This window comes from Hyla sarda, unplaced genomic scaffold (genome assembly GCF_029499605.1).
Source record: "Hyla sarda isolate aHylSar1 unplaced genomic scaffold, aHylSar1.hap1 scaffold_888, whole genome shotgun sequence".
Taxonomy (NCBI): Eukaryota; Metazoa; Chordata; class Amphibia; order Anura; family Hylidae; genus Hyla; species Hyla sarda.
The window spans coordinates 588-70,521 of NW_026610917.1; the positions used below are offsets into that span (position 1 = coordinate 588).

At 45.6% G+C, this 69,934-nt stretch overlaps 28 non-coding genes and 1 pseudogene across 28 annotated transcripts; all 29 read right to left on the minus strand.

Moving 5' to 3' along the window:
* Nucleotides 1-1,085: 1,085 nt before the first annotated feature.
* On the minus strand, nt 1,086-1,276 carry LOC130348828 (U2 spliceosomal RNA). Its single transcript, XR_008886308.1, has one exon. It is a non-coding gene; the product is annotated as a U2 spliceosomal RNA (small nuclear RNA).
* A 2,086-nt stretch (nt 1,277-3,362) lies between these two features.
* LOC130348852 (U2 spliceosomal RNA) lies at nt 3,363-3,553 on the minus strand. Its single transcript, XR_008886329.1, has one exon. It is a non-coding gene; the product is annotated as a U2 spliceosomal RNA (small nuclear RNA).
* Nucleotides 3,554-5,639: 2,086 nt separating this feature from the next.
* Nucleotides 5,640-5,830, minus strand: LOC130348864 (U2 spliceosomal RNA). The gene has a single exon (XR_008886340.1). It is a non-coding gene; the product is annotated as a U2 spliceosomal RNA (small nuclear RNA).
* A 2,081-nt stretch (nt 5,831-7,911) lies between these two features.
* On the minus strand, nt 7,912-8,102 carry LOC130348876 (U2 spliceosomal RNA). The gene has a single exon (XR_008886351.1). It is a non-coding gene; the product is annotated as a U2 spliceosomal RNA (small nuclear RNA).
* Nucleotides 8,103-10,184: 2,082 nt separating this feature from the next.
* Nucleotides 10,185-10,375, minus strand: LOC130348888 (U2 spliceosomal RNA). Its single transcript, XR_008886362.1, has one exon. It is a non-coding gene; the product is annotated as a U2 spliceosomal RNA (small nuclear RNA).
* A 2,081-nt stretch (nt 10,376-12,456) lies between these two features.
* On the minus strand, nt 12,457-12,647 carry LOC130348834 (U2 spliceosomal RNA). The gene has a single exon (XR_008886314.1). It is a non-coding gene; the product is annotated as a U2 spliceosomal RNA (small nuclear RNA).
* Nucleotides 12,648-14,729: 2,082 nt separating this feature from the next.
* Nucleotides 14,730-14,920, minus strand: LOC130348842 (U2 spliceosomal RNA). The gene has a single exon (XR_008886320.1). It is a non-coding gene; the product is annotated as a U2 spliceosomal RNA (small nuclear RNA).
* A 2,085-nt stretch (nt 14,921-17,005) lies between these two features.
* Nucleotides 17,006-17,190, minus strand: LOC130348837 (U2 spliceosomal RNA). Its single transcript, XR_008886316.1, has one exon. It is a non-coding gene; the product is annotated as a U2 spliceosomal RNA (small nuclear RNA).
* Nucleotides 17,191-17,877: 687 nt separating this feature from the next.
* LOC130348840 (U2 spliceosomal RNA) lies at nt 17,878-18,037 on the minus strand (annotated as a pseudogene).
* A 2,090-nt stretch (nt 18,038-20,127) lies between these two features.
* Nucleotides 20,128-20,326, minus strand: LOC130348838 (U2 spliceosomal RNA). Its single transcript, XR_008886317.1, has one exon. It is a non-coding gene; the product is annotated as a U2 spliceosomal RNA (small nuclear RNA).
* A 7,182-nt stretch (nt 20,327-27,508) lies between these two features.
* On the minus strand, nt 27,509-27,699 carry LOC130348843 (U2 spliceosomal RNA). The gene has a single exon (XR_008886321.1). It is a non-coding gene; the product is annotated as a U2 spliceosomal RNA (small nuclear RNA).
* A 2,087-nt stretch (nt 27,700-29,786) lies between these two features.
* On the minus strand, nt 29,787-29,977 carry LOC130348844 (U2 spliceosomal RNA). The gene has a single exon (XR_008886322.1). It is a non-coding gene; the product is annotated as a U2 spliceosomal RNA (small nuclear RNA).
* Nucleotides 29,978-32,052: 2,075 nt separating this feature from the next.
* Nucleotides 32,053-32,243, minus strand: LOC130348845 (U2 spliceosomal RNA). The gene has a single exon (XR_008886323.1). It is a non-coding gene; the product is annotated as a U2 spliceosomal RNA (small nuclear RNA).
* A 2,075-nt stretch (nt 32,244-34,318) lies between these two features.
* On the minus strand, nt 34,319-34,509 carry LOC130348847 (U2 spliceosomal RNA). Its single transcript, XR_008886324.1, has one exon. It is a non-coding gene; the product is annotated as a U2 spliceosomal RNA (small nuclear RNA).
* Nucleotides 34,510-36,592: 2,083 nt separating this feature from the next.
* LOC130348848 (U2 spliceosomal RNA) lies at nt 36,593-36,783 on the minus strand. The gene has a single exon (XR_008886325.1). It is a non-coding gene; the product is annotated as a U2 spliceosomal RNA (small nuclear RNA).
* Nucleotides 36,784-38,871: 2,088 nt separating this feature from the next.
* Nucleotides 38,872-39,062, minus strand: LOC130348849 (U2 spliceosomal RNA). The gene has a single exon (XR_008886326.1). It is a non-coding gene; the product is annotated as a U2 spliceosomal RNA (small nuclear RNA).
* Nucleotides 39,063-41,146: 2,084 nt separating this feature from the next.
* On the minus strand, nt 41,147-41,337 carry LOC130348850 (U2 spliceosomal RNA). Its single transcript, XR_008886327.1, has one exon. It is a non-coding gene; the product is annotated as a U2 spliceosomal RNA (small nuclear RNA).
* Nucleotides 41,338-43,430: 2,093 nt separating this feature from the next.
* LOC130348851 (U2 spliceosomal RNA) lies at nt 43,431-43,621 on the minus strand. Its single transcript, XR_008886328.1, has one exon. It is a non-coding gene; the product is annotated as a U2 spliceosomal RNA (small nuclear RNA).
* A 2,085-nt stretch (nt 43,622-45,706) lies between these two features.
* Nucleotides 45,707-45,897, minus strand: LOC130348853 (U2 spliceosomal RNA). Its single transcript, XR_008886330.1, has one exon. It is a non-coding gene; the product is annotated as a U2 spliceosomal RNA (small nuclear RNA).
* Nucleotides 45,898-47,988: 2,091 nt separating this feature from the next.
* On the minus strand, nt 47,989-48,179 carry LOC130348854 (U2 spliceosomal RNA). Its single transcript, XR_008886331.1, has one exon. It is a non-coding gene; the product is annotated as a U2 spliceosomal RNA (small nuclear RNA).
* A 2,080-nt stretch (nt 48,180-50,259) lies between these two features.
* On the minus strand, nt 50,260-50,450 carry LOC130348855 (U2 spliceosomal RNA). Its single transcript, XR_008886332.1, has one exon. It is a non-coding gene; the product is annotated as a U2 spliceosomal RNA (small nuclear RNA).
* Nucleotides 50,451-52,534: 2,084 nt separating this feature from the next.
* Nucleotides 52,535-52,725, minus strand: LOC130348856 (U2 spliceosomal RNA). Its single transcript, XR_008886333.1, has one exon. It is a non-coding gene; the product is annotated as a U2 spliceosomal RNA (small nuclear RNA).
* A 2,078-nt stretch (nt 52,726-54,803) lies between these two features.
* Nucleotides 54,804-54,994, minus strand: LOC130348833 (U2 spliceosomal RNA). The gene has a single exon (XR_008886313.1). It is a non-coding gene; the product is annotated as a U2 spliceosomal RNA (small nuclear RNA).
* A 2,087-nt stretch (nt 54,995-57,081) lies between these two features.
* LOC130348858 (U2 spliceosomal RNA) lies at nt 57,082-57,272 on the minus strand. Its single transcript, XR_008886334.1, has one exon. It is a non-coding gene; the product is annotated as a U2 spliceosomal RNA (small nuclear RNA).
* Nucleotides 57,273-59,357: 2,085 nt separating this feature from the next.
* LOC130348859 (U2 spliceosomal RNA) lies at nt 59,358-59,548 on the minus strand. Its single transcript, XR_008886335.1, has one exon. It is a non-coding gene; the product is annotated as a U2 spliceosomal RNA (small nuclear RNA).
* Nucleotides 59,549-61,631: 2,083 nt separating this feature from the next.
* Nucleotides 61,632-61,822, minus strand: LOC130348860 (U2 spliceosomal RNA). The gene has a single exon (XR_008886336.1). It is a non-coding gene; the product is annotated as a U2 spliceosomal RNA (small nuclear RNA).
* A 2,088-nt stretch (nt 61,823-63,910) lies between these two features.
* LOC130348861 (U2 spliceosomal RNA) lies at nt 63,911-64,101 on the minus strand. Its single transcript, XR_008886337.1, has one exon. It is a non-coding gene; the product is annotated as a U2 spliceosomal RNA (small nuclear RNA).
* Nucleotides 64,102-66,189: 2,088 nt separating this feature from the next.
* Nucleotides 66,190-66,380, minus strand: LOC130348862 (U2 spliceosomal RNA). The gene has a single exon (XR_008886338.1). It is a non-coding gene; the product is annotated as a U2 spliceosomal RNA (small nuclear RNA).
* Nucleotides 66,381-68,467: 2,087 nt separating this feature from the next.
* Nucleotides 68,468-68,658, minus strand: LOC130348863 (U2 spliceosomal RNA). The gene has a single exon (XR_008886339.1). It is a non-coding gene; the product is annotated as a U2 spliceosomal RNA (small nuclear RNA).
* Nucleotides 68,659-69,934: the final 1,276 nt, after the last annotated feature.

Genomic DNA, 69,934 nt, shown 5'->3' on the forward strand with positions numbered 1-69,934 from the left:
TTTTTCTCCTTTTCGCCTCTTTTCTGGGCGTATTATTCTTCTTTTTCTTCTTTTTTTTCGTCTAATGCATACCCCATCAGTGCAGCAATGCTTATTCAATACCGCCAGCAGATGGAGACACTGGGGGATAATTTTCTAAGGATTTATACTGATTTTTCCTGTCTGAATTTGTCGCACAGAAAGTTGCAGGCCAAATATGTGTGACATTTCTGCGACTTTAGCTTCTAGAGCATTTTTACAACATTATACATAGGTGCTGAATACATAAAAAGCGACTGTTCAGCGACAGACAAGTCGCATCGGCTGAAAGTAGGCCAGAATGTCAGTCCATGTTGGAGCAGGTTTAGATACAGTCTAAAGCATAGATCTCAAAGTCTGTGCACAGAATTTAGCAAGGGCCTCGCACCTTCTGATGCATCAGGTAGGTGCACAATAGCATAGCCTAACCCTCTGTACTTTGGTCTATATTGATGCGGGACATAGACAGCCAGCTGATGACCAATCCATTAGTGCAATGGATGGCTGGAAGCATTTGTCTTTGCCTTTGCAATACCACAGAAGCAATGCATGGTCAATGTACAGCAATGACACACCTGTGTGAACAGCCAGGAGACCCCCCCCCCCCATGTTATGTTACATAGTTACATAGTTAGTACGGTCGAAAAAAGACATATGTCCATCAAGTTCAACCAGGGAATTAAGGGGTAGGGGTGTGGCGCGATATTGGGGAAGGGATGAGATTTTATATTTCTTCATAAGCATTAATCTTATTTTGTCAATTAGGAACATTCAGCACCCACCCGCTATCAAGGCAGCTGCCTATCATGTCATGCCCTACCTGCACAGGTGTGCTGGCTACTCAAATGATCCAATTAAGGAGGCCATTTAGTCAGCAGCAGCAGAAGTCCTGTGCCTGGACGCTCCAACAGCGGCCAGACACAAGCAGAAGCAGAAGCAGCAGCAGCACCACCTTTTGTTTTTTGGCTGCAGCAGCAGCAGCAGCAAGGCCCACAGGGCTGGCTAGCTGGCTAGCCAGCAAGCAGGTAGCAATGAAAGTAGGAATCTTTCTTTTTAACCCTGTAAGGGGGTGGTGCACTGTACCCGAAGATACTGCCATATCGGGTCAATGCATAGGGCGACGGAAGCAAGCTTCGAAATCGGCCCCCGTTCTCAAAAATCCATTTAATATATGGTCCCCAGATAGGGGACGTATCAGATATTAAACTGATAAGAACAGATACTACACTTGATCTTAGCCAAAAGGCCGAGAAGCGATAACCGTGAAAGGGGCGGGCCCAACAAGGTCCCCTTCATGGGCACTATCACTGCTTGCTGTCAGGGAGGCTGCCAGACAATTTTCCATGCACACTCTGGGCTGGGGGGCAGTCAACCACCAGTACACACAGCAGAACCTAAACCCATACCATTATTGCTAAGCAGCAAGACAGGGGCCCATTGCACTCCCACGGGGCCTTTTTAAATGCAATCCATAACCCGGATTTGCCAGGAACCCTTCTTACTCCTCCTACTTGCATGTGACACTGGGCTTAGGATCTGCATAGGAAACACACACACAAGCACACACCTACCTTTGTTGCCTGCAGATGCCTCCTTGGCTGTCCCCAAACGGTATCAAACCAACACCCACGGGAAGCTGTAAGCATAGAGGACATGCCTGCACCCCATTGGACTTACCTGTGTGGGTTAAACCCGGGTTATTTGACAACCTATGGCGGTGATGGTTCTGCTCAGGCAGAGCAGTGCTGATGCTCCTCATAAAGCTGTCGCTGCTGTGAAGGTTCTAGGTGACATCACAAATCCCTATGGTTACATACACAACAAAGCTGGGTTGTTGTTGTTTACACTCTGCAAGGCCTGTGGAAGTGAGTGACATCATAGCACTGTAGTTCTGAGGGTTCTAGATGGATGCAACAATCTCCTGTTGCTTCTATGAAGGCCATAATAGACGACATCACCAAACAGCTCCATAGTCACATACACAGCAAAGGAGAGATGTTGTTTACACCTAGTGATGTCAGTGGTATTGAGTGACATCACAGCACAGTGCTAAGGCTCCTGGGCCTGGACACAGCAGCGGCTGCAATATCTCAACGGAGAATACGTTTATATATATGTGTGTGTGTGCGCGTATATATATATATATATATATATATATATATATATATATATATATTTCTCCGCCGAAATCACTTTTAAACCCATTTCCACCTTTTTTTCCCTTCTCTTCCTCTTACTTTTTTTTCACGTTTTTTTACGTTTTTCTCCTTTTCGCCTCTTTTCTGGGCGTATTATTCTTCTTTTTCTTCTTTTTTTTCGTCTAATGCATACCCCATCAGTGCAGCAATGCTTATTCAATACCGCCAGCAGATGGAGACACTGGGGGATAATTTTCTAAGGATTTATACTGATTTTTCCTGTCTGAATTTGTCGCACAGAAAGTTGCAGGCCAAATATGTGTGACATTTCTGCGACTTTAGCTTCTAGAGCATTTTTACAACATTATACATAGGTGCTGAATACATAAAAAGCGACTGTTCAGCGACAGACAAGTCGCATCGGCTGAAAGTAGGCCAGAATGTCAGTCCATGTTGGAGCAGGTTTAGATACAGTCTAAAGCATAGATCTCAAAGTCTGTGCACAGAATTTAGCAAGGGCCTCGCACCTTCTGATGCATCAGGTAGGTGCACAATAGCATAGCCTAACCCTCTGTACTTTGGTCTATATTGATGCGGGACATAGACAGCCAGCTGATGACCAATCCATTAGTGCAATGGATGGCTGGAAGCATTTGTCTTTGCCTTTGCAATACCACAGAAGCAATGCATGGTCAATGTACAGCAATGACACACCTGTGTGAACAGCCAGGAGACCCCCCCCCCCCATGTTATGTTACATAGTTACATAGTTAGTACGGTCGAAAAAAGACATATGTCCATCAAGTTCAACCAGGGAATTAAGGGGTAGGGGTGTGGCGCGATATTGGGGAAGGGATGAGATTTTATATTTCTTCATAAGCATTAATCTTATTTTGTCAATTAGGAACATTCAGCACCCACCCGCTATCAAGGCAGCTGCCTATCATGTCATGCCCTACCTGCACAGGTGTGCTGGCTACTCAAATGATCCAATTAAGGAGGCCATTTAGTCAGCAGCAGCAGAAGTCCTGTGCCTGGACGCTCCAACAGCGGCCAGACACAAGCAGAAGCAGAAGCAGCAGCAGCACCACCTTTTGTTTTTTGGCTGCAGCAGCAGCAGCAGCAAGGCCCACAGGGCTGGCTAGCTGGCTAGCCAGCAAGCAGGTAGCAATGAAAGTAGGAATCTTTCTTTTTAACCCTGTAAGGGGGTGGTGCACTGTACCCGAAGATACTGCCATATCGGGTCAATGCATAGGGCGACGGAAGCAAGCTTCGAAATCGGCCCCCGTTCTCAAAAATCCATTTAATATATGGTCCCCAGATAGGGGACGTATCAGATATTAAACTGATAAGAACAGATACTACACTTGATCTTAGCCAAAAGGCCGAGAAGCGATAACCGTGAAAGGGGCGGGCCCAACAAGGTCCCCTTCATGGGCACTATCACTGCTTGCTGTCAGGGAGGCTGCCAGACAATTTTCCATGCACACTCTGGGCTGGGGGGCAGTCAACCACCAGTACACACAGCAGAACCTAAACCCATACCATTATTGCTAAGCAGCAAGACAGGGGCCCATTGCACTCCCACGGGGCCTTTTTAAATGCAATCCATAACCCGGATTTGCCAGGAACCCTTCTTACTCCTCCTACTTGCATGTGACACTGGGCTTAGGATCTGCATAGGAAACACACACACAAGCACACACCTACCTTTGTTGCCTGCAGATGCCTCCTTGGCTGTCCCCAAACGGTATCAAACCAACACCCACGGGAAGCTGTAAGCATAGAGGACATGCCTGCACCCCATTGGACTTACCTGTGTGGGTTAAACCCGGGTTATTTGACAACCTATGGCGGTGATGGTTCTGCTCAGGCAGAGCAGTGCTGATGCTCCTCATAAAGCTGTCGCTGCTGTGAAGGTTCTAGGTGACATCACAAATCCCTATGGTTACATACACAACAAAGCTGGGTTGTTGTTGTTTACACTCTGCAAGGCCTGTGGAAGTGAGTGACATCATAGCACTGTAGTTCTGAGGGTTCTAGATGGATGCAACAATCTCCTGTTGCTTCTATGAAGGCCATAATAGACGACATCACCAAACAGCTCCATAGTCACATACACAGCAAAGGAGAGATGTTGTTTACACCTAGTGATGTCAGTGGTATTGAGTGACATCACAGCACAGTGCTAAGGCTCCTGGGCCTGGACACAGCAGCGGCTGCAATATCTCAACGGAGAATACGTTTATATATATGTGTGTGTGTGCGCGTATATATATATATATATATATATATATATATATATATATATATATTTCTCCGCCGAAATCACTTTTAAACCCATTTCCACCTTTTTTTCCCTTCTCTTCCTCTTACTTTTTTTTCACGTTTTTTTACGTTTTTCTCCTTTTCGCCTCTTTTCTGGGCGTATTATTCTTCTTTTTCTTCTTTTTTTTCGTCTAATGCATACCCCATCAGTGCAGCAATGCTTATTCAATACCGCCAGCAGATGGAGACACTGGGGGATAATTTTCTAAGGATTTATACTGATTTTTCCTGTCTGAATTTGTCGCACAGAAAGTTGCAGGCCAAATATGTGTGACATTTCTGCGACTTTAGCTTCTAGAGCATTTTTACAACATTATACATAGGTGCTGAATACATAAAAAGCGACTGTTCAGCGACAGACAAGTCGCATCGGCTGAAAGTAGGCCAGAATGTCAGTCCATGTTGGAGCAGGTTTAGATACAGTCTAAAGCATAGATCTCAAAGTCTGTGCACAGAATTTAGCAAGGGCCTCGCACCTTCTGATGCATCAGGTAGGTGCACAATAGCATAGCCTAACCCTCTGTACTTTGGTCTATATTGATGCGGGACATAGACAGCCAGCTGATGACCAATCCATTAGTGCAATGGATGGCTGGAAGCATTTGTCTTTGCCTTTGCAATACCACAGAAGCAATGCATGGTCAATGTACAGCAATGACACACCTGTGTGAACAGCCAGGAGACCCCCCCCCCCCATGTTATGTTACATAGTTACATAGTTAGTACGGTCGAAAAAAGACATATGTCCATCAAGTTCAACCAGGGAATTAAGGGGTAGGGGTGTGGCGCGATATTGGGGAAGGGATGAGATTTTATATTTCTTCATAAGCATTAATCTTATTTTGTCAATTAGGAACATTCAGCACCCACCCGCTATCAAGGCAGCTGCCTATCATGTCATGCCCTACCTGCACAGGTGTGCTGGCTACTCAAATGATCCAATTAAGGAGGCCATTTAGTCAGCAGCAGCAGAAGTCCTGTGCCTGGACGCTCCAACAGCGGCCAGACACAAGCAGAAGCAGAAGCAGCAGCAGCACCACCTTTTGTTTTTTGGCTGCAGCAGCAGCAGCAGCAAGGCCCACAGGGCTGGCTAGCTGGCTAGCCAGCAAGCAGGTAGCAATGAAAGTAGGAATCTTTCTTTTTAACCCTGTAAGGGGGTGGTGCACTGTACCCGAAGATACTGCCATATCGGGTCAATGCATAGGGCGACGGAAGCAAGCTTCGAAATCGGCCCCCGTTCTCAAAAATCCATTTAATATATGGTCCCCAGATAGGGGACGTATCAGATATTAAACTGATAAGAACAGATACTACACTTGATCTTAGCCAAAAGGCCGAGAAGCGATAACCGTGAAAGGGGCGGGCCCAACAAGGTCCCCTTCATGGGCACTATCACTGCTTGCTGTCAGGGAGGCTGCCAGACAATTTTCCATGCACACTCTGGGCTGGGGGGCAGTCAACCACCAGTACACACAGCAGAACCTAAACCCATACCATTATTGCTAAGCAGCAAGACAGGGGCCCATTGCACTCCCACGGGGCCTTTTTAAATGCAATCCATAACCCGGATTTGCCAGGAACCCTTCTTACTCCTCCTACTTGCATGTGACACTGGGCTTAGGATCTGCATAGGAAACACACACACAAGCACACACCTACCTTTGTTGCCTGCAGATGCCTCCTTGGCTGTCCCCAAACGGTATCAAACCAACACCCACGGGAAGCTGTAAGCATAGAGGACATGCCTGCACCCCATTGGACTTACCTGTGTGGGTTAAACCCGGGTTATTTGACAACCTATGGCGGTGATGGTTCTGCTCAGGCAGAGCAGTGCTGATGCTCCTCATAAAGCTGTCGCTGCTGTGAAGGTTCTAGGTGACATCACAAATCCCTATGGTTACATACACAACAAAGCTGGGTTGTTGTTGTTTACACTCTGCAAGGCCTGTGGAAGTGAGTGACATCATAGCACTGTAGTTCTGAGGGTTCTAGATGGATGCAACAATCTCCTGTTGCTTCTATGAAGGCCATAATAGACGACATCACCAGACAGCTCCATAGTCACATACACAGCAAAGGAGAGATGTTGTTTACACCTAGTGATGTCAGTGGTATTGAGTGACATCACAGCACAGTGCTAAGGCTCCTGGGCCTGGACACAGCAGCGGCTGCAATATCTCAACGGAGAATACGTTTATATATATGTGTGTGTGTGCGCGTATATATATATATATATATATATATATATATATATATATATTTCTCCGCCGAAATCACTTTTAAACCCATTTCCACCTTTTTTTCCCTTCTCTTCCTCTTACTTTTTTTTCACGTTTTTTTACGTTTTTCTCCTTTTCGCCTCTTTTCTGGGCGTATTATTCATCTTTTTCTTCTTTTTTTTCGTCTAATGCATACCCCATCAGTGCAGCAATGCTTATTCAATACCGCCAGCAGATGGAGACACTGGGGGATAATTTTCTAAGGATTTATACTGATTTTTCCTGTCTGAATTTGTCGCACAGAAAGTTGCAGGCCAAATATGTGCGACATTTCTGCGACTTTAGCTTCTAGAGCATTTTTACAACATTATACATAGGTGCTGAATACATAAAAAGCGACTGTTCAGCGACAGACAAGTCGCATCGGCTGAAAGTAGGCCAGAATGTCAGTCCATGTTGGAGCAGGTTTAGATACAGTCTAAAGCATAGATCTCAAAGTCTGTGCACAGAATTTAGCAAGGGCCTCGCACCTTCTGATGCATCAGGTAGGTGCACAATAGCATAGCCTAACCCTCTGTACTTTGGTCTATATTGATGCGGGACATAGACAGCCAGCTGATGACCAATCCATTAGTGCAATGGATGGCTGGAAGCATTTGTCTTTGCCTTTGCAATACCACAGAAGCAATGCATGGTCAATGTACAGCAATGACACACCTGTGTGAACAGCCAGGAGACCCCCCCCCCCATGTTATGTTACATAGTTACATAGTTAGTACGGTCGAAAAAAGACATATGTCCATCAAGTTCAACCAGGGAATTAAGGGGTAGGGGTGTGGCGCGATATTGGGGAAGGGATGAGATTTTATATTTCTTCATAAGCATTAATCTTATTTTGTCAATTAGGAACATTCAGCACCCACCCGCTATCAAGGCAGCTGCCTATCATGTCATGCCCTACCTGCACAGGTGTGCTGGCTACTCAAATGATCCAATTAAGGAGGCCATTTAGTCAGCAGCAGCAGAAGTCCTGTGCCTGGACGCTCCAACAGCGGCCAGACACAAGCAGAAGCAGAAGCAGCAGCAGCACCACCTTTTGTTTTTTGGCTGCAGCAGCAGCAGCAGCAAGGCCCACAGGGCTGGCTAGCTGGCTAGCCAGCAAGCAGGTAGCAATGAAAGTAGGAATCTTTCTTTTTAACCCTGTAAGGGGGTGGTGCACTGTACCCGAAGATACTGCCATATCGGGTCAATGCATAGGGCGACGGAAGCAAGCTTCGAAATCGGCCCCCGTTCTCAAAAATCCATTTAATATATGGTCCCCAGATAGGGGACGTATCAGATATTAAACTGATAAGAACAGATACTACACTTGATCTTAGCCAAAAGGCCGAGAAGCGATAACCGTGAAAGGGGCGGGCCCAACAAGGTCCCCTTCATGGGCACTATCACTGCTTGCTGTCAGGGAGGCTGCCAGACAATTTTCCATGCACACTCTGGGCTGGGGGGCAGTCAACCACCAGTACACACAGCAGAACCTAAACCCATACCATTATTGCTAAGCAGCAAGACAGGGGCCCATTGCACTCCCACGGGGCCTTTTTAAATGCAATCCATAACCCGGATTTGCCAGGAACCCTTCTTACTCCTCCTACTTGCATGTGACACTGGGCTTAGGATCTGCATAGGAAACACACACACAAGCACACACCTACCTTTGTTGCCTGCAGATGCCTCCTTGGCTGTCCCCAAACGGTATCAAACCAACACCCACGGGAAGCTGTAAGCATAGAGGACATGCCTGCACCCCATTGGACTTACCTGTGTGGGTTAAACCCGGGTTATTTGACAACCTATGGCGGTGATGGTTCTGCTCAGGCAGAGCAGTGCTGATGCTCCTCATAAAGCTGTCGCTGCTGTGAAGGTTCTAGGTGACATCACAAATCCCTATGGTTACATACACAACAAAGCTGGGTTGTTGTTGTTTACACTCTGCAAGGCCTGTGGAAGTGAGTGACATCATAGCACTGTAGTTCTGAGGGTTCTAGATGGATGCAACAATCTCCTGTTGCTTCTATGAAGGCCATAATAGACGACATCACCAAACAGCTCCATAGTCACATACACAGCAAAGGAGAGATGTTGTTTACACCTAGTGATGTCAGTGGTATTGAGTGACATCACAGCACAGTGCTAAGGCTCCTGGGCCTGGACACAGCAGCGGCTGCAATATCTCAACGGAGAATACGTTTATATATATGTGTGTGTGTGCGCGTATATATATATATATATATATATATATATATATATATATATTTCTCCGCCGAAATCACTTTTAAACCCATTTCCACCTTTTTTTCCCTTCTCTTCCTCTTACTTTTTTTTCACGTTTTTTTACGTTTTTCTCCTTTTCGCCTCTTTTCTGGGCGTATTATTCTTCTTTTTCTTCTTTTTTTTCGTCTAATGCATACCCCATCAGTGCAGCAATGCTTATTCAATACCGCCAGCAGATGGAGACACTGGGGGATAATTTTCTAAGGATTTATACTGATTTTTCCTGTCTGAATTTGTCGCACAGAAAGTTGCAGGCCAAATATGTGTGACATTTCTGCGACTTTAGCTTCTAGAGCATTTTTACAACATTATACATAGGTGCTGAATACATAAAAAGCGACTGTTCAGCGACAGACAAGTCGCATCGGCTGAAAGTAGGCCAGAATGTCAGTCCATGTTGGAGCAGGTTTAGATACAGTCTAAAGCATAGATCTCAAAGTCTGTGCACAGAATTTAGCAAGGGCCTCGCACCTTCTGATGCATCAGGTAGGTGCACAATAGCATAGCCTAACCCTCTGTACTTTGGTCTATATTGATGCGGGACATAGACAGCCAGCTGATGACCAATCCATTAGTGCAATGGATGGCTGGAAGCATTTGTCTTTGCCTTTGCAATACCACAGAAGCAATGCATGGTCAATGTACAGCAATGACACACCTGTGTGAACAGCCAGGAGACCCCCCCCCCCCATGTTATGTTACATAGTTACATAGTTAGTACGGTCGAAAAAAGACATATGTCCATCAAGTTCAACCAGGGAATTAAGGGGTAGGGGTGTGGCGCGATATTGGGGAAGGGATGAGATTTTATATTTCTTCATAAGCATTAATCTTATTTTGTCAATTAGGAACATTCAGCACCCACCCGCTATCAAGGCAGCTGCCTATCATGTCATGCCCTACCTGCACAGGTGTGCTGGCTACTCAAATGATCCAATTAAGGAGGCCATTTAGTCAGCAGCAGCAGAAGTCCTGTGCCTGGACGCTCCAACAGCGGCCAGACACAAGCAGAAGCAGAAGCAGCAGCAGCACCACCTTTTGTTTTTTGGCAGCAGCAGCAGCAGCAGCAAGGCCCACAGGGCTGGCTAGCTGGCTAGCCAGCAAGCAGGTAGCAATGAAAGTAGGAATCTTTCTTTTTAACCCTGTAAGGGGGTGGTGCACTGTACCCGAAGATACTGCCATATCGGGTCAATGCATAGGGCGACGGAAGCAAGCTTCGAAATCGGCCCCCGTTCTCAAAAATCCATTTAATATATGGTCCCCAGATAGGGGACGTATCAGATATTAAACTGATAAGAACAGATACTACACTTGATCTTAGCCAAAAGGCCGAGAAGCGATAACCGTGAAAGGGGCGGGCCCAACAAGGTCCCCTTCATGGGCACTATCACTGCTTGCTGTCAGGGAGGCTGCCAGACAATTTTCCATGCACACTCTGGGCTGGGGGGCAGTCAACCACCAGTACACACAGCAGAACCTAAACCCATACCATTATTGCTAAGCAGCAAGACAGGGGCCCATTGCACTCCCACGGGGCCTTTTTAAATGCAATCCATAACCCGGATTTGCCAGGAACCCTTCTTACTCCTCCTACTTGCATGTGACACTGGGCTTAGGATCTGCATAGGAAACACACACACAAGCACACACCTACCTTTGTTGCCTGCAGATGCCTCCTTGGCTGTCCCCAAACGGTATCAAACCAACACCCACGGGAAGCTGTAAGCATAGAGGACATGCCTGCACCCCATTGGACTTACCTGTGTGGGTTAAACCCGGGTTATTTGACAACCTATGGCGGTGATGGTTCTGCTCAGGCAGAGCAGTGCTGATGCTCCTCATAAAGCTGTCGCTGCTGTGAAGGTTCTAGGTGACATCACAAATCCCTATGGTTACATACACAACAAAGCTGGGTTGTTGTTGTTTACACTCTGCAAGGCCTGTGGAAGTGAGTGACATCATAGCACTGTAGTTCTGAGGGTTCTAGATGGATGCAACAATCTCCTGTTGCTTCTATGAAGGCCATAATAGACGACATCACCAAACAGCTCCATAGTCACATACACAGCAAAGGAGAGATGTTGTTTACACCTAGTGATGTCAGTGGTATTGAGTGACATCACAGCACAGTGCTAAGGCTCCTGGGCCTGGACACAGCAGCGGCTGCAATATCTCAACGGAGAATACGTTTATATATATATGTGTGTGTGTGCGCGTATATATATATATATATATATATATATATATATATATATTTCTCCGCCGAAATCACTTTTAAACCCATTTCCACCTTTTTTTCCCTTCTCTTCCTCTTACTTTTTTTTCACGTTTTTTTACGTTTTTCTCCTTTTCGCCTCTTTTCTGGGCGTATTATTCTTCTTTTTCTTCTTTTTTTTCGTCTAATGCATACCCCATCAGTGCAGCAATGCTTATTCAATACCGCCAGCAGATGGAGACACTGGGGGATAATTTTCTAAGGATTTATACTGATTTTTCCTGTCTGAATTTGTCGCACAGAAAGTTGCAGGCCAAATATGTGTGACATTTCTGCGACTTTAGCTTCTAGAGCATTTTTACAACATTATACATAGGTGCTGAATACATAAAAAGCGACTGTTCAGCGACAGACAAGTCGCATCGGCTGAAAGTAGGCCAGAATGTCAGTCCATGTTGGAGCAGGTTTAGATACAGTCTAAAGCATAGATCTCAAAGTCTGTGCACAGAATTTAGCAAGGGCCTCGCACCTTCTGATGCATCAGGTAGGTGCACAATAGCATAGCCTAACCCTCTGTACTTTGGTCTATATTGATGCGGGACATAGACAGCCAGCTGATGACCAATCCATTAGTGCAATGGATGGCTGGAAGCATTTGTCTTTGCCTTTGCAATACCACAGAAGCAATGCATGGTCAATGTACAGCAATGACACACCTGTGTGAACAGCCAGGAGACCCCCCCCCCCATGTTATGTTACATAGTTACATAGTTAGTACGGTCGAAAAAAGACATATGTCCATCAAGTTCAACCAGGGAATTAAGGGGTAGGGGTGTGGCGCGATATTGGGGAAGGGATGAGATTTTATATTTCTTCATAAGCATTAATCTTATTTTGTCAATTAGGAACATTCAGCACCCACCCGCTATCAAGGCAGCTGCCTATCATGTCATGCCCTACCTGCACAGGTGTGCTGGCTACTCAAATGATCCAATTAAGGAGGCCATTTAGTCAGCAGCAGCAGAAGTCCTGTGCCTGGACGCTCCAACAGCGGCCAGACACAAGCAGAAGCAGAAGCAGCAGCAGCACCACCTTTTGTTTTTTGGCTGCAGCAGCAGCAGCAGCAAGGCCCACAGGGCTGGCTAGCTGGCTAGCCAGCAAGCAGGTAGCAATGAAAGTAGGAATCTTTCTTTTTAACCCTGTAAGGGGGTGGTGCACTGTACCCGAAGATACTGCCATATCGGGTCAATGCATAGGGCGACGGAAGCAAGCTTCGAAATCGGCCCCCGTTCTCAAAAATCCATTTAATATATGGTCCCCAGATAGGGGACGTATCAGATATTAAACTGATAAGAACAGATACTACACTTGATCTTAGCCAAAAGGCCGAGAAGCGATAACCGTGAAAGGGGCGGGCCCAACAAGGTCCCCTTCATGGGCACTATCACTGCTTGCTGTCAGGGAGGCTGCCAGACAATTTTCCATGCACACTCTGGGCTGGGGGGCAGTCAACCACCAGTACACACAGCAGAACCTAAACCCATACCATTATTGCTAAGCAGCAAGACAGGGGCCCATTGCACTCCCACGGGGCCTTTTTAAATGCAATCCATAACCCGGATTTGCCAGGAACCCTTCTTACTCCTCCTACTTGCATGTGACACTGGGCTTAGGATCTGCATAGGAAACACACACACAAGCACACACCTACCTTTGTTGCCTGCAGATGCCTCCTTGGCTGTCCCCAAACGGTATCAAACCAACACCCACGGGAAGCTGTAAGCATAGAGGACATGCCTGCACCCCATTGGACTTACCTGTGTGGGTTAAACCCGGGTTATTTGACAACCTATGGCGGTGATGGTTCTGCTCAGGCAGAGCAGTGCTGATGCTCCTCATAAAGCTGTCGCTGCTGTGAAGGTTCTAGGTGACATCACAAATCCCTATGGTTACATACACAACAAAGCTGGGTTGTTGTTGTTTACACTCTGCAAGGCCTGTGGAAGTGAGTGACATCATAGCACTGTAGTTCTGAGGGTTCTAGATGGATGCAACAATCTCCTGTTGCTTCTATGAAGGCCATAATAGACGACATCACCAAACAGCTCCATAGTCACATACACAGCAAAGGAGAGATGTTGTTTACACCTAGTGATGTCAGTGGTATTGAGTGACATCACAGCACAGTGCTAAGGCTCCTGGGCCTGGACACAGCAGCGGCTGCAATATCTCAACGGAGAATACGTTTATATATATGTGTGTGTGTGCGCGTATATATATATATATATATATATATATATATATATATATATTTCTCCGCCGAAATCACTTTTAAACCCATTTCCACCTTTTTTTCCCTTCTCTTCCTCTTACTTTTTTTTCACGTTTTTTTACGTTTTTCTCCTTTTCGCCTCTTTTCTGGGCGTATTATTCTTCTTTTTCTTCTTTTTTTTCGTCTAATGCATACCCCATCAGTGCAGCAATGCTTATTCAATACCGCCAGCAGATGGAGACACTGGGGGATAATTTTCTAAGGATTTATACTGATTTTTCCTGTCTGAATTTGTCGCACAGAAAGTTGCAGGCCAAATATGTGTGACATTTCTGCGACTTTAGCTTCTAGAGCATTTTTACAACATTATACATAGGTGCTGAATACATAAAAAGCGACTGTTCAGCGACAGACAAGTCGCATCGGCTGAAAGTAGGCCAGAATGTCAGTCCATGTTGGAGCAGGTTTAGATACAGTCTAAAGCATAGATCTCAAAGTCTGTGCACAGAATTTAGCAAGGGCCTCGCACCTTCTGATGCATCAGGTAGGTGCACAATAGCATAGCCTAACCCTCTGTACTTTGGTCTATATTGATGCGGGACATAGACAGCCAGCTGATGACCAATCCATTAGTGCAATGGATGGCTGGAAGCATTTGTCTTTGCCTTTGCAATACCACAGAAGCAATGCATGGTCAATGTACAGCAATGACACACCTGTGTGAACAGCCAGGAGACCCCCCCCCCCCATGTTATGTTACATAGTTACATAGTTAGTACGGTCGAAAAAAGACATATGTCCATCAAGTTCAACCAGGGAATTAAGGGGTAGGGGTGTGGCGCGATATTGGGGAAGGGATGAGATTTTATATTTCTTCATAAGCATTAATCTTATTTTGTCAATTAGGAACATTCAGCACCCACCCGCTATCAAGGCAGCTGCCTATCATGTCATGCCCTACCTGCACAGGTGTGCTGGCTACTCAAATGATCCAATTAAGGAGGCCATTTAGTCAGCAGCAGCAGAAGTCCTGTGCCTGGACGCTCCAACAGCGTCCAGACACAAGCAGAAGCAGAAGCAGCAGCAGCACCACCTTTTGTTTTTTGGCTGCAGCAGCAGCAGCAGCAAGGCCCACAGGGCTGGCTAGCTGGCTAGCCAGCAAGCAGGTAGCAATGAAAGTAGGAATCTTTCTTTTTAACCCTGTAAGGGGGTGGTGCACTGTACCCGAAGATACTGCCATATCGGGTCAATGCATAGGGCGACGGAAGCAAGCTTCGAAATCGGCCCCCGTTCTCAAAAATCCATTTAATATATGGTCCCCAGATAGGGGACGTATCAGATATTAAACTGATAAGAACAGATACTACACTTGATCTTAGCCAAAAGGCCGAGAAGCGATAACCGTGAAAGGGGCGGGCCCAACAAGGTCCCCTTCATGGGCACTATCACTGCTTGCTGTCAGGGAGGCTGCCAGACAATTTTCCATGCACACTCTGGGCTGGGGGGCAGTCAACCACCAGTACACACAGCAGAACCTAAACCCATACCATTATTGCTAAGCAGCAAGACAGGGGCCCATTGCACTCCCACGGGGCCTTTTTAAATGCAATCCATAACCCGGATTTGCCAGGAACCCTTCTTACTCCTCCTACTTGCATGTGACACTGGGCTTAGGATCTGCATAGGAAACACACACACAAGCACACACCTACCTTTGTTGCCTGCAGATGCCTCCTTGGCTGTCCCCAAACGGTATCAAACCAACACCCACGGAAAGCTGTAAGCATAGAGGACATGCCTGCACCCCATTGGACTTACCTGTGTGGGTTAAACCCGGGTTATTTGACAACCTATGGCGGTGATGGTTCTGCTCAGGCAGAGCAGTGCTGATGCTCCTCATAAAGCTGTCGCTGCTGTGAAGGTTCTAGGTGACATCACAAATCCCTATGGTTACATACACAACAAAGCTGGGTTGTTGTTGTTTACACTCTGCAAGGCCTGTGGAAGTGAGTGACATCATAGCACTGTAGTTCTGAGGGTTCTAGATGGATGCAACAATCTCCTGTTGCTTCTATGAAGGCCATAATAGACGACATCACCAAACAGCTCCATAGTCACATACACAGCAAAGGAGAGATGTTGTTTACACCTAGTGATGTCAGTGGTATTGAGTGACATCACAGCACAGTGCTAAGGCTCCTGGGCCTGGACACAGCAGCGGCTGCAATATCTCAACGGAGAATACGTTTATATATATGTGTGTGTGTGCGCGTATATATATATATATATATATATATATATATATATATATATATATTTCTCCGCCGAAATCACTTTTAAACCCATTTCCACCTTTTTTTCCCTTCTCTTCCTCTTACTTTTTTTTCACGTTTTTTTACGTTTTTCTCCTTTTCGCCTCTTTTCTGGGCGTATTATTCTTCTTTTTCTTCTTTTTTTTCGTCTAATGCATACCCCATCAGTGCAGCAATGCTTATTCAATACCGCCAGCAGATGGAGACACTGGGGGATAATTTTCTAAGGATTTATACTGATTTTTCCTGTCTGAATTTGTCGCACAGAAAGTTGCAGGCCAAATATGTGTGACATTTCTGCGACTTTAGCTTCTAGAGCATTTTTACAACATTATACATAGGTGCTGAATACATAAAAAGCGACTGTTCAGCGACAGACAAGTCGCATCGGCTGAAAGTAGGCCAGAATGTCAGTCCATGTTGGAGCAGGTTTAGATACAGTCTAAAGCATAGATCTCAAAGTCTGTGCACAGAATTTAGCAAGGGCCTCGCACCTTCTGATGCATCAGGTAGGTGCACAATAGCATAGCCTAACCCTCTGTACTTTGGTCTATATTGATGCGGGACATAGACAGCCAGCTGATGACCAATCCATTAGTGCAATGGATGGCTGGAAGCATTTGTCTTTGCCTTTGCAATACCACAGAAGCAATGCATGGTCAATGTACAGCAATGACACACCTGTGTGAACAGCCAGGAGACCCCCCCCCCCATGTTATGTTACATAGTTACATAGTTAGTACGGTCGAAAAAAGACATATGTCCATCAAGTTCAACCAGGGAATTAAGGGGTAGGGGTGTGGCGCGATATTGGGGAAGGGATGAGATTTTATATTTCTTCATAAGCATTAATCTTATTTTGTCAATTAGGAACATTCAGCACCCACCCGCTATCAAGGCAGCTGCCTATCATGTCATGCCCTACCTGCACAGGTGTGCTGGCTACTCAAATGATCCAATTAAGGAGGCCATTTAGTCAGCAGCAGCAGAAGTCCTGTGCCTGGACGCTCCAACAGCGGCCAGACACAAGCAGAAGCAGAAGCAGCAGCAGCACCACCTTTTGTTTTTTGGCTGCAGCAGCAGCAGCAGCAAGGCCCACAGGGCTGGCTAGCTGGCTAGCCAGCAAGCAGGTAGCAATGAAAGTAGGAATCTTTCTTTTTAACCCTGTAAGGGGGTGGTGCACTGTACCCGAAGATACTGCCATATCGGGTCAATGCATAGGGCGACGGAAGCAAGCTTCGAAATCGGCCCCCGTTCTCAAAAATCCATTTAATATATGGTCCCCAGATAGGGGACGTATCAGATATTAAACTGATAAGAACAGATTTTTTTTTTTAATCTAAAGCCGAGGAACGTGCTTTCGATTCACCCAAAGTGCAAGAAAAAGTGCAAACGTGTTACACAAAAAAAAACGTGCACAAAGGATGCGGTCTATCGCAAGCCCTTCTCCGATAGGAGAGAGGCCCCCCAACAAACCTTACCCTTCGCCTCCGGACCAAAAGGTACCTGCGAGGTTCCAGGTTCGATGTCCCTTTTCGCCGAAGCTACTAGGGGACCACAAATGCTCCCGGCATCCCCCTTGGCGTTAGCCAAGGTATCTGCCCGCAGAGCCGATTACGGTAGGTACCCTGCCAAAGCAGGAGTACCCGGGGTGTTTGCAGGGAGGTGCGGAACCTAATGGCCACACACACCTCCCCTAGACCGCCAGGAGGGACACCCAGAAGGGCTACCGCATCCTGACAAATCCTGTGAACACACAACACGCAAAAAGTGACACAGTGAAACAAAAAAGAAATAAATAAGTGAATGTGTGCAGATATACTGCCCGGACATTCGGCCGGATCTATAAAAATTTCTCTGATCCTAGCCAGAAGGCCGGGAATCAAGAGGTGAGTGCCACAAGGTGAAGAGATTATGGTGCCCGTGCGTCAACTCAGTGAGTCTATTCTCCCAGTGAGTTTCGGCACCTCGGGGTCACCACTCCCCGAGGCACAAAAGTACCTCGGCTCTAGACCCTCTCAGCCTCATGGCGAGACCCGGAGGGAACAGGTCACATCGGGGCAGCCGTCGAGCTGATTCCTCAGAACCAGCCCCGGAAAGCCCTGGTACACCTGCATCCTCCATGCAGCACCCATCCCCACCAGCATGAAAACTGATAAGAACAGATACTACACTTGATCTTAGCCAAAAGGCCGAGAAGCGATAACCGTGAAAGGGGCGGGCCCAACAAGGTCCCCTTCATGGGCACTATCACTGCTTGCTGTCAGGGAGGCTGCCAGACAATTTTCCATGCACACTCTGGGCTGGGGGGCAGTCAACCACCAGTACACACAGCAGAACCTAAACCCATACCATTATTGCTAAGCAGCAAGACAGGGGCCCATTGCACTCCCACGGGGCCTTTTTAAATGCAATCCATAACCCGGATTTGCCAGGAACCCTTCTTACTCCTCCTACTTGCATGTGACACTGGGCTTAGGATCTGCATAGGAAACACACACACAAGCACACACCTACCTTTGTTGCCTGCAGATGCCTCCTTGGCTGTCCCCAAACGGTATCAAACCAACACCCACGGGAAGCTGTAAGCATAGAGGACATGCCTGCACCCCATTGGACTTACCTGTGTGGGTTAAACCCGGGTTATTTGACAACCTATGGCGGTGATGGTTCTGCTCAGGCAGAGCAGTGCTGATGCTCCTCATAAAGCTGTCGCTGCTGTGAAGGTTCTAGGTGACATCACAAATCCCTATGGTTACATACACAACAAAGCTGGGTTGTTGTTGTTTACACTCTGCAAGGCCTGTGGAAGTGAGTGACATCATAGCACTGTAGTTCTGAGGGTTCTAGATGGATGCAACAATCTCCTGTTGCTTCTATGAAGGCCATAATAGACGACATCACCAAACAGCTCCATAGTCACATACACAGCAAAGGAGAGATGTTGTTTACACCTAGTGATGTCAGTGGTATTGAGTGACATCACAGCACAGTGCTAAGGCTCCTGGGCCTGGACACAGCAGCGGCTGCAATATCTCAACGGAGAATACGTTTATATATATGTGTGTGTGTGCGCGTATATATATATATATATATATATATATATATATATATATATATATATATTTCTCCGCCGAAATCACTTTTAAACCCATTTCCACCTTTTTTTCCCTTCTCTTCCTCTTACTTTTTTTTCACGTTTTTTTACGTTTTTCTCCTTTTCGCCTCTTTTCTGGGCGTATTATTCTTCTTTTTCTTCTTTTTTTTCGTCTAATGCATACCCCATCAGTGCAGCAATGCTTATTCAATACCGCCAGCAGATGGAGACACTGGGGGATAATTTTCTAAGGATTTATACTGATTTTTCCTGTCTGAATTTGTCGCACAGAAAGTTGCAGGCCAAATATGTGTGACATTTCTGCGACTTTAGCTTCTAGAGCATTTTTACAACATTATACATAGGTGCTGAATACATAAAAAGCGACTGTTCAGCGACAGACAAGTCGCATCGGCTGAAAGTAGGCCAGAATGTCAGTCCATGTTGGAGCAGGTTTAGATACAGTCTAAAGCATAGATCTCAAAGTCTGTGCACAGAATTTAGCAAGGGCCTCGCACCTTCTGATGCATCAGGTAGGTGCACAATAGCATAGCCTAACCCTCTGTACTTTGGTCTATATTGATGCGGGACATAGACAGCCAGCTGATGACCAATCCATTAGTGCAATGGATGGCTGGAAGCATTTGTCTTTGCCTTTGCAATACCACAGAAGCAATGCATGGTCAATGTACAGCAATGACACACCTGTGTGAACAGCCAGGAGACCCCCCCCCCCCATGTTATGTTACATAGTTACATAGTTAGTACGGTCGAAAAAAGACATATGTCCATCAAGTTCAACCAGGGAATTAAGGGGTAGGGGTGTGGCGCGATATTGGGGAAGGGATGAGATTTTATATTTCTTCATAAGCATTAATCTTATTTTGTCAATTAGGAACATTCAGCACCCACCCGCTATCAAGGCAGCTGCCTATCATGTCATGCCCTACCTGCACAGGTGTGCTGGCTACTCAAATGATCCAATTAAGGAGGCCATTTAGTCAGCAGCAGCAGAAGTCCTGTGCCTGGACGCTCCAACAGCGGCCAGACACAAGCAGAAGCAGAAGCAGCAGCAGCACCACCTTTTGTTTTTTGGCTGCAGCAGCAGCAGCAGCAAGGCCCACAGGGCTGGCTAGCTGGCTAGCCAGCAAGCAGGTAGCAATGAAAGTAGGAATCTTTCTTTTTAACCCTGTAAGGGGGTGGTGCACTGTACCCGAAGATACTGCCATATCGGGTCAATGCATAGGGCGACGGAAGCAAGCTTCGAAATCGGCCCCCGTTCTCAAAAATCCATTTAATATATGGTCCCCAGATAGGGGACGTATCAGATATTAAACTGATAAGAACAGATTTTTTTTTTTTTTTTTTTTTTTTTTTTTCCTCAGTTACAGACTATTGTTTGAACGATCATCAGGTCTCCTACCAGGACTCGTCACTTAAAACAATGTCTGAAAAAACATCATGCGGAAAGACAAAAAAAAAGGGAACCGAGGGTCAAGAACTTAAAACCAAAAGGTGAAAGCTGAAGGAAAACAAAAACATTTAAAAAACAAAACATAAACTGGTCAGACTTACAGTTTCCACCATTGGGTATATTTCCAGATCTTTTCAGCATTGTCTTCTCCCATTCTCTTCTTATCTAATAAATATGCAATAAAAAGTCTTCCGAGCAACAACCTCCTACATTCACTTGGAGAAATGGAAACATTTTTAAAAACAAGCAAATTCCTGGAGTCCCATAAAACTTCTTTAAAAACAGAAAAAATTATCCAAGTAACACGTGCATCATTCTTCATGTTAAAGTCCTGACCGATAAAAATTTTCTCAAAAGTAAAATCATTAAAACCCATAAGTGCAATAAAAAATCTTGTTAAAAGCCTAAAAACTTCCTTGGCATAAAAACAGTCCCACCACAAATGTACAATATCTTCTTTACCTCCACAACCCTCTCTTGGACACTGTTCACTCACTCTTATTCCTCTTCCTCTTAAAAACACTCGAGTTGGGAGGCAACCATGGTAAGACATCCATACCACATCTTTTTGTCTATTTGATAAACCAAAGGAATTAAAAAGGCTCCAAATCTTAACTGACTGTGCAATATTACAGAATGGTACTTCATTAAATTTTTCACTCTTTCTCAACTCATATTCTATTTTCTTCTTTTCAGGTTTCCCCAAGGAGCTCAAATTAAACTGATCATTGAAAGACCGAAGAACCACATAAAAGGTAGGTATAATCAGCGCCATTGGTTTCCTCAGATCCCTCTCACACCAGCCCCACTTAGAAAACAACCATCCTGCTAAATATTTACACATATCAGCTGTTTTACTATTGCACTGGATCGTCTTGAAAATTAAAAGAAAATAGTGTAACTTTAAAAACAAATCAATATTTGGAAAGTCATATCCACCATTCTTTACAGTACTCATTACCTTCTCTCTTTTCATTTTTTCCATTTTGGATCCCCAAAAGAAAACAAAAAGTCTTCTTGTTGTCTTCCTCATCCAAAGCTTACCAGGTGGAAAAACCATCGCAGTATATAAAAGTAAAGGTAAAATCACAGTCTTAATAACAAGTACTTTCCCTTTAAGGGATAAACTCCTCAATTTCCAAAAATTCAATTTCTTTTCAATTTTACTGTCCAGCTTGTTGTAAGTCTCTGTCCCTTTAAGATTCTTTTCAAAAATGACCCCTAAAACTTCCACATTCTCCTTTATCTCTACTCCATCCACCAACACATCTTCGCATTTCCCAAAATTCACCAAATGACATTTGCCCCAGTTTACACACATTCCGGCCACACAGCAAAAAATTTGAATATGCAAATTCACTCTATTCAAATCTGCTTTTGAAGTACATGTAAACACAACATCATCCATGTAGCTTAAAACCTTAAGATCACTCCCACCACTGCCAGGTATAAAAACTCCTTTAACACATTTGTCTTTCTGAACATTCTTTAACAAGGCCTCTATTACACAGATGAAAAGGATTGGGGAGAGTGGGCAACCCTGCCGAACCCCTGATAAAATCTTAAAAGCAGGACCAACATGGCCATTCATTAAAACTTGTCCAGTAACACCATTATATAACCCTTTAATAACATGTAATAACTTCATTGGGATCCCCATATGTTTTAGGGCCATAAACATAAATTTGTGTGCGACTTTATCATAGGCCTTCTCGAAATCCACTGACTCGACAAAAAGAGGCACCTTATTAAAATTACAATAATAAATAACATCCCTTAAAATCAATAAATTATCAGTAATTCTTCTCCCGGGTACAGCACATACTTGGTAATTATCTACCATATGGCCAATAATATTCCTAAGCCTGTTTGCAACAATTTTAGCAATAATTTTATAGTCACTGTTTAACAATGAAATTGGTCTCCAATTTTTTATATCACGTTCGTCACCTTTCTTATGTATTAGTGTGATAATTCCCTTCTTCATTGAATCAGCTAAAATCCCAAACTTAAAAACATATTGCACAACCCGAGTAAAAACATCTTTTAAAAGAGGCCAAAATACAACATAAAACTCAGCTGGAAGGCCGTCACTACCAGGGGTTTTACCTTTTGCCATTCCATTCAGCGCCATTCTAATTTCATTTTCACTAACATCTTCCACCAAAAAAACTTTCTCCTCATCTGGAATTTGATCCTCTAAAATGTTACAGTAGTCTTCCATTTCATTAATAGCAGCTTTACTTTCATTACTAAAAAGTGTTTCATAAAATTTACAAACCTCCTCCTCCATCTCCCTACCAACCACCTCACCACTTGAGGTTAAAACCGACTTAAAGACCCCCTTTGGCTTAAAACACTTTTTAAAAAAATATCGACTACATTGTTCATTCTCCTCCAAATGTTGCACCTTAGCCCTGTAAACAATATTCCTTCCTCTTTCCTTCAACCTTGTCTTCATCTCTTCCTTAATTTCACAAATTTCAGCATCCACCTCTAGACCAGCGTTCTTAAACTTAAAGAGAGTCTCCAACTGTGAAACTAAAGTCTCATCTCTCCGCCTCTTCTCCTGTGCTCTCTTAATGCAAACAGACTTAAAATAACCAGCAAAGTTCACTTTAGCCCAATCCCACCAGTCTAAAATATTTTTAAAACAGTCTTGTTTAGCAGCACAGGATAAAAATATATTTTTAAAACCTGCCATTACCTCCTCTTCTTCAAGTAAACTCACATTCAACTTCCAGAGTCCCCTACCAAAGGCAATGGACTCTGAGATGCTTATTTCAGCAGATAAAATTTTATGATCTGAGAAAATCGACATCATCTGATTACACCGGGCCACCTTCATCCCTTCAGACACAAAAATATAATCTATTCGGGATTTACAGTGACCACTATCCGATACATATGTATATCTATCATCAGTGTCAATCATCAGTCCAGCATCTATATAGTGTAAGTCTTGTACTAATTGATTTAAAGCATTAGAGGTAATGTCAGTTCGGACTTCAGCAGCACTCTCACGGTCATTAACAGTACGGATACAGTTAAAATCACCAGCCACTATAGTACTTTCCCGACCAGGGATAAAAAACTTCAAAGACTCTAAAAAAACCAACCGCTCTTTCTTCTCTGCTGGGGCATATACGTTAAAAACTCTAATCCTCTGGTCTAAAAACTCAAAGTTTAAAACCATGCAACGGCCTGGTATTAAAATCTGGCAATTTAAAACTTTGATATTGTTATTTTTGATTAAAAAACCAACTCCTTCATTCTTGTTATCCGTACTAGTTGACCAAAAAGATTGTCCCATCCTCCACTCATCAGCATAAGGTGCAGATTTAATTGCACACTCCTGTAAACATATTATATCAGCTCTCACATTCTCCAACACCTCAAAAATAGCAGCTCTTCTTACTTCTGATCCAATACTCCTGACATTAAGGGTTGTTAAGATAAGAGTCATAATAACTAAAATGAATAAAATCAAAACTTTAATATCCATCATAGTTAAAAATTACTGCTCTGACTCTCAACTTTCCTTAAAACATTTTCATAACAATCAGGCGACCCTGGATCAGAGTCCCTGTCCATTTCAACTCCTCTTCCAACCACTGGGTCCTCTTGATCCCCAGTCCAACTTCCTTTTTTACTTCTTTTACTTTCCACCCCCACCTCATCCTCCTCATCACTGCTGACAAATCTCTGAGCAGGTGTAAGGGACTTCTCAGGTGACTGCACATTTTCTTGGAATTCCATTCCCTCCTCCTCCCCCACAACAGGGTCTGGACATTCCACATCACCACTCATGCTTCCACAAGGAAACACATCTCCATACACAGTTTCAATCTTCTTGACCTCCACCCCCTTTGCACATGTTACTTCACTTGTGGAGACCACTTTCTTATACTCCTGTTCAACCACCACACTTGTCTCCACAAAAGCCTCTTTAATCACATCCACCTGAGCAACAACATTTTTAACAATCGTACCACCTGCGCTCCTCCCGACTTCACATTCCCCCTCCACATTAGATTTTTCACCTCCATCCACACCTCCATCCACACCTGTGGCTTCTGAAAAAGACCTCCTTCCCATTCCCTGTTCATTGCTCTGTCCACCTTTACTTCCAGCCGCATCAGCATAACTCCTTCTCTTGTACCATAAGTGACATCCTCTTGCCAAATGGGAATTACTCCCACAAATATCACAAGTCTTTTCCTCAACGCAAAAACTTGTTTCATGCCCAGTCTTGCCACAGTTCCTACAAACAACACCCTTCACAGGACATGCGTCCTGCACGTGGCCATATGCTTGACATTTGCGGCAAAACTGAAGCTGCCCCTCATAAAAACAAAAACCACGCTCTCCTCCAATGGAAAAAACTTGAGGAATACTCTTAATTCCCTCCTCCATAGACTCATCCTTCTTGAACTTCACAACATATTTCCTTTTACAGTTAAAAAAACCATGTCTGTTCTTTAGTTTTCCAAAAAACTTCACTTCTTCACAATAACGATAAAGAAAATTTGTTACCATTGAGTCTGTAACTTTGGGATTGTACATATGTACGATGACCACTTTCTCTGTACTCAGAAACAAAGGCTCTACTTTAACTTTCCTCATAATATCCGGCTCATTCTTTCTCTTCATTCCTTCCAGGTCCTTGTAGACCCTCTGACAAATCTCGGAATTAACAAATGTAACATCATAAATACCCTGTCTAGGGAAATCTTGCATTGCAAATACATCTGTTACCTTTAGGTACTGGAGCCTGCGTAGAATCTCCAGCACAATCTGGTCAAGGCCAACCGTTCCCCGATGTTCCGTTGGGACGAAAATCCTGACCGTGTCTTCTATTCCGCGAATCCTCTCTCCTCCACTCATTTTTGCAGGCGATGAAACCCACTATCGCAACTCCGAAATAACCCAGGGCCCCCCGCAAAGAGGACCCCGATCACCACCCCCTTCAACTCCTAACCCGCCCGGTAAACCGCACGGGATCGAAGCCAAAAGGCCGAGAAGCGATAACCGTGAAAGGGGCGGGCCCAACAAGGTCCCCTTCATGGGCACTATCACTGCTTGCTGTCAGGGAGGCTGCCAGACAATTTTCCATGCACACTCTGGGCTGGGGGGCAGTCAACCACCAGTACACACAGCAGAACCTAAACCCATACCATTATTGCTAAGCAGCAAGACAGGGGCCCATTGCACTCCCACGGGGCCTTTTTAAATGCGATCCATAACCCGGATTTGCCAGGAACCCTTCTTACTCCTCCTACTTGCATGTGACACTGGGCTTAGGATCTGCATAGGAAACACACACACAAGCACACACCTACCTTTGTTGCCTGCAGATGCCTCCTTGGCTGTCCCCAAACGGTATCAAACCAACACCCACGGGAAGCTGTAAGCATAGAGGACATGCCTGCACCCCATTGGACTTACCTGTGTGGGTTAAACCCGGGTTATTTGACAACCTATGGCGGTGATGGTTCTGCTCAGGCAGAGCAGTGCTGATGCTCCTCATAAAGCTGTCGCTGCTGTGAAGGTTCTAGGTGACATCACAAATCCCTATGGTTACATACACAACAAAGCTGGGTTGTTGTTGTTTACACTCTGCAAGGCCTGTGGAAGTGAGTGACATCATAGCACTGTAGTTCTGAGGGTTCTAGATGGATGCAACAATCTCCTGTTGCTTCTATGAAGGCCATAATAGACGACATCACCAAACAGCTCCATAGTCACATACACAGCAAAGGAGAGATGTTGTTTACACCTAGTGATGTCAGTGGTATTGAGTGACATCACAGCACAGTGCTAAGGCTCCTGGGCCTGGACACAGCAGCGGCTGCAATATCTCAACGGAGAATACGTTTATATATATGTGTGTGTGTGCGCGTATATATATATATATATATATATATATATATATTTCTCCGCCGAAATCACTTTTAAACCCATTTCCACCTTTTTTTCCCTTCTCTTCCTCTTACTTTTTTTTCACGTTTTTTTACGTTTTTCTCCTTTTCGCCTCTTTTCTGGGCGTATTATTCTTCTTTTTCTTCTTTTTTTTCGTCTAATGCATACCCCATCAGTGCAGCAATGCTTATTCAATACCGCCAGCAGATGGAGACACTGGGGGATAATTTTCTAAGGATTTATACTGATTTTTCCTGTCTGAATTTGTCGCACAGAAAGTTGCAGGCCAAATATGTGTGACATTTCTGCGACTTTAGCTTCTAGAGCATTTTTACAACATTATACATAGGTGCTGAATACATAAAAAGCGACTGTTCAGCGACAGACAAGTCGCATCGGCTGAAAGTAGGCCAGAATGTCAGTCCATGTTGGAGCAGGTTTAGATACAGTCTAAAGCATAGATCTCAAAGTCTGTGCACAGAATTTAGCAAGGGCCTCGCACCTTCTGATGCATCAGGTAGGTGCACAATAGCATAGCCTAACCCTCTGTACTTTGGTCTATATTGATGCGGGACATAGACAGCCAGCTGATGACCAATCCATTAGTGCAATGGATGGCTGGAAGCATTTGTCTTTGCCTTTGCAATACCACAGAAGCAATGCATGGTCAATGTACAGCAATGACACACCTGTGTGAACAGCCAGGAGACCCCCCCCCCATGTTATGTTACATAGTTACATAGTTAGTACGGTCGAAAAAAGACATATGTCCATCAAGTTCAACCAGGGAATTAAGGGGTAGGGGTGTGGCGCGATATTGGGGAAGGGATGAGATTTTATATTTCTTCATAAGCATTAATCTTATTTTGTCAATTAGGAACATTCAGCACCCACCCGCTATCAAGGCAGCTGCCTATCATGTCATGCCCTACCTGCACAGGTGTGCTGGCTACTCAAATGATCCAATTAAGGAGGCCATTTAGTCAGCAGCAGCAGAAGTCCTGTGCCTGGACGCTCCAACAGCGGCCAGACACAAGCAGAAGCAGAAGCAGCAGCAGCACCACCTTTTGTTTTTTGGCTGCAGCAGCAGCAGCAGCAGCAAGGCCCACAGGGCTGGCTAGCTGGCTAGCCAGCAAGCAGGTAGCAATGAAAGTAGGAATCTTTCTTTTTAACCCTGTAAGGGGGTGGTGCACTGTACCCGAAGATACTGCCATATCGGGTCAATGCATAGGGCGACGGAAGCAAGCTTCGAAATCGGCCCCCGTTCTCAAAAATCCATTTAATATATGGTCCCCAGATAGGGGACGTATCAGATATTAAACTGATAAGAACAGATACTACACTTGATCTTAGCCAAAAGGCCGAGAAGCGATAACCGTGAAAGGGGCGGGCCCAACAAGGTCCCCTTCATGGGCACTATCACTGCTTGCTGTCAGGGAGGCTGCCAGACAATTTTCCATGCACACTCTGGGCTGGGGGGCAGTCAACCACCAGTACACACAGCAGAACCTAAACCCATACCATTATTGCTAAGCAGCAAGACAGGGGCCCATTGCACTCCCACGGGGCCTTTTTAAATGCAATCCATAACCCGGATTTGCCAGGAACCCTTCTTACTCCTCCTACTTGCATGTGACACTGGGCTTAGGATCTGCATAGGAAACACACACACAAGCACACACCTACCTTTGTTGCCTGCAGATGCCTCCTTGGCTGTCCCCAAACGGTATCAAACCAACACCCACGGGAAGCTGTAAGCATAGAGGACATGCCTGCACCCCATTGGACTTACCTGTGTGGGTTAAACCCGGGTTATTTGACAACCTATGGCGGTGATGGTTCTGCTCAGGCAGAGCAGTGCTGATGCTCCTCATAAAGCTGTCGCTGCTGTGAAGGTTCTAGGTGACATCACAAATCCCTATGGTTACATACACAACAAAGCTGGGTTGTTGTTGTTTACACTCTGCAAGGCCTGTGGAAGTGAGTGACATCATAGCACTGTAGTTCTGAGGGTTCTAGATGGATGCAACAATCTCCTGTTGCTTCTATGAAGGCCATAATAGACGACATCACCAAACAGCTCCATAGTCACATACACAGCAAAGGAGAGATGTTGTTTACACCTAGTGATGTCAGTGGTATTGAGTGACATCACAGCACAGTGCTAAGGCTCCTGGGCCTGGACACAGCAGCGGCTGCAATATCTCAACGGAGAATACGTTTATATATATGTGTGTGTGTGCGCGTATATATATATATATATATATATATATATATATATATATATATATATTTCTCCGCCGAAATCACTTTTAAACCCATTTCCACCTTTTTTTCCCTTCTCTTCCTCTTACTTTTTTTTCACGTTTTTTTACGTTTTTCTCCTTTTCGCCTCTTTTCTGGGCGTATTATTCTTCTTTTTCTTCTTTTTTTTCGTCTAATGCATACCCCATCAGTGCAGCAATGCTTATTCAATACCGCCAGCAGATGGAGACACTGGGGGATAATTTTCTAAGGATTTATACTGATTTTTCCTGTCTGAATTTGTCGCACAGAAAGTTGCAGGCCAAATATGTGTGACATTTCTGCGACTTTAGCTTCTAGAGCATTTTTACAACATTATACATAGGTGCTGAATACATAAAAAGCGACTGTTCAGCGACAGACAAGTCGCATCGGCTGAAAGTAGGCCAGAATGTCAGTCCATGTTGGAGCAGGTTTAGATACAGTCTAAAGCATAGATCTCAAAGTCTGTGCACAGAATTTAGCAAGGGCCTCGCACCTTCTGATGCATCAGGTAGGTGCACAATAGCATAGCCTAACCCTCTGTACTTTGGTCTATATTGATGCGGGACATAGACAGCCAGCTGATGACCAATCCATTAGTGCAATGGATGGCTGGAAGCATTTGTCTTTGCCTTTGCAATACCACAGAAGCAATGCATGGTCAATGTACAGCAATGACACACCTGTGTGAACAGCCAGGAGACCCCCCCCCCCATGTTATGTTACATAGTTACATAGTTAGTACGGTCGAAAAAAGACATATGTCCATCAAGTTCAACCAGGGAATTAAGGGGTAGGGGTGTGGCGCGATATTGGGGAAGGGATGAGATTTTATATTTCTTCATAAGCATTAATCTTATTTTGTCAATTAGGAACATTCAGCACCCACCCGCTATCAAGGCAGCTGCCTATCATGTCATGCCCTACCTGCACAGGTGTGCTGGCTACTCAAATGATCCAATTAAGGAGGCCATTTAGTCAGCAGCAGCAGAAGTCCTGTGCCTGGACGCTCCAACAGCGGCCAGACACAAGCAGAAGCAGAAGCAGCAGCAGCACCACCTTTTGTTTTTTGGCTGCAGCAGCAGCAGCAGCAAGGCCCACAGGGCTGGCTAGCTGGCTAGCCAGCAAGCAGGTAGCAATGAAAGTAGGAATCTTTCTTTTTAACCCTGTAAGGGGGTGGTGCACTGTACCCGAAGATACTGCCATATCGGGTCAATGCATAGGGCGACGGAAGCAAGCTTCGAAATCGGCCCCCGTTCTCAAAAATCCATTTAATATATGGTCCCCAGATAGGGGACGTATCAGATATTAAACTGATAAGAACAGATACTACACTTGATCTTAGCCAAAAGGCCGAGAAGCGATAACCGTGAAAGGGGCGGGCCCAACAAGGTCCCCTTCATGGGCACTATCACTGCTTGCTGTCAGGGAGGCTGCCAGACAATTTTCCATGCACACTCTGGGCTGGGGGGCAGTCAACCACCAGTACACACAGCAGAACCTAAACCCATACCATTATTGCTAAGCAGCAAGACAGGGGCCCATTGCACTCCCACGGGGCCTTTTTAAATGCAATCCATAACCCGGATTTGCCAGGAACCCTTCTTACTCCTCCTACTTGCATGTGACACTGGGCTTAGGATCTGCATAGGAAACACACACACAAGCACACACCTACCTTTGTTGCCTGCAGATGCCTCCTTGGCTGTCCCCAAACGGTATCAAACCAACACCCACGGGAAGCTGTAAGCATAGAGGACATGCCTGCACCCCATTGGACTTACCTGTGTGGGTTAAACCCGGGTTATTTGACAACCTATGGCGGTGATGGTTCTGCTCAGGCAGAGCAGTGCTGATGCTCCTCATAAAGCTGTCGCTGCTGTGAAGGTTCTAGGTGACATCACAAATCCCTATGGTTACATACACAACAAAGCTGGGTTGTTGTTGTTTACACTCTGCAAGGCCTGTGGAAGTGAGTGACATCATAGCACTGTAGTTTTGAGGGTTCTAGATGGATGCAACAATCTCCTGTTGCTTCTATGAAGGCCATAATAGACGACATCACCAAACAGCTCCATAGTCACATACACAGCAAAGGAGAGATGTTGTTTACACCTAGTGATGTCAGTGGTATTGAGTGACATCACAGCACAGTGCTAAGGCTCCTGGGCCTGGACACAGCAGCGGCTGCAATATCTCAACGGAGAATACGTTTATATATATGTGTGTGTGTGCGCGTATATATATATATATATATATATATATATATATATTTCTCCGCCGAAATCACTTTTAAACCCATTTCCACCTTTTTTTCCCTTCTCTTCCTCTTACTTTTTTTTCACGTTTTTTTACGTTTTTCTCCTTTTCGCCTCTTTTCTGGGCGTATTATTCTTCTTTTTCTTCTTTTTTTTCGTCTAATGCATACCCCATCAGTGCAGCAATGCTTATTCAATACCGCCAGCAGATGGAGACACTGGGGGATAATTTTCTAAGGATTTATACTGATTTTTCCTGTCTGAATTTGTCGCACAGAAAGTTGCAGGCCAAATATGTGTGACATTTCTGCGACTTTAGCTTCTAGAGCATTTTTACAACATTATACATAGGTGCTGAATACATAAAAAGCGACTGTTCAGCGACAGACAAGTCGCATCGGCTGAAAGTAGGCCAGAATGTCAGTCCATGTTGGAGCAGGTTTAGATACAGTCTAAAGCATAGATCTCAAAGTCTGTGCACAGAATTTAGCAAGGGCCTCGCACCTTCTGATGCATCAGGTAGGTGCACAATAGCATAGCCTAACCCTCTGTACTTTGGTCTATATTGATGCGGGACATAGACAGCCAGCTGATGACCAATCCATTAGTGCAATGGATGGCTGGAAGCATTTGTCTTTGCCTTTGCAATACCACAGAAGCAATGCATGGTCAATGTACAGCAATGACACACCTGTGTGAACAGCCAGGAGACCCCCCCCCCCATGTTATGTTACATAGTTACATAGTTAGTACGGTCGAAAAAAGACATATGTCCATCAAGTTCAACCAGGGAATTAAGGGGTAGGGGTGTGGCGCGATATTGGGGAAGGGATGAGATTTTATATTTCTTCATAAGCATTAATCTTATTTTGTCAATTAGGAACATTCAGCACCCACCCGCTATCAAGGCAGCTGCCTATCATGTCATGCCCTACCTGCACAGGTGTGCTGGCTACTCAAATGATCCAATTAAGGAGGCCATTTAGTCAGCAGCAGCAGAAGTCCTGTGCCTGGACGCTCCAACAGCGGCCAGACACAAGCAGAAGCAGAAGCAGCAGCAGCACCACCTTTTGTTTTTTGGCTGCAGCAGCAGCAGCAGCAAGGCCCACAGGGCTGGCTAGCTGGCTAGCCAGCAAGCAGGTAGCAATGAAAGTAGGAATCTTTCTTTTTAACCCTGTAAGGGGGTGGTGCACTGTACCCGAAGATACTGCCATATCGGGTCAATGCATAGGGCGACGGAAGCAAGCTTCGAAATCGGCCCCCGTTCTCAAAAATCCATTTAATATATGGTCCCCAGATAGGGGACGTATCAGATATTAAACTGATAAGAACAGATACTACACTTGATCTTAGCCAAAAGGCCGAGAAGCGATAACCGTGAAAGGGGCGGGCCCAACAAGGTCCCCTTCATGGGCACTATCACTGCTTGCTGTCAGGGAGGCTGCCAGACAATTTTCCATGCACACTCTGGGCTGGGGGGCAGTCAACCACCAGTACACACAGCAGAACCTAAACCCATACCATTATTGCTAAGCAGCAAGACAGGGGCCCATTGCACTCCCACGGGGCCTTTTTAAATGCAATCCATAACCCGGATTTGCCAGGAACCCTTCTTACTCCTCCTACTTGCATGTGACACTGGGCTTAGGATCTGCATAGGAAACACACACACAAGCACACACCTACCTTTGTTGCCTGCAGATGCCTCCTTGGCTGTCCCCAAACGGTATCAAACCAACACCCACGGGAAGCTGTAAGCATAGAGGACATGCCTGCACCCCATTGGACTTACCTGTGTGGGTTAAACCCGGGTTATTTGACAACCTATGGCGGTGATGGTTCTGCTCAGGCAGAGCAGTGCTGATGCTCCTCATAAAGCTGTCGCTGCTGTGAAGGTTCTAGGTGACATCACAAATCCCTATGGTTACATACACAACAAAGCTGGGTTGTTGTTGTTTACACTCTGCAAGGCCTGTGGAAGTGAGTGACATCATAGCACTGTAGTTTTGAGGGTTCTAGATGGATGCAACAATCTCCTGTTGCTTCTATGAAGGCCATAATAGACGACATCACCAAACAGCTCCATAGTCACATACACAGCAAAGGAGAGATGTTGTTTACACCTAGTGATGTCAGTGGTATTGAGTGACATCACAGCACAGTGCTAAGGCTCCTGGGCCTGGACACAGCAGCGGCTGCAATATCTCAACGGAGAATACGTTTATATATATGTGTGTGTGTGCGCGTATATATATATATATATATATATATATATATATATTTCTCCGCCGAAATCACTTTTAAACCCATTTCCACCTTTTTTTCCCTTCTCTTCCTCTTACTTTTTTTTCACGTTTTTTTACGTTTTTCTCCTTTTCGCCTCTTTTCTGGGCGTATTATTCTTCTTTTTCTTCTTTTTTTTCGTCTAATGCATACCCCATCAGTGCAGCAATGCTTATTCAATACCGCCAGCAGATGGAGACACTGGGGGATAATTTTCTAAGGATTTATACTGATTTTTCCTGTCTGAATTTGTCGCACAGAAAGTTGCAGGCCAAATATGTGTGACATTTCTGCGACTTTAGCTTCTAGAGCATTTTTACAACATTATACATAGGTGCTGAATACATAAAAAGCGACTGTTCAGCGACAGACAAGTCGCATCGGCTGAAAGTAGGCCAGAATGTCAGTCCATGTTGGAGCAGGTTTAGATACAGTCTAAAGCATAGATCTCAAAGTCTGTGCACAGAATTTAGCAAGGGCCTCGCACCTTCTGATGCATCAGGTAGGTGCACAATAGCATAGCCTAACCCTCTGTACTTTGGTCTATATTGATGCGGGACATAGACAGCCAGCTGATGACCAATCCATTAGTGCAATGGATGGCTGGAAGCATTTGTCTTTGCCTTTGCAATACCACAGAAGCAATGCATGGTCAATGTACAGCAATGACACACCTGTGTGAACAGCCAGGAGACCCCCCCCCCCATGTTATGTTACATAGTTACATAGTTAGTACGGTCGAAAAAAGACATATGTCCATCAAGTTCAACCAGGGAATTAAGGGGTAGGGGTGTGGCGCGATATTGGGGAAGGGATGAGATTTTATATTTCTTCATAAGCATTAATCTTATTTTGTCAATTAGGAACATTCAGCACCCACCCGCTATCAAGGCAGCTGCCTATCATGTCATGCCCTACCTGCACAGGTGTGCTGGCTACTCAAATGATCCAATTAAGGAGGCCATTTAGTCAGCAGCAGCAGAAGTCCTGTGCCTGGACGCTCCAACAGCGGCCAGACACAAGCAGAAGCAGAAGCAGCAGCAGCACCACCTTTTGTTTTTTGGCTGCAGCAGCAGCAGCAGCAAGGCCCACAGGGCTGGCTAGCTGGCTAGCCAGCAAGCAGGTAGCAATGAAAGTAGGAATCTTTCTTTTTAACCCTGTAAGGGGGTGGTGCACTGTACCCGAAGATACTGCCATATCGGGTCAATGCATAGGGCGACGGAAGCAAGCTTCGAAATCGGCCCCCGTTCTCAAAAATCCATTTAATATATGGTCCCCAGATAGGGGACGTATCAGATATTAAACTGATAAGAACAGATACTACACTTGATCTTAGCCAAAAGGCCGAGAAGCGATAACCGTGAAAGGGGCGGGCCCAACAAGGTCCCCTTCATGGGCACTATCACTGCTTGCTGTCAGGGAGGCTGCCAGACAATTTTCCATGCACACTCTGGGCTGGGGGGCAGTCAACCACCAGTACACACAGCAGAACCTAAACCCATACCATTATTGCTAAGCAGCAAGACAGGGGCCCATTGCACTCCCACGGGGCCTTTTTAAATGCAATCCATAACCCGGATTTGCCAGGAACCCTTCTTACTCCTCCTACTTGCATGTGACACTGGGCTTAGGATCTGCATAGGAAACACACACACAAGCACACACCTACCTTTGTTGCCTGCAGATGCCTCCTTGGCTGTCCCCAAACGGTATCAAACCAACACCCACGGGAAGCTGTAAGCATAGAGGACATGCCTGCACCCCATTGGACTTACCTGTGTGGGTTAAACCCGGGTTATTTGACAACCTATGGCGGTGATGGTTCTGCTCAGGCAGAGCAGTGCTGATGCTCCTCATAAAGCTGTCGCTGCTGTGAAGGTTCTAGGTGACATCACAAATCCCTATGGTTACATACACAACAAAGCTGGGTTGTTGTTGTTTACACTCTGCAAGGCCTGTGGAAGTGAGTGACATCATAGCACTGTAGTTCTGAGGGTTCTAGATGGATGCAACAATCTCCTGTTGCTTCTATGAAGGCCATAATAGACGACATCACCAAACAGCTCCATAGTCACATACACAGCAAAGGAGAGATGTTGTTTACACCTAGTGATGTCAGTGGTATTGAGTGACATCACAGCACAGTGCTAAGGCTCCTGGGCCTGGACACAGCAGCGGCTGCAATATCTCAACGGAGAATACGTTTATATATATGTGTGTGTGTGCGCGTATATATATATATATATATATATATATATATATATATATATATTTCTCCGCCGAAATCACTTTTAAACCCATTTCCACCTTTTTTTCCCTTCTCTTCCTCTTACTTTTTTTTCACGTTTTTTTACGTTTTTCTCCTTTTCGCCTCTTTTCTGGGCGTATTATTCTTCTTTTTCTTCTTTTTTTTCGTCTAATGCATACCCCATCAGTGCAGCAATGCTTATTCAATACCGCCAGCAGATGGAGACACTGGGGGATAATTTTCTAAGGATTTATACTGATTTTTCCTGTCTGAATTTGTCGCACAGAAAGTTGCAGGCCAAATATGTGTGACATTTCTGCGACTTTAGCTTCTAGAGCATTTTTACAACATTATACATAGGTGCTGAATACATAAAAAGCGACTGTTCAGCGACAGACAAGTCGCATCGGCTGAAAGTAGGCCAGAATGTCAGTCCATGTTGGAGCAGGTTTAGATACAGTCTAAAGCATAGATCTCAAAGTCTGTGCACAGAATTTAGCAAGGGCCTCGCACCTTCTGATGCATCAGGTAGGTGCACAATAGCATAGCCTAACCCTCTGTACTTTGGTCTATATTGATGCGGGACATAGACAGCCAGCTGATGACCAATCCATTAGTGCAATGGATGGCTGGAAGCATTTGTCTTTGCCTTTGCAATACCACAGAAGCAATGCATGGTCAATGTACAGCAATGACACACCTGTGTGAACAGCCAGGAGACCCCCCCCCCCATGTTATGTTACATAGTTACATAGTTAGTACGGTCGAAAAAAGACATATGTCCATCAAGTTCAACCAGGGAATTAAGGGGTAGGGGTGTGGCGCGATATTGGGGAAGGGATGAGATTTTATATTTCTTCATAAGCATTAATCTTATTTTGTCAATTAGGAACATTCAGCACCCACCCGCTATCAAGGCAGCTGCCTATCATGTCATGCCCTACCTGCACAGGTGTGCTGGCTACTCAAATGATCCAATTAAGGAGGCCATTTAGTCAGCAGCAGCAGAAGTCCTGTGCCTGGACGCTCCAACAGCGGCCAGACACAAGCAGAAGCAGAAGCAGCAGCAGCACCACCTTTTGTTTTTTGGCTGCAGCAGCAGCAGCAGCAAGGCCCACAGGGCTGGCTAGCTGGCTAGCCAGCAAGCAGGTAGCAATGAAAGTAGGAATCTTTCTTTTTAACCCTGTAAGGGGGTGGTGCACTGTACCCGAAGATACTGCCATATCGGGTCAATGCATAGGGCGACGGAAGCAAGCTTCGAAATCGGCCCCCGTTCTCAAAAATCCATTTAATATATGGTCCCCAGATAGGGGACGTATCAGATATTAAACTGATAAGAACAGATACTACACTTGATCTTAGCCAAAAGGCCGAGAAGCGATAACCGTGAAAGGGGCGGGCCCAACAAGGTCCCCTTCATGGGCACTATCACTGCTTGCTGTCAGGGAGGCTGCCAGACAATTTTCCATGCACACTCTGGGCTGGGGGGCAGTCAACCACCAGTACACACAGCAGAACCTAAACCCATACCATTATTGCTAAGCAGCAAGACAGGGGCCCATTGCACTCCCACGGGGCCTTTTTAAATGCAATCCATAACCCGGATTTGCCAGGAACCCTTCTTACTCCTCCTACTTGCATGTGACACTGGGCTTAGGATCTGCATAGGAAACACACACACAAGCACACACCTACCTTTGTTGCCTGCAGATGCCTCCTTGGCTGTCCCCAAACGGTATCAAACCAACACCCACGGGAAGCTGTAAGCATAGAGGACATGCCTGCACCCCATTGGACTTACCTGTGTGGGTTAAACCCGGGTTATTTGACAACCTATGGCGGTGATGGTTCTGCTCAGGCAGAGCAGTGCTGATGCTCCTCATAAAGCTGTCGCTGCTGTGAAGGTTCTAGGTGACATCACAAATCCCTATGGTTACATACACAACAAAGCTGGGTTGTTGTTGTTTACACTCTGCAAGGCCTGTGGAAGTGAGTGACATCATAGCACTGTAGTTCTGAGGGTTCTAGATGGATGCAACAATCTCCTGTTGCTTCTATGAAGGCCATAATAGACGACATCACCAAACAGCTCCATAGTCACATACACAGCAAAGGAGAGATGTTGTTTACACCTAGTGATGTCAGTGGTATTGAGTGACATCACAGCACAGTGCTAAGGCTCCTGGGCCTGGACACAGCAGCGGCTGCAATATCTCAACGGAGAATACGTTTATATATATGTGTGTGTGTGCGCGTATATATATATATATATATATATATATATATATATATATATATATATATTTCTCCGCCGAAATCACTTTTAAACCCATTTCCACCTTTTTTTCCCTTCTCTTCCTCTTACTTTTTTTTCACGTTTTTTTACGTTTTTCTCCTTTTCGCCTCTTTTCTGGGCGTATTATTCTTCTTTTTCTTCTTTTTTTTCGTCTAATGCATACCCCATCAGTGCAGCAATGCTTATTCAATACCGCCAGCAGATGGAGACACTGGGGGATAATTTTCTAAGGATTTATACTGATTTTTCCTGTCTGAATTTGTCGCACAGAAAGTTGCAGGCCAAATATGTGTGACATTTCTGCGACTTTAGCTTCTAGAGCATTTTTACAACATTATACATAGGTGCTGAATACATAAAAAGCGACTGTTCAGGACAGACAAGTCGCATCGGCTGAAAGTAGGCCAGAATGTCAGTCCATGTTGGAGCAGGTTTAGATACAGTCTAAAGCATAGATCTCAAAGTCTGTGCACAGAATTTAGCAAGGGCCTCGCACCTTCTGATGCATCAGGTAGGTGCACAATAGCATAGCCTAACCCTCTGTACTTTGGTCTATATTGATGCGGGACATAGACAGCCAGCTGATGACCAATCCATTAGTGCAATGGATGGCTGGAAGCATTTGTCTTTGCCTTTGCAATACCACAGAAGCAATGCATGGTCAATGTACAGCAATGACACACCTGTGTGAACAGCCAGGAGACCCCCCCCCCCATGTTATGTTACATAGTTACATAGTTAGTACGGTCGAAAAAAGACATATGTCCATCAAGTTCAACCAGGGAATTAAGGGGTAGGGGTGTGGCGCGATATTGGGGAAGGGATGAGATTTTATATTTCTTCATAAGCATTAATCTTATTTTGTCAATTAGGAACATTCAGCACCCACCCGCTATCAAGGCAGCTGCCTATCATGTCATGCCCTACCTGCACAGGTGTGCTGGCTACTCAAATGATCCAATTAAGGAGGCCATTTAGTCAGCAGCAGCAGAAGTCCTGTGCCTGGACGCTCCAACAGCGGCCAGACACAAGCAGAAGCAGAAGCAGCAGCAGCACCACCTTTTGTTTTTTGGCTGCAGCAGCAGCAGCAGCAAGGCCCACAGGGCTGGCTAGCTGGCTAGCCAGCAAGCAGGTAGCAATGAAAGTAGGAATCTTTCTTTTTAACCCTGTAAGGGGGTGGTGCACTGTACCCGAAGATACTGCCATATCGGGTCAATGCATAGGGCGACGGAAGCAAGCTTCGAAATCGGCCCCCGTTCTCAAAAATCCATTTAATATATGGTCCCCAGATAGGGGACGTATCAGATATTAAACTGATAAGAACAGATACTACACTTGATCTTAGCCAAAAGGCCGAGAAGCGATAACCGTGAAAGGGGCGGGCCCAACAAGGTCCCCTTCATGGGCACTATCACTGCTTGCTGTCAGGGAGGCTGCCAGACAATTTTCCATGCACACTCTGGGCTGGGGGGCAGTCAACCACCAGTACACACAGCAGAACCTAAACCCATACCATTATTGCTAAGCAGCAAGACAGGGGCCCATTGCACTCCCACGGGGCCTTTTTAAATGCAATCCATAACCCGGATTTGCCAGGAACCCTTCTTACTCCTCCTACTTGCATGTGACACTGGGCTTAGGATCTGCATAGGAAACACACACACAAGCACACACCTACCTTTGTTGCCTGCAGATGCCTCCTTGGCTGTCCCCAAACGGTATCAAACCAACACCCACGGGAAGCTGTAAGCATAGAGGACATGCCTGCACCCCATTGGACTTACCTGTGTGGGTTAAACCCGGGTTATTTGACAACCTATGGCGGTGATGGTTCTGCTCAGGCAGAGCAGTGCTGATGCTCCTCATAAAGCTGTCGCTGCTGTGAAGGTTCTAGGTGACATCACAAATCCCTATGGTTACATACACAACAAAGCTGGGTTGTTGTTGTTTACACTCTGCAAGGCCTGTGGAAGTGAGTGACATCATAGCACTGTAGTTCTGAGGGTTCTAGATGGATGCAACAATCTCCTGTTGCTTCTATGAAGGCCATAATAGACGACATCACCAAACAGCTCCATAGTCACATACACAGCAAAGGAGAGATGTTGTTTACACCTAGTGATGTCAGTGGTATTGAGTGACATCACAGCACAGTGCTAAGGCTCCTGGGCCTGGACACAGCAGCGGCTGCAATATCTCAACGGAGAATACGTTTATATATATGTGTGTGTGTGCGCGTATATATATATATATATATATATATATATATATATATATATATATTTCTCCGCCGAAATCACTTTTAAACCCATTTCCACCTTTTTTTCCCTTCTCTTCCTCTTACTTTTTTTTCACGTTTTTTTACGTTTTTCTCCTTTTCGCCTCTTTTCTGGGCGTATTATTCTTCTTTTTCTTCTTTTTTTTCGTCTAATGCATACCCCATCAGTGCAGCAATGCTTATTCAATACCGCCAGCAGATGGAGACACTGGGGGATAATTTTCTATGGATTTATACTGATTTTTCCTGTCTGAATTTGTCGCACAGAAAGTTGCAGGCCAAATATGTGTGACATTTCTGCGACTTTAGCTTCTAGAGCATTTTTACAACATTATACATAGGTGCTGAATACATAAAAAGCGACTGTTCAGCGACAGACAAGTCGCATCGGCTGAAAGTAGGCCAGAATGTCAGTCCATGTTGGAGCAGGTTTAGATACAGTCTAAAGCATAGATCTCAAAGTCTGTGCACAGAATTTAGCAAGGGCCTCGCACCTTCTGATGCATCAGGTAGGTGCACAATAGCATAGCCTAACCCTCTGTACTTTGGTCTATATTGATGCGGGACATAGACAGCCAGCTGATGACCAATCCATTAGTGCAATGGATGGCTGGAAGCATTTGTCTTTGCCTTTGCAATACCACAGAAGCAATGCATGGTCAATGTACAGCAATGACACACCTGTGTGAACAGCCAGGAGACCCCCCCCCCATGTTATGTTACATAGTTACATAGTTAGTACGGTCGAAAAAAGACATATGTCCATCAAGTTCAACCAGGGAATTAAGGGGTAGGGGTGTGGCGCGATATTGGGGAAGGGATGAGATTTTATATTTCTTCATAAGCATTAATCTTATTTTGTCAATTAGGAACATTCAGCACCCACCCGCTATCAAGGCAGCTGCCTATCATGTCATGCCCTACCTGCACAGGTGTGCTGGCTACTCAAATGATCCAATTAAGGAGGCCATTTAGTCAGCAGCAGCAGAAGTCCTGTGCCTGGACGCTCCAACAGCGGCCAGACACAAGCAGAAGCAGAAGCAGCAGCAGCACCACCTTTTGTTTTTTGGCTGCAGCAGCAGCAGCAGCAAGGCCCACAGGGCTGGCTAGCTGGCTAGCCAGCAAGCAGGTAGCAATGAAAGTAGGAATCTTTCTTTTTAACCCTGTAAGGGGGTGGTGCACTGTACCCGAAGATACTGCCATATCGGGTCAATGCATAGGGCGACGGAAGCAAGCTTCGAAATCGGCCCCCGTTCTCAAAAATCCATTTAATATATGGTCCCCAGATAGGGGACGTATCAGATATTAAACTGATAAGAACAGATACTACACTTGATCTTAGCCAAAAGGCCGAGAAGCGATAACCGTGAAAGGGGCGGGCCCAACAAGGTCCCCTTCATGGGCACTATCACTGCTTGCTGTCAGGGAGGCTGCCAGACAATTTTCCATGCACACTCTGGGCTGGGGGGCAGTCAACCACCAGTACACACAGCAGAACCTAAACCCATACCATTATTGCTAAGCAGCAAGACAGGGGCCCATTGCACTCCCACGGGGCCTTTTTAAATGCAATCCATAACCCGGATTTGCCAGGAACCCTTCTTACTCCTCCTACTTGCATGTGACACTGGGCTTAGGATCTGCATAGGAAACACACACACAAGCACACACCTACCTTTGTTGCCTGCAGATGCCTCCTTGGCTGTCCCCAAACGGTATCAAACCAACACCCACGGGAAGAGCTGTAAGCATAGAGGACATGCCTGCACCCCATTGGACTTACCTGTGTGGGTTAAACCCGGGTTATTTGACAACCTATGGCGGTGATGGTTCTGCTCAGGCAGAGCAGTGCTGATGCTCCTCATAAAGCTGTCGCTGCTGTGAAGGTTCTAGGTGACATCACAAATCCCTATGGTTACATACACAACAAAGCTGGGTTGTTGTTGTTTACACTCTGCAAGGCCTGTGGAAGTGAGTGACATCATAGCACTGTAGTTCTGAGGGTTCTAGATGGATGCAACAATCTCCTGTTGCTTCTATGAAGGCCATAATAGACGACATCACCAAACAGCTCCATAGTCACATACACAGCAAAGGAGAGATGTTGTTTACACCTAGTGATGTCAGTGGTATTGAGTGACATCACAGCACAGTGCTAAGGCTCCTGGGCCTGGACACAGCAGCGGCTGCAATATCTCAACGGAGAATACGTTTATATATATGTGTGTGTGTGCGCGTATATATATATATATATATATATATATATATATATATATATATATATATATTTCTCCGCCGAAATCACTTTTAAACCCATTTCCACCTTTTTTTCCCTTCTCTTCCTCTTACTTTTTTTTCACGTTTTTTTACGTTTTTCTCCTTTTCGCCTCTTTTCTGGGCGTATTATTCTTCTTTTTCTTCTTTTTTTTCGTCTAATGCATACCCCATCAGTGCAGCAATGCTTATTCAATACCGCCAGCAGATGGAGACACTGGGGGATAATTTTCTAAGGATTTATACTGATTTTTCCTGTCTGAATTTGTCGCACAGAAAGTTGCAGGCCAAATATGTGTGACATTTCTGCGACTTTAGCTTCTAGAGCATTTTTACAACATTATACATAGGTGCTGAATACATAAAAAGCGACTGTTCAGCGACAGACAAGTCGCATCGGCTGAAAGTAGGCCAGAATGTCAGTCCATGTTGGAGCAGGTTTAGATACAGTCTAAAGCATAGATCTCAAAGTCTGTGCACAGAATTTAGCAAGGGCCTCGCACCTTCTGATGCATCAGGTAGGTGCACAATAGCATAGCCTAACCCTCTGTACTTTGGTCTATATTGATGCGGGACATAGACAGCCAGCTGATGACCAATCCATTAGTGCAATGGATGGCTGGAAGCATTTGTCTTTGCCTTTGCAATACCACAGAAGCAATGCATGGTCAATGTACAGCAATGACACACCTGTGTGAACAGCCAGGAGACCCCCCCCCCCATGTTATGTTACATAGTTACATAGTTAGTACGGTCGAAAAAAGACATATGTCCATCAAGTTCAACCAGGGAATTAAGGGGTAGGGGTGTGGCGCGATATTGGGGAAGGGATGAGATTTTATATTTCTTCATAAGCATTAATCTTATTTTGTCAATTAGGAACATTCAGCACCCACCCGCTATCAAGGCAGCTGCCTATCATGTCATGCCCTACCTGCACAGGTGTGCTGGCTACTCAAATGATCCAATTAAGGAGGCCATTTAGTCAGCAGCAGCAGAAGTCCTGTGCCTGGACGCTCCAACAGCGGCCAGACACAAGCAGAAGCAGAAGCAGCAGCAGCACCACCTTTTGTTTTTTGGCTGCAGCAGCAGCAGCAGCAAGGCCCACAGGGCTGGCTAGCTGGCTAGCCAGCAAGCAGGTAGCAATGAAAGTAGGAATCTTTCTTTTTAACCCTGTAAGGGGGTGGTGCACTGTACCCGAAGATACTGCCATATCGGGTCAATGCATAGGGCGACGGAAGCAAGCTTCGAAATCGGCCCCCGTTCTCAAAAATCCATTTAATATATGGTCCCCAGATAGGGGACGTATCAGATATTAAACTGATAAGAACAGATACTACACTTGATCTTAGCCAAAAGGCCGAGAAGCGATAACCGTGAAAGGGGCGGGCCCAACAAGGTCCCCTTCATGGGCACTATCACTGCTTGCTGTCAGGGAGGCTGCCAGACAATTTTCCATGCACACTCTGGGCTGGGGGGCAGTCAACCACCAGTACACACAGCAGAACCTAAACCCATACCATTATTGCTAAGCAGCAAGACAGGGGCCCATTGCACTCCCACGGGGCCTTTTTAAATGCAATCCATAACCCGGATTTGCCAGGAACCCTTCTTACTCCTCCTACTTGCATGTGACACTGGGCTTAGGATCTGCATAGGAAACACACACACAAGCACACACCTACCTTTGTTGCCTGCAGATGCCTCCTTGGCTGTCCCCAAACGGTATCAAACCAACACCCACGGGAAGCTGTAAGCATAGAGGACATGCCTGCACCCCATTGGACTTACCTGTGTGGGTTAAACCCGGGTTATTTGACAACCTATGGCGGTGATGGTTCTGCTCAGGCAGAGCAGTGCTGATGCTCCTCATAAAGCTGTCGCTGCTGTGAAGGTTCTAGGTGACATCACAAATCCCTATGGTTACATACACAACAAAGCTGGGTTGTTGTTGTTTACACTCTGCAAGGCCTGTGGAAGTGAGTGACATCATAGCACTGTAGTTCTGAGGGTTCTAGATGGATGCAACAATCTCCTGTTGCTTCTATGAAGGCCATAATAGACGACATCACCAAACAGCTCCATAGTCACATACACAGCAAAGGAGAGATGTTGTTTACACCTAGTGATGTCAGTGGTATTGAGTGACATCACAGCACAGTGCTAAGGCTCCTGGGCCTGGACACAGCAGCGGCTGCAATATCTCAACGGAGAATACGTTTATATATATGTGTGTGTGTGCGCGTATATATATATATATATATATATATATATATATATATATATATATTTCTCCGCCGAAATCACTTCTAAACCCATTTCCACCTTTTTTTCCCTTCTCTTCCTCTTACTTTTTTTTCACGTTTTTTTACGTTTTTCTCCTTTTCGCCTCTTTTCTGGGCGTATTATTCTTCTTTTTCTTCTTTTTTTTCGTCTAATGCATACCCCATCAGTGCAGCAATGCTTATTCAATACCGCCAGCAGATGGAGACACTGGGGGATAATTTTCTAAGGATTTATACTGATTTTTCCTGTCTGAATTTGTCGCACAGAAAGTTGCAGGCCAAATATGTGTGACATTTCTGCGACTTTAGCTTCTAGAGCATTTTTACAACATTATACATAGGTGCTGAATACATAAAAAGCGACTGTTCAGCGACAGACAAGTCGCATCGGCTGAAAGTAGGCCAGAATGTCAGTCCATGTTGGAGCAGGTTTAGATACAGTCTAAAGCATAGATCTCAAAGTCTGTGCACAGAATTTAGCAAGGGCCTCGCACCTTCTGATGCATCAGGTAGGTGCACAATAGCATAGCCTAACCCTCTGTACTTTGGTCTATATTGATGCGGGACATAGACAGCCAGCTGATGACCAATCCATTAGTGCAATGGATGGCTGGAAGCATTTGTCTTTGCCTTTGCAATACCACAGAAGCAATGCATGGTCAATGTACAGCAATGACACACCTGTGTGAACAGCCAGGAGACCCCCCCCCCCATGTTATGTTACATAGTTACATAGTTAGTACGGTCGAAAAAAGACATATGTCCATCAAGTTCAACCAGGGAATTAAGGGGTAGGGGTGTGGCGCGATATTGGGGAAGGGATGAGATTTTATATTTCTTCATAAGCATTAATCTTATTTTGTCAATTAGGAACATTCAGCACCCACCCGCTATCAAGGCAGCTGCCTATCATGTCATGCCCTACCTGCACAGGTGTGCTGGCTACTCAAATGATCCAATTAAGGAGGCCATTTAGTCAGCAGCAGCAGAAGTCCTGTGCCTGGACGCTCCAACAGCGGCCAGACACAAGCAGAAGCAGAAGCAGCAGCAGCACCACCTTTTGTTTTTTGGCTGCAGCAGCAGCAGCAGCAAGGCCCACAGGGCTGGCTAGCTGGCTAGCCAGCAAGCAGGTAGCAATGAAAGTAGGAATCTTTCTTTTTAACCCTGTAAGGGGGTGGTGCACTGTACCCGAAGATACTGCCATATCGGGTCAATGCATAGGGCGACGGAAGCAAGCTTCGAAATCGGCCCCCGTTCTCAAAAATCCATTTAATATATGGTCCCCAGATAGGGGACGTATCAGATATTAAACTGATAAGAACAGATACTACACTTGATCTTAGCCAAAAGGCCGAGAAGCGATAACCGTGAAAGGGGCGGGCCCAACAAGGTCCCCTTCATGGGCACTATCACTGCTTGCTGTCAGGGAGGCTGCCAGACAATTTTCCATGCACACTCTGGGCTGGGGGGCAGTCAACCACCAGTACACACAGCAGAACCTAAACCCATACCATTATTGCTAAGCAGCAAGACAGGGGCCCATTGCACTCCCACGGGGCCTTTTTAAATGCAATCCATAACCCGGATTTGCCAGGAACCCTTCTTACTCCTCCTACTTGCATGTGACACTGGGCTTAGGATCTGCATAGGAAACACACACACAAGCACACACCTACCTTTGTTGCCTGCAGATGCCTCCTTGGCTGTCCCCAAACGGTATCAAACCAACACCCACGGGAAGCTGTAAGCATAGAGGACATGCCTGCACCCCATTGGACTTACCTGTGTGGGTTAAACCCGGGTTATTTGACAACCTATGGCGGTGATGGTTCTGCTCAGGCAGAGCAGTGCTGATGCTCCTCATAAAGCTGTCGCTGCTGTGAAGGTTCTAGGTGACATCACAAATCCCTATGGTTACATACACAACAAAGCTGGGTTGTTGTTGTTTACACTCTGCAAGGCCTGTGGAAGTGAGTGACATCATAGCACTGTAGTTCTGAGGGTTCTAGATGGATGCAACAATCTCCTGTTGCTTCTATGAAGGCCATAATAGACGACATCACCAAACAGCTCCATAGTCACATACACAGCAAAGGAGAGATGTTGTTTACACCTAGTGATGTCAGTGGTATTGAGTGACATCACAGCACAGTGCTAAGGCTCCTGGGCCTGGACACAGCAGCGGCTGCAATATCTCAACGGAGAATACGTTTATATATATGTGTGTGTGTGCGCGTATATATATATATATATATATATATATATATATATATATATATATATATTTCTCCGCCGAAATCACTTTTAAACCCATTTCCACCTTTTTTTCCCTTCTCTTCCTCTTACTTTTTTTTCACGTTTTTTTATGTTTTTCTCCTTTTCGCCTCTTTTCTGGGCGTATTATTCTTCTTTTTCTTCTTTTTTTTCGTCTAATGCATACCCCATCAGTGCAGCAATGCTTATTCAATACCGCCAGCAGATGGAGACACTGGGGGATAATTTTCTAAGGATTTATACTGATTTTTCCTGTCTGAATTTGTCGCACAGAAAGTTGCAGGCCAAATATGTGTGACATTTCTGCGACTTTAGCTTCTAGAGCATTTTTACAACATTATACATAGGTGCTGAATACATAAAAAGCGACTGTTCAGCGACAGACAAGTCGCATCGGCTGAAAGTAGGCCAGAATGTCAGTCCATGTTGGAGCAGGTTTAGATACAGTCTAAAGCATAGATCTCAAAGTCTGTGCACAGAATTTAGCAAGGGCCTCGCACCTTCTGATGCATCAGGTAGGTGCACAATAGCATAGCCTAACCCTCTGTACTTTGGTCTATATTGATGCGGGACATAGACAGCCAGCTGATGACCAATCCATTAGTGCAATGGATGGCTGGAAGCATTTGTCTTTGCCTTTGCAATACCACAGAAGCAATGCATGGTCAATGTACAGCAATGACACACCTGTGTGAACAGCCAGGAGACCCCCCCCCCCCCATGTTATGTTACATAGTTACATAGTTAGTACGGTCGAAAAAAGACATATGTCCATCAAGTTCAACCAGGGAATTAAGGGGTAGGGGTGTGGCGCGATATTGGGGAAGGGATGAGATTTTATATTTCTTCATAAGCATTAATCTTATTTTGTCAATTAGGAACATTCAGCACCCACCCGCTATCAAGGCAGCTGCCTATCATGTCATGCCCTACCTGCACAGGTGTGCTGGCTACTCAAATGATCCAATTAAGGAGGCCATTTAGTCAGCAGCAGCAGAAGTCCTGTGCCTGGACGCTCCAACAGCGGCCAGACACAAGCAGAAGCAGAAGCAGCAGCAGCACCACCTTTTGTTTTTTGGCTGCAGCAGCAGCAGCAGCAAGGCCCACAGGGCTGGCTAGCTGGCTAGCCAGCAAGCAGGTAGCAATGAAAGTAGGAATCTTTCTTTTTAACCCTGTAAGGGGGTGGTGCACTGTACCCGAAGATACTGCCATATCGGGTCAATGCATAGGGCGACGGAAGCAAGCTTCGAAATCGGCCCCCGTTCTCAAAAATCCATTTAATATATGGTCCCCAGATAGGGGACGTATCAGATATTAAACTGATAAGAACAGATACTACACTTGATCTTAGCCAAAAGGCCGAGAAGCGATAACCGTGAAAGGGGCGGGCCCAACAAGGTCCCCTTCATGGGCACTATCACTGCTTGCTGTCAGGGAGGCTGCCAGACAATTTTCCATGCACACTCTGGGCTGGGGGGCAGTCAACCACCAGTACACACAGCAGAACCTAAACCCATACCATTATTGCTAAGCAGCAAGACAGGGGCCCATTGCACTCCCACGGGGCCTTTTTAAATGCAATCCATAACCCGGATTTGCCAGGAACCCTTCTTACTCCTCCTACTTGCATGTGACACTGGGCTTAGGATCTGCATAGGAAACACACACACAAGCACACACCTACCTTTGTTGCCTGCAGATGCCTCCTTGGCTGTCCCCAAACGGTATCAAACCAACACCCACGGGAAGCTGTAAGCATAGAGGACATGCCTGCACCCCATTGGACTTACCTGTGTGGGTTAAACCCGGGTTATTTGACAACCTATGGCGGTGATGGTTCTGCTCAGGCAGAGCAGTGCTGATGCTCCTCATAAAGCTGTCGCTGCTGTGAAGGTTCTAGGTGACATCACAAATCCCTATGGTTACATACACAACAAAGCTGGGTTGTTGTTGTTTACACTCTGCAAGGCCTGTGGAAGTGAGTGACATCATAGCACTGTAGTTCTGAGGGTTCTAGATGGATGCAACAATCTCCTGTTGCTTCTATGAAGGCCATAATAGACGACATCACCAAACAGCTCCATAGTCACATACACAGCAAAGGAGAGATGTTGTTTACACCTAGTGATGTCAGTGGTATTGAGTGACATCACAGCACAGTGCTAAGGCTCCTGGGCCTGGACACAGCAGCGGCTGCAATATCTCAACGGAGAATACGTTTATATATATGTGTGTGTGTGCGCGTATATATATATATATATATATATATATATATATATATATTTCTCCGCCGAAATCACTTTTAAACCCATTTCCACCTTTTTTTCCCTTCTCTTCCTCTTACTTTTTTTTCACGTTTTTTTACGTTTTTCTCCTTTTCGCCTCTTTTCTGGGCGTATTATTCTTCTTTTTCTTCTTTTTTTTCGTCTAATGCATACCCCATCAGTGCAGCAATGCTTATTCAATACCGCCAGCAGATGGAGACACTGGGGGATAATTTTCTAAGGATTTATACTGATTTTTCCTGTCTGAATTTGTCGCACAGAAAGTTGCAGGCCAAATATGTGTGACATTTCTGCGACTTTAGCTTCTAGAGCATTTTTACAACATTATACATAGGTGCTGAATACATAAAAAGCGACTGTTCAGCGACAGACAAGTCGCATCGGCTGAAAGTAGGCCAGAATGTCAGTCCATGTTGGAGCAGGTTTAGATACAGTCTAAAGCATAGATCTCAAAGTCTGTGCACAGAATTTAGCAAGGGCCTCGCACCTTCTGATGCATCAGGTAGGTGCACAATAGCATAGCCTAACCCTCTGTACTTTGGTCTATATTGATGCGGGACATAGACAGCCAGCTGATGACCAATCCATTAGTGCAATGGATGGCTGGAAGCATTTGTCTTTGCCTTTGCAATACCACAGAAGCAATGCATGGTCAATGTACAGCAATGACACACCTGTGTGAACAGCCAGGAGACCCCCCCCCCCCATGTTATGTTACATAGTTACATAGTTAGTACGGTCGAAAAAAGACATATGTCCATCAAGTTCAACCAGGGAATTAAGGGGTAGGGGTGTGGCGCGATATTGGGGAAGGGATGAGATTTTATATTTCTTCATAAGCATTAATCTTATTTTGTCAATTAGGAACATTCAGCACCCACCCGCTATCAAGGCAGCTGCCTATCATGTCATGCCCTACCTGCACAGGTGTGCTGGCTACTCAAATGATCCAATTAAGGAGGCCATTTAGTCAGCAGCAGCAGAAGTCCTGTGCCTGGACGCTCCAACAGCGGCCAGACACAAGCAGAAGCAGAAGCAGCAGCAGCACCACCTTTTGTTTTTTGGCTGCAGCAGCAGCAGCAGCAAGGCCCACAGGGCTGGCTAGCTGGCTAGCCAGCAAGCAGGTAGCAATGAAAGTAGGAATCTTTCTTTTTAACCCTGTAAGGGGGTGGTGCACTGTACCCGAAGATACTGCCATATCGGGTCAATGCATAGGGCGACGGAAGCAAGCTTCGAAATCGGCCCCCGTTCTCAAAAATCCATTTAATATATGGTCCCCAGATAGGGGACGTATCAGATATTAAACTGATAAGAACAGATACTACACTTGATCTTAGCCAAAAGGCCGAGAAGCGATAACCGTGAAAGGGGCGGGCCCAACAAGGTCCCCTTCATGGGCACTATCACTGCTTGCTGTCAGGGAGGCTGCCAGACAATTTTCCATGCACACTCTGGGCTGGGGGGCAGTCAACCACCAGTACACACAGCAGAACCTAAACCCATACCATTATTGCTAAGCAGCAAGACAGGGGCCCATTGCACTCCCACGGGGCCTTTTTAAATGCAATCCATAACCCGGATTTGCCAGGAACCCTTCTTACTCCTCCTACTTGCATGTGACACTGGGCTTAGGATCTGCATAGGAAACACACACACAAGCACACACCTACCTTTGTTGCCTGCAGATGCCTCCTTGGCTGTCCCCAAACGGTATCAAACCAACACCCACGGGAAGCTGTAAGCATAGAGGACATGCCTGCACCCCATTGGACTTACCTGTGTGGGTTAAACCCGGGTTATTTGACAACCTATGGCGGTGATGGTTCTGCTCAGGCAGAGCAGTGCTGATGCTCCTCATAAAGCTGTCGCTGCTGTGAAGGTTCTAGGTGACATCACAAATCCCTATGGTTACATACACAACAAAGCTGGGTTGTTGTTGTTTACACTCTGCAAGGCCTGTGGAAGTGAGTGACATCATAGCACTGTAGTTCTGAGGGTTCTAGATGGATGCAACAATCTCCTGTTGCTTCTATGAAGGCCATAATAGACGACATCACCAAACAGCTCCATAGTCACATACACAGCAAAGGAGAGATGTTGTTTACACCTAGTGATGTCAGTGGTATTGAGTGACATCACAGCACAGTGCTAAGGCTCCTGGGCCTGGACACAGCAGCGGCTGCAATATCTCAACGGAGAATACGTTTATATATATGTGTGTGTGTGCGCGTATATATATATATATATATATATATATATATATATATATATATTTCTCCGCCGAAATCACTTTTAAACCCATTTCCACCTTTTTTTCCCTTCTCTTCCTCTTACTTTTTTTTCACGTTTTTTTACGTTTTTCTCCTTTTCGCCTCTTTTCTGGGCGTATTATTCTTCTTTTTCTTCTTTTTTTTTCGTCTAATGCATACCCCATCAGTGCAGCAATGCTTATTCAATACCGCCAGCAGATGGAGACACTGGGGGATAATTTTCTAAGGATTTATACTGATTTTTCCTGTCTGAATTTGTCGCACAGAAAGTTGCAGGCCAAATATGTGTGACATTTCTGCGACTTTAGCTTCTAGAGCATTTTTACAACATTATACATAGGTGCTGAATACATAAAAAGCGACTGTTCAGCGACAGACAAGTCGCATCGGCTGAAAGTAGGCCAGAATGTCAGTCCATGTTGGAGCAGGTTTAGATACAGTCTAAAGCATAGATCTCAAAGTCTGTGCACAGAATTTAGCAAGGGCCTCGCACCTTCTGATGCATCAGGTAGGTGCACAATAGCATAGCCTAACCCTCTGTACTTTGGTCTATATTGATGCGGGACATAGACAGCCAGCTGATGACCAATCCATTAGTGCAATGGATGGCTGGAAGCATTTGTCTTTGCCTTTGCAATACCACAGAAGCAATGCATGGTCAATGTACAGCAATGACACACCTGTGTGAACAGCCAGGAGACCCCCCCCCCCATGTTATGTTACATAGTTACATAGTTAGTACGGTCGAAAAAAGACATATGTCCATCAAGTTCAACCAGGGAATTAAGGGGTAGGGGTGTGGCGCGATATTGGGGAAGGGATGAGATTTTATATTTCTTCATAAGCATTAATCTTATTTTGTCAATTAGGAACATTCAGCACCCACCCGCTATCAAGGCAGCTGCCTATCATGTCATGCCCTACCTGCACAGGTGTGCTGGCTACTCAAATGATCCAATTAAGGACGCCATTTAGTCAGCAGCAGCAGAAGTCCTGTGCCTGGACGCTCCAACAGCGGCCAGACACAAGCAGAAGCAGAAGCAGCAGCAGCACCACCTTTTGTTTTTTGGCTGCAGCAGCAGCAGCAGCAAGGCCCACAGGGCTGGCTAGCTGGCTAGCCAGCAAGCAGGTAGCAATGAAAGTAGGAATCTTTCTTTTTAACCCTGTAAGGGGGTGGTGCACTGTACCCGAAGATACTGCCATATCGGGTCAATGCATAGGGCGACGGAAGCAAGCTTCGAAATCGGCCCCCGTTCTCAAAAATCCATTTAATATATGGTCCCCAGATAGGGGACGTATCAGATATTAAACTGATAAGAACAGATACTACACTTGATCTTAGCCAAAAGGCCGAGAAGCGATAACCGTGAAAGGGGCGGGCCCAACAAGGTCCCCTTCATGGGCACTATCACTGCTTGCTGTCAGGGAGGCTGCCAGACAATTTTCCATGCACACTCTGGGCTGGGGGGCAGTCAACCACCAGTACACACAGCAGAACCTAAACCCATACCATTATTGCTAAGCAGCAAGACAGGGGCCCATTGCACTCCCACGGGGCCTTTTTAAATGCAATCCATAACCCGGATTTGCCAGGAACCCTTCTTACTCCTCCTACTTGCATGTGACACTGGGCTTAGGATCTGCATAGGAAACACACACACAAGCACACACCTACCTTTGTTGCCTGCAGATGCCTCCTTGGCTGTCCCCAAACGGTATCAAACCAACACCCACGGGAAGCTGTAAGCATAGAGGACATGCCTGCACCCCATTGGACTTACCTGTGTGGGTTAAACCCGGGTTATTTGACAACCTATGGCGGTGATGGTTCTGCTCAGGCAGAGCAGTGCTGATGCTCCTCATAAAGCTGTCGCTGCTGTGAAGGTTCTAGGTGACATCACAAATCCCTATGGTTACATACACAACAAAGCTGGGTTGTTGTTGTTTACACTCTGCAAGGCCTGTGGAAGTGAGTGACATCATAGCACTGTAGTTCTGAGGGTTCTAGATGGATGCAACAATCTCCTGTTGCTTCTATGAAGGCCATAATAGACGACATCACCAAACAGCTCCATAGTCACATACACAGCAAAGGAGAGATGTTGTTTACACCTAGTGATGTCAGTGGTATTGAGTGACATCACAGCACAGTGCTAAGGCTCCTGGGCCTGGACACAGCAGCGGCTGCAATATCTCAACGGAGAATACGTTTATATATATGTGTGTGTGTGCGCGTATATATATATATATATATATATATATATATATATATATTTCTCCGCCGAAATCACTTTTAAACCCATTTCCACCTTTTTTTCCCTTCTCTTCCTCTTACTTTTTTTTCACGTTTTTTTACGTTTTTCTCCTTTTCGCCTCTTTTCTGGGCGTATTATTCTTCTTTTTCTTCTTTTTTTTCGTCTAATGCATACCCCATCAGTGCAGCAATGCTTATTCAATACCGCCAGCAGATGGAGACACTGGGGGATAATTTTCTAAGGATTTATACTGATTTTTCCTGTCTGAATTTGTCGCACAGAAAGTTGCAGGCCAAATATGTGTGACATTTCTGCGACTTTAGCTTCTAGAGCATTTTTACAACATTATACATAGGTGCTGAATACATAAAAAGCGACTGTTCAGCGACAGACAAGTCGCATCGGCTGAAAGTAGGCCAGAATGTCAGTCCATGTTGGAGCAGGTTTAGATACAGTCTAAAGCATAGATCTCAAAGTCTGTGCACAGAATTTAGCAAGGGCCTCGCACCTTCTGATGCATCAGGTAGGTGCACAATAGCATAGCCTAACCCTCTGTACTTTGGTCTATATTGATGCGGGACATAGACAGCCAGCTGATGACCAATCCATTAGTGCAATGGATGGCTGGAAGCATTTGTCTTTGCCTTTGCAATACCACAGAAGCAATGCATGGTCAATGTACAGCAATGACACACCTGTGTGAACAGCCAGGAGACCCCCCCCCCATGTTATGTTACATAGTTACATAGTTAGTACGGTCGAAAAAAGACATATGTCCATCAAGTTCAACCAGGGAATTAAGGGGTAGGGGTGTGGCGCGATATTGGGGAAGGGATGAGATTTTATATTTCTTCATAAGCATTAATCTTATTTTGTCAATTAGGAACATTCAGCACCCACCCGCTATCAAGGCAGCTGCCTATCATGTCATGCCCTACCTGCACAGGTGTGCTGGCTACTCAAATGATCCAATTAAGGAGGCCATTTAGTCAGCAGCAGCAGAAGTCCTGTGCCTGGACGCTCCAACAGCGGCCAGACACAAGCAGAAGCAGAAGCAGCAGCAGCACCACCTTTTGTTTTTTGGCTGCAGCAGCAGCAGCAGCAAGGCCCACAGGGCTGGCTAGCTGGCTAGCCAGCAAGCAGGTAGCAATGAAAGTAGGAATCTTTCTTTTTAACCCTGTAAGGGGGTGGTGCACTGTACCCGAAGATACTGCCATATCGGGTCAATGCATAGGGCGACGGAAGCAAGCTTCGAAATCGGCCCCCGTTCTCAAAAATCCATTTAATATATGGTCCCCAGATAGGGGACGTATCAGATATTAAACTAATAAGAACAGATACTACACTTGATCTTAGCCAAAAAGCCGAGAAGCGATAACCGTGAAAGGGGCGGGCCCAACAAGGTCCCCTTCATGGGCACTATCACTGCTTGCTGTCAGGGAGGCTGCCAGACAATTTTCCATGCACACTCTGGGCTGGGGGGCAGTCAACCACCAGTACACACAGCAGAACCTAAACCCATACCATTATTGCTAAGCAGCAAGACAGGGGCCCATTGCACTCCCACGGGGCCTTTTTAAATGCAATCCATAACCCGGATTTGCCAGGAACCCTTCTTACTCCTCCTACTTGCATGTGACACTGGGCTTAGGATCTGCATAGGAAACACACACACAAGCACACACCTACCTTTGTTGCCTGCAGATGCCTCCTTGGCTGTCCCCAAACGGTATCAAACCAACACCCACGGGAAGCTGTAAGCATAGAGGACATGCCTGCACCCCATTGGACTTACCTGTGTGGGTTAAACCCGGGTTATTTGACAACCTATGGCGGTGATGGTTCTGCTCAGGCAGAGCAGTGCTGATGCTCCTCATAAAGCTGTCGCTGCTGTGAAGGTTCTAGGTGACATCACAAATCCCTATGGTTACATACACAACAAAGCTGGGTTGTTGTTGTTTACACTCTGCAAGGCCTGTGGAAGTGAGTGACATCATAGCACTGTAGTTCTGAGGGTTCTAGATGGATGCAACAATCTCCTGTTGCTTCTATGAAGGCCATAATAGACGACATCACCAAACAGCTCCATAGTCACATACACAGCAAAGGAGAGATGTTGTTTACACCTAGTGATGTCAGTGGTATTGAGTGACATCACAGCACAGTGCTAAGGCTCCTGGGCCTGGACACAGCAGCGGCTGCAATATCTCAACGGAGAATACGTTTATATATATATATGTGTGTGTGTGCGCGTATATATATATATATATATATATATATATATATATATATATTTCTCCGCCGAAATCACTTTTAAACCCATTTCCACCTTTTTTTCCCTTCTCTTCCTCTTACTTTTTTTTCACGTTTTTTTTACGTTTTTCTCCTTTTCGCCTCTTTTCTGGGCGTATTATTCTTCTTTTTCTTCTTTTTTTTCGTCTAATGCATACCCCATCAGTGCAGCAATGCTTATTCAATACCGCCAGCAGATGGAGACACTGGGGGATAATTTTCTAAGGATTTATACTGATTTTTCCTGTCTGAATTTGTCGCACAGAAAGTTGCAGGCCAAATATGTGTGACATTTCTGCGACTTTAGCTTCTAGAGCATTTTTACAACATTATACATAGGTGCTGAATACATAAAAAGCGACTGTTCAGCGACAGACAAGTCGCATCGGCTGAAAGTAGGCCAGAATGTCAGTCCATGTTGGAGCAGGTTTAGATACAGTCTAAAGCATAGATCTCAAAGTCTGTGCACAGAATTTAGCAAGGGCCTCGCACCTTCTGATGCATCAGGTAGGTGCACAATAGCATAGCCTAACCCTCTGTACTTTGGTCTATATTGATGCGGGACATAGACAGCCAGCTGATGACCAATCCATTAGTGCAATGGATGGCTGGAAGCATTTGTCTTTGCCTTTGCAATACCACAGAAGCAATGCATGGTCAATGTACAGCAATGACACACCTGTGTGAACAGCCAGGAGACCCCCCCCCCCCATGTTATGTTACATAGTTACATAGTTAGTACGGTCGAAAAAAGACATATGTCCATCAAGTTCAACCAGGGAATTAAGGGGTAGGGGTGTGGCGCGATATTGGGGAAGGGATGAGATTTTATATTTCTTCATAAGCATTAATCTTATTTTGTCAATTAGGAACATTCAGCACCCACCCGCTATCAAGGCAGCTGCCTATCATGTCATGCCCTACCTGCACAGGTGTGCTGGCTACTCAAATGATCCAATTAAGGAGGCCATTTAGTCAGCAGCAGCAGAAGTCCTGTGCCTGGACGCTCCAACAGCGGCCAGACACAAGCAGAAGCAGAAGCAGCAGCAGCACCACCTTTTGTTTTTTGGCTGCAGCAGCAGCAGCAGCAAGGCCCACAGGGCTGGCTAGCTGGCTAGCCAGCAAGCAGGTAGCAATGAAAGTAGGAATCTTTCTTTTTAACCCTGTAAGGGGGTGGTGCACTGTACCCGAAGATACTGCCATATCGGGTCAATGCATAGGGCGACGGAAGCAAGCTTCGAAATCGGCCCCCGTTCTCAAAAATCCATTTAATATATGGTCCCCAGATAGGGGACGTATCAGATATTAAACTGATAAGAACAGATACTACACTTGATCTTAGCCAAAAGGCCGAGAAGCGATAACCGTGAAAGGGGCGGGCCCAACAAGGTCCCCTTCATGGGCACTATCACTGCTTGCTGTCAGGGAGGCTGCCAGACAATTTTCCATGCACACTCTGGGCTGGGGGGCAGTCAACCACCAGTACACACAGCAGAACCTAAACCCATACCATTATTGCTAAGCAGCAAGACAGGGGCCCATTGCACTCCCACGGGGCCTTTTTAAATGCAATCCATAACCCGGATTTGCCAGGAACCCTTCTTACTCCTCCTACTTGCATGTGACACTGGGCTTAGGATCTGCATAGGAAACACACACACAAGCACACACCTACCTTTGTTGCCTGCAGATGCCTCCTTGGCTGTCCCCAAACGGTATCAAACCAACACCCACGGGAAGCTGTAAGCATAGAGGACATGCCTGCACCCCATTGGACTTACCTGTGTGGGTTAAACCCGGGTTATTTGACAACCTATGGCGGTGATGGTTCTGCTCAGGCAGAGCAGTGCTGATGCTCCTCATAAAGCTGTCGCTGCTGTGAAGGTTCTAGGTGACATCACAAATCCCTATGGTTACATACACAACAAAGCTGGGTTGTTGTTGTTTACACTCTGCAAGGCCTGTGGAAGTGAGTGACATCATAGCACTGTAGTTCTGAGGGTTCTAGATGGATGCAACAATCTCCTGTTGCTTCTATGAAGGCCATAATAGACGACATCACCAAACAGCTCCATAGTCACATACACAGCAAAGGAGAGATGTTGTTTACACCTAGTGATGTCAGTGGTATTGAGTGACATCACAGCACAGTGCTAAGGCTCCTGGGCCTGGACACAGCAGCGGCTGCAATATCTCAACGGAGAATACGTTTATATATATATATGTGTGTGTGTGCGCGTATATATATATATATATATATATATATATATATATATATTTCTCCGCCGAAATCACTTTTAAACCCATTTCCACCTTTTTTTCCCTTCTCTTCCTCTTACTTTTTTTTCACGTTTTTTTTACGTTTTTCTCCTTTTCGCCTCTTTTCTGGGCGTATTATTCTTCTTTTTCTTCTTTTTTTTCGTCTAATGCATACCCCATCAGTGCAGCAATGCTTATTCAATACCGCCAGCAGATGGAGACACTGGGGGATAATTTTCTAAGGATTTATACTGATTTTTCCTGTCTGAATTTGTCGCACAGAAAGTTGCAGGCCAAATATGTGTGACATTTCTGCGACTTTAGCTTCTAGAGCATTTTTACAACATTATACATAGGTGCTGAATACATAAAAAGCGACTGTTCAGCGACAGACAAGTCGCATCGGCTGAAAGTAGGCCAGAATGTCAGTCCATGTTGGAGCAGGTTTAGATACAGTCTAAAGCATAGATCTCAAAGTCTGTGCACAGAATTTAGCAAGGGCCTCGCACCTTCTGATGCATCAGGTAGGTGCACAATAGCATAGCCTAACCCTCTGTACTTTGGTCTATATTGATGCGGGACATAGACAGCCAGCTGATGACCAATCCATTAGTGCAATGGATGGCTGGAAGCATTTGTCTTTGCCTTTGCAATACCACAGAAGCAATGCATGGTCAATGTACAGCAATGACACACCTGTGTGAACAGCCAGGAGACCCCCCCCCCCCATGTTATGTTACATAGTTACATAGTTAGTACGGTCGAAAAAAGACATATGTCCATCAAGTTCAACCAGGGAATTAAGGGGTAGGGGTGTGGCGCGATATTGGGGAAGGGATGAGATTTTATATTTCTTCATAAGCATTAATCTTATTTTGTCAATTAGGAACATTCAGCACCCACCCGCTATCAAGGCAGCTGCCTATCATGTCATGCCCTACCTGCACAGGTGTGCTGGCTACTCAAATGATCCAATTAAGGAGGCCATTTAGTCAGCAGCAGCAGAAGTCCTGTGCCTGGACGCTCCAACAGCGGCCAGACACAAGCAGAAGCAGAAGCAGCAGCAGCACCACCTTTTGTTTTTTGGCTGCAGCAGCAGCAGCAGCAAGGCCCACAGGGCTGGCTAGCTGGCTAGCCAGCAAGCAGGTAGCAATGAAAGTAGGAATCTTTCTTTTTAACCCTGTAAGGGGGTGGTGCACTGTACCCGAAGATACTGCCATATCGGGTCAATGCATAGGGCGACGGAAGCAAGCTTCGAAATCGGCCCCCGTTCTCAAAAATCCATTTAATATATGGTCCCCAGATAGGGGACGTATCAGATATTAAACTGATAAGAACAGATACTACACTTGATCTTAGCCAAAAGGCCGAGAAGCGATAACCGTGAAAGGGGCGGGCCCAACAAGGTCCCCTTCATGGGCACTATCACTGCTTGCTGTCAGGGAGGCTGCCAGACAATTTTCCATGCACACTCTGGGCTGGGGGGCAGTCAACCACCAGTACACACAGCAGAACCTAAACCCATACCATTATTGCTAAGCAGCAAGACAGGGGCCCATTGCACTCCCACGGGGCCTTTTTAAATGCAATCCATAACCCGGATTTGCCAGGAACCCTTCTTACTCCTCCTACTTGCATGTGACACTGGGCTTAGGATCTGCATAGGAAACACACACACAAGCACACACCTACCTTTGTTGCCTGCAGATGCCTCCTTGGCTGTCCCCAAACGGTATCAAACCAACACCCACGGGAAGCTGTAAGCATAGAGGACATGCCTGCACCCCATTGGACTTACCTGTGTGGGTTAAACCCGGGTTATTTGACAACCTATGGCGGTGATGGTTCTGCTCAGGCAGAGCAGTGCTGATGCTCCTCATAAAGCTGTCGCTGCTGTGAAGGTTCTAGGTGACATCACAAATCCCTATGGTTACATACACAACAAAGCTGGGTTGTTGTTGTTTACACTCTGCAAGGCCTGTGGAAGTGAGTGACATCATAGCACTGTAGTTCTGAGGGTTCTAGATGGATGCAACAATCTCCTGTTGCTTCTATGAAGGCCATAATAGACGACATCACCAAACAGCTCCATAGTCACATACACAGCAAAGGAGAGATGTTGTTTACACCTAGTGATGTCAGTGGTATTGAGTGACATCACAGCACAGTGCTAAGGCTCCTGGGCCTGGACACAGCAGCGGCTGCAATATCTCAACGGAGAATACGTTTATATATATGTGTGTGTGTGCGCGTATATATATATATATATATATATATATATATATATATATATATTTCTCCGCCGAAATCACTTGTAAACCCATTTCCACCTTTTTTTCCCTTCTCTTCCTCTTACTTTTTTTTCACGTTTTTTTACGTTTTTCTCCTTTTCGCCTCTTTTCTGGGCGTATTATTCTTCTTTTTCTTCTTTTTTTTCGTCTAATGCATACCCCATCAGTGCAGCAATGCTTATTCAATACCGCCAGCAGATGGAGACACTGGGGGATAATTTTCTAAGGATTTATACTGATTTTTCCTGTCTGAATTTGTCGCACAGAAAGTTGCAGGCCAAATATGTGTGACATTTCTGCGACTTTAGCTTCTAGAGCATTTTTACAACATTATACATAGGTGCTGAATACATAAAAAGCGACTGTTCAGCGACAGACAAGTCGCATCGGCTGAAAGTAGGCCAGAATGTCAGTCCATGTTGGAGCAGGTTTAGATACAGTCTAAAGCATAGATCTCAAAGTCTGTGCACAGAATTTAGCAAGGGCCTCGCACCTTCTGATGCATCAGGTAGGTGCACAATAGCATAGCCTAACCCTCTGTACTTTGGTCTATATTGATGCGGGACATAGACAGCCAGCTGATGACCAATCCATTAGTGCAATGGATGGCTGGAAGCATTTGTCTTTGCCTTTGCAATACCACAGAAGCAATGCATGGTCAATGTACAGCAATGACACACCTGTGTGAACAGCCAGGAGACCCCCCCCCCCATGTTATGTTACATAGTTACATAGTTAGTACGGTCGAAAAAAGACATATGTCCATCAAGTTCAACCAGGGAATTAAGGGGTAGGGGTGTGGCGCGATATTGGGGAAGGGATGAGATTTTATATTTCTTCATAAGCATTAATCTTATTTTGTCAATTAGGAACATTCAGCACCCACCCGCTATCAAGGCAGCTGCCTATCATGTCATGCCCTACCTGCACAGGTGTGCTGGCTACTCAAATGATCCAATTAAGGAGGCCATTTAGTCAGCAGCAGCAGAAGTCCTGTGCCTGGACGCTCCAACAGCGGCCAGACACAAGCAGAAGCAGAAGCAGCAGCAGCACCACCTTTTGTTTTTTGGCTGCAGCAGCAGCAGCAGCAAGGCCCACAGGGCTGGCTAGCTGGCTAGCCAGCAAGCAGGTAGCAATGAAAGTAGGAATCTTTCTTTTTAACCCTGTAAGGGGGTGGTGCACTGTACCCGAAGATACTGCCATATCGGGTCAATGCATAGGGCGACGGAAGCAAGCTTCGAAATCGGCCCCCGTTCTCAAAAATCCATTTAATATATGGTCCCCAGATAGGGGACGTATCAGATATTAAACTGATAAGAACAGATACTACACTTGATCTTAGCCAAAAGGCCGAGAAGCGATAACCGTGAAAGGGGCGGGCCCAACAAGGTCCCCTTCATGGGCACTATCACTGCTTGCTGTCAGGGAGGCTGCCAGACAATTTTCCATGCACACTCTGGGCTGGGGGGCAGTCAACCACCAGTACACACAGCAGAACCTAAACCCATACCATTATTGCTAAGCAGCAAGACAGGGGCCCATTGCACTCCCACGGGGCCTTTTTAAATGCAATCCATAACCCGGATTTGCCAGGAACCCTTCTTACTCCTCCTACTTGCATGTGACACTGGGCTTAGGATCTGCATAGGAAACACACACACAAGCACACACCTACCTTTGTTGCCTGCAGATGCCTCCTTGGCTGTCCCCAAACGGTATCAAACCAACACCCACGGGAAGCTGTAAGCATAGAGGACATGCCTGCACCCCATTGGACTTACCTGTGTGGGTTAAACCCGGGTTATTTGACAACCTATGGCGGTGATGGTTCTGCTCAGGCAGAGCAGTGCTGATGCTCCTCATAAAGCTGTCGCTGCTGTGAAGGTTCTAGGTGACATCACAAATCCCTATGGTTACATACACAACAAAGCTGGGTTGTTGTTGTTTACACTCTGCAAGGCCTGTGGAAGTGAGTGACATCATAGCACTGTAGTTCTGAGGGTTCTAGATGGATGCAACAATCTCCTGTTGCTTCTATGAAGGCCATAATAGACGACATCACCAAACAGCTCCATAGTCACATACACAGCAAAGGAGAGATGTTGTTTACACCTAGTGATGTCAGTGGTATTGAGTGACATCACAGCACAGTGCTAAGGCTCCTGGGCCTGGACACAGCAGCGGCTGCAATATCTCAACGGAGAATACGTTTATATATATATGTGTGTGTGTGCGCGTATATATATATATATATATATATATATATATATATATATATATATTTCTCCGCCGAAATCACTTTTAAACCCATTTCCACCTTTTTTTCCCTTCTCTTCCTCTTACTTTTTTTTCACGTTTTTTTACGTTTTTCTCCTTTTCGCCTCTTTTCTGGGCGTATTATTCTTCTTTTTCTTCTTTTTTTTCGTCTAATGCATACCCCATCAGTGCAGCAATGCTTATTCAATACCGCCAGCAGATGGAGACACTGGGGGATAATTTTCTAAGGATTTATACTGATTTTTCCTGTCTGAATTTGTCGCACAGAAAGTTGCAGGCCAAATATGTGTGACATTTCTGCGACTTTAGCTTCTAGAGCATTTTTACAACATTATACATAGGTGCTGAATACATAAAAAGCGACTGTTCAGCGACAGACAAGTCGCATCGGCTGAAAGTAGGCCAGAATGTCAGTCCATGTTGGAGCAGGTTTAGATACAGTCTAAAGCATAGATCTCAAAGTCTGTGCACAGAATTTAGCAAGGGCCTCGCACCTTCTGATGCATCAGGTAGGTGCACAATAGCATAGCCTAACCCTCTGTACTTTGGTCTATATTGATGCGGGACATAGACAGCCAGCTGATGACCAATCCATTAGTGCAATGGATGGCTGGAAGCATTTGTCTTTGCCTTTGCAATACCACAGAAGCAATGCATGGTCAATGTACAGCAATGACACACCTGTGTGAACAGCCAGGAGACCCCCCCCCCCCATGTTATGTTACATAGTTACATAGTTAGTACGGTCGAAAAAAGACATATGTCCATCAAGTTCAACCAGGGAATTAAGGGGTAGGGGTGTGGCGCGATATTGGGGAAGGGATGAGATTTTATATTTCTTCATAAGCATTAATCTTATTTTGTCAATTAGGAACATTCAGCACCCACCCGCTATCAAGGCAGCTGCCTATCATGTCATGCCCTACCTGCACAGGTGTGCTGGCTACTCAAATGATCCAATTAAGGAGGCCATTTAGTCAGCAGCAGCAGAAGTCCTGTGCCTGGACGCTCCAACAGCGGCCAGACACAAGCAGAAGCAGAAGCAGCAGCAGCACCACCTTTTGTTTTTTGGCTGCAGCAGCAGCAGCAGCAAGGCCCACAGGGCTGGCTAGCTGGCTAGCCAGCAAGCAGGTAGCAATGAAAGTAGGAATCTTTCTTTTTAACCCTGTAAGGGGGTGGTGCACTGTACCCGAAGATACTGCCATATCGGGTCAATGCATAGGGCGACGGAAGCAAGCTTCGAAATCGGCCCCCGTTCTCAAAAATCCATTTAATATATGGTCCCCAGATAGGGGACGTATCAGATATTAAACTGATAAGAACAGATACTACACTTGATCTTAGCCAAAAGGCCGAGAAGCGATAACCGTGAAAGGGGCGGGCCCAACAAGGTCCCCTTCATGGGCACTATCACTGCTTGCTGTCAGGGAGGCTGCCAGACAATTTTCCATGCACACTCTGGGCTGGGGGGCAGTCAACCACCAGTACACACAGCAGAACCTAAACCCATACCATTATTGCTAAGCAGCAAGACAGGGGCCCATTGCACTCCCACGGGGCCTTTTTAAATGCAATCCATAACCCGGATTTGCCAGGAACCCTTCTTACTCCTCCTACTTGCATGTGACACTGGGCTTAGGATCTGCATAGGAAACACACACACAAGCACACACCTACCTTTGTTGCCTGCAGATGCCTCCTTGGCTGTCCCCAAACGGTATCAAACCAACACCCACGGGAAGCTGTAAGCATAGAGGACATGCCTGCACCCCATTGGACTTACCTGTGTGGGTTAAACCCGGGTTATTTGACAACCTATGGCGGTGATGGTTCTGCTCAGGCAGAGCAGTGCTGATGCTCCTCATAAAGCTGTCGCTGCTGTGAAGGTTCTAGGTGACATCACAAATCCCTATGGTTACATACACAACAAAGCTGGGTTGTTGTTGTTTACACTCTGCAAGGCCTGTGGAAGTGAGTGACATCATAGCACTGTAGTTCTGAGGGTTCTAGATGGATGCAACAATCTCCTGTTGCTTCTATGAAGGCCATAATAGACGACATCACCAAACAGCTCCATAGTCACATACACAGCAAAGGAGAGATGTTGTTTACACCTAGTGATGTCAGTGGTATTGAGTGACATCACAGCACAGTGCTAAGGCTCCTGGGCCTGGACACAGCAGCGGCTGCAATATCTCAACGGAGAATACGTTTATATATATATGTGTGTGTGTGCGCGTATATATATATATATATATATATATATATATATATATATATATTTCTCCGCCGAAATCACTTTTAAACCCATTTCCACCTTTTTTTCCCTTCTCTTCCTCTTACTTTTTTTTCACGTTTTTTTACGTTTTTCTCCTTTTCGCCTCTTTTCTGGGCGTATTATTCTTCTTTTTCTTCTTTTTTTTCGTCTAATGCATACCCCATCAGTGCAGCAATGCTTATTCAATACCGCCAGCAGATGGAGACACTGGGGGATAATTTTCTAAGGATTTATACTGATTTTTCCTGTCTGAATTTGTCGCACAGAAAGTTGCAGGCCAAATATGTGTGACATTTCTGCGACTTTAGCTTCTAGAGCATTTTTACAACATTATACATAGGTGCTGAATACATAAAAAGCGACTGTTCAGCGACAGACAAGTCGCATCGGCTGAAAGTAGGCCAGAATGTCAGTCCATGTTGGAGCAGGTTTAGATACAGTCTAAAGCATAGATCTCAAAGTCTGTGCACAGAATTTAGCAAGGGCCTCGCACCTTCTGATGCATCAGGTAGGTGCACAATAGCATAGCCTAACCCTCTGTACTTTGGTCTATATTGATGCGGGACATAGACAGCCAGCTGATGACCAATCCATTAGTGCAATGGATGGCTGGAAGCATTTGTCTTTGCCTTTGCAATACCACAGAAGCAATGCATGGTCAATGTACAGCAATGACACACCTGTGTGAACAGCCAGGAGACACCCCCCCCCCCCATGTTATGTTACATAGTTACATAGTTAGTACGGTCGAAAAAAGACATATGTCCATCAAGTTCAACCAGGGAATTAAGGGGTAGGGGTGTGGCGCGATATTGGGGAAGGGATGAGATTTTATATTTCTTCATAAGCATTAATCTTATTTTGTCAATTAGGAACATTCAGCACCCACCCGCTATCAAGGCAGCTGCCTATCATGTCATGCCCTACCTGCACAGGTGTGCTGGCTACTCAAATGATCCAATTAAGGAGGCCATTTAGTCAGCAGCAGCAGAAGTCCTGTGCCTGGACGCTCCAACAGCGGCCAGACACAAGCAGAAGCAGAAGCAGCAGCAGCACCACCTTTTGTTTTTTGGCTGCAGCAGCAGCAGCAGCAAGGCCCACAGGGCTGGCTAGCTGGCTAGCCAGCAAGCAGGTAGCAATGAAAGTAGGAATCTTTCTTTTTAACCCTGTAAGGGGGTGGTGCACTGTACCCGAAGATACTGCCATATCGGGTCAATGCATAGGGCGACGGAAGCAAGCTTCGAAATCGGCCCCCGTTCTCAAAAATCCATTTAATATATGGTCCCCAGATAGGGGACGTATCAGATATTAAACTGATAAGAACAGATACTACACTTGATCTTAGCCAAAAGGCCGAGAAGCGATAACCGTGAAAGGGGCGGGCCCAACAAGGTCCCCTTCATGGGCACTATCACTGCTTGCTGTCAGGGAGGCTGCCAGACAATTTTCCATGCACACTCTGGGCTGGGGGGCAGTCAACCACCAGTACACACAGCAGAACCTAAACCCATACCATTATTGCTAAGCAGCAAGACAGGGGCCCATTGCACTCCCACGGGGCCTTTTTAAATGCAATCCATAACCCGGATTTGCCAGGAACCCTTCTTACTCCTCCTACTTGCATGTGACACTGGGCTTAGGATCTGCATAGGAAACACACACACAAGCACACACCTACCTTTGTTGCCTGCAGATGCCTCCTTGGCTGTCCCCAAACGGTATCAAACCAACACCCACGGGAAGCTGTAAGCATAGAGGACATGCCTGCACCCCATTGGACTTACCTGTGTGGGTTAAACCCGGGTTATTTGACAACCTATGGCGGTGATGGTTCTGCTCAGGCAGAGCAGTGCTGATGCTCCTCATAAAGCTGTCGCTGCTGTGAAGGTTCTAGGTGACATCACAAATCCCTATGGTTACATACACAACAAAGCTGGGTTGTTGTTGTTTACACTCTGCAAGGCCTGTGGAAGTGAGTGACATCATAGCACTGTAGTTCTGAGGGTTCTAGATGGATGCAACAATCTCCTGTTGCTTCTATGAAGGCCATAATAGACGACATCACCAAACAGCTCCATAGTCACATACACAGCAAAGGAGAGATGTTGTTTACACCTAGTGATGTCAGTGGTATTGAGTGACATCACAGCACAGTGCTAAGGCTCCTGGGCCTGGACACAGCAGCGGCTGCAATATCTCAACGGAGAATACGTTTATATATATGTGTGTGTGTGCGCGTATATATATATATATATATATATATATATATATATATATATATATATCTCCGCCGAAATCACTTTTAAACCCATTTCCACCTTTTTTTCCCTTCTCTTCCTCTTACTTTTTTTTCACGTTTTTTTACGTTTTTCTCCTTTTCGCCTCTTTTCTGGGCGTATTATTCTTCTTTTTCTTCTTTTTTTTCGTCTAATGCATACCCCATCAGTGCAGCAATGCTTATTCAATACCGCCAGCAGATGGAGACACTGGGGGATAATTTTCTAAGGATTTATACTGATTTTTCCTGTCTGAATTTGTCGCACAGAAAGTTGCAGGCCAAATATGTGTGACATTTCTGCGACTTTAGCTTCTAGAGCATTTTTACAACATTATACATAGGTGCTGAATACATAAAAAGCGACTGTTCAGCGACAGACAAGTCGCATCGGCTGAAAGTAGGCCAGAATGTCAGTCCATGTTGGAGCAGGTTTAGATACAGTCTAAAGCATAGATCTCAAAGTCTGTGCACAGAATTTAGCAAGGGCCTCGCACCTTCTGATGCATCAGGTAGGTGCACAATAGCATAGCCTAACCCTCTGTACTTTGGTCTATATTGATGCGGGACATAGACAGCCAGCTGATGACCAATCCATTAGTGCAATGGATGGCTGGAAGCATTTGTCTTTGCCTTTGCAATACCACAGAAGCAATGCATGGTCAATGTACAGCAATGACACACCTGTGTGAACAGCCAGGAGACCCCCCCCCGCCCATGTTATGTTACATAGTTACATAGTTAGTACGGTCGAAAAAAGACATATGTCCATCAAGTTCAACCAGGGAATTAAGGGGTAGGGGTGTGGCGCGATATTGGGGAAGGGATGAGATTTTATATTTCTTCATAAGCATTAATCTTATTTTGTCAATTAGGAACATTCAGCACCCACCCGCTATCAAGGCAGCTGCCTATCATGTCATGCCCTACCTGCACAGGTGTGCTGGCTACTCAAATGATCCAATTAAGGAGGCCATTTAGTCAGCAGCAGCAGAAGTCCTGTGCCTGGACGCTCCAACAGCGGCCAGACACAAGCAGAAGCAGAAGCAGCAGCAGCACCACCTTTTGTTTTTTGGCTGCAGCAGCAGCAGCAGCAAGGCCCACAGGGCTGGCTAGCTGGCTAGCCAGCAAGCAGGTAGCAATGAAAGTAGGAATCTTTCTTTTTAACCCTGTAAGGGGGTGGTGCACTGTACCCGAAGATACTGCCATATCGGGTCAATGCATAGGGCGACGGAAGCAAGCTTCGAAATCGGCCCCCGTTCTCAAAAATCCATTTAATATATGGTCCCCAGATAGGGGACGTATCAGATATTAAACTGATAAGAACAGATACTACACTTGATCTTAGCCAAAAGGCCGAGAAGCGATAACCGTGAAAGGGGCGGGCCCAACAAGGTCCCCTTCATGGGCACTATCACTGCTTGCTCAGGGAGGCTGCCAGACAATTTTCCATGCACACTCTGGGCTGGGGGGCAGTCAACCACCAGTACACACAGCAGAACCTAAACCCATACCATTATTGCTAAGCAGCAAGACAGGGGCCCATTGCACTCCCACGGGGCCTTTTTAAATGCAATCCATAACCCGGATTTGCCAGGAACCCTTCTTACTCCTCCTACTTGCATGTGACACTGGGCTTAGGATCTGCATAGGAAACACACACACAAGCACACACCTACCTTTGTTGCCTGCAGATGCCTCCTTGGCTGTCCCCAAACGGTATCAAACCAACACCCACGGGAAGCTGTAAGCATAGAGGACATGCCTGCACCCCATTGGACTTACCTGTGTGGGTTAAACCCGGGTTATTTGACAACCTATGGCGGTGATGGTTCTGCTCAGGCAGAGCAGTGCTGATGCTCCTCATAAAGCTGTCGCTGCTGTGAAGGTTCTAGGTGACATCACAAATCCCTATGGTTACATACACAACAAAGCTGGGTTGTTGTTGTTTACACTCTGCAAGGCCTGTGGAAGTGAGTGACATCATAGCACTGTAGTTCTGAGGGTTCTAGATGGATGCAACAATCTCCTGTTGCTTCTATGAAGGCCATAATAGACGACATCACCAAACAGCTCCATAGTCACATACACAGCAAAGGAGAGATGTTGTTTACACCTAGTGATGTCAGTGGTATTGAGTGACATCACAGCACAGTGCTAAGGCTCCTGGGCCTGGACACAGCAGCGGCTGCAATATCTCAACGGAGAATACGTTTATATATATGTGTGTGTGTGCGCGTATATATATATATATATATATATATATATATATATATATATATATATATATATATATTTCTCCGCCGAAATCACTTTTAAACCCATTTCCACCTTTTTTTCCCTTCTCTTCCTCTTACTTTTTTTTCACGTTTTTTTACGTTTTTCTCCTTTTCGCCTCTTTTCTGGGCGTATTATTCTTCTTTTTCTTCTTTTTTTTCGTCTAATGCATACCCCATCAGTGCAGCAATGCTTATTCAATACCGCCAGCAGATGGAGACACTGGGGGATAATTTTCTAAGGATTTATACTGATTTTTCCTGTCTGAATTTGTCGCACAGAAAGTTGCAGGCCAAATATGTGTGACATTTCTGCGACTTTAGCTTCTAGAGCATTTTTACAACATTATACATAGGTGCTGAATACA